The sequence below is a fragment of the Acomys minous genome (assembly GCF_964271855.1).
Source record: "Acomys minous genome assembly, chromosome: 20".
Lineage (NCBI taxonomy): Eukaryota > Metazoa > Chordata > Mammalia > Rodentia > Muridae > Acomys > Acomys minous.
Window position 1 is genome coordinate 954,642 of NC_140502.1, and position 72,089 is coordinate 1,026,730.

Consider the following 72,089-nt stretch of genomic DNA (forward strand, 5'->3'; position numbering starts at 1 on the left):
TAGAACCAAACACTCTTAAATCATGAGTATGTATGGAGAAAACTCTCACCTTCTTTAAAATTATAGTTATATACAATTAAAATGTGAAAATATTTATAGTTTGATTCTGTAAAATGAAGGATTTTGTGAGTCATCATTTACATAATATAATCATTTAGAAGAGTTCCGGTGCACTGTGATAATTCTCTGTCTCTTCTTTTGTGTAATTGGAATTTTCATACTGAAAAATTTACCCTGAAAATATTGTATGGCCCATTGTAATACAACTGTCTATTGAAATAAACATATTTCTCCTTATAGTCTCTCTTGAATATTTTCAATAAAATAATCTAAAATATGTATGGCCTAGTTTGAGTGCATTTATAAGCCTGTAGAGTGTCATGTTGCCAATGTCACAATTCAGCTGAAGTGACGTTACCTGCCGTGGGGAGAATACCATCTCTTTTCCTTTTCTATGGGCTTGAAATTGTACTTGTTTGAGAGTCATCTCATGCAGACTTTGGGCCACAGAATACACAGGATTGTACACATTGTAAATCTCCTCAGTCATGGGCATGTCAAAGATGTTCCCAGGCAAGAATCACAAGGAGGCATTAGGTAGACAGTTGTCCACAATTTTACAATCTTTCCTAAAAAATGAACAATGAAAGAATAAGTGCCATAATTAATGAAGATACATGTCTTCTGGGAATTTGGAAGGATTGGCTGTCTGTATAAAATCTGCAAAATGAGTAATCTCCTCATTATGGTGTGAAAAAATAAGGGCCCCATGTAATGAATCTAACATGAAATATTCATCAAATTTTGAATGATCCCAGTGTGAGTTCAGGACCCAGACTTTCCATGTAAGTAACTTCTGTTTTATATTTACTATTAAGCTTAACAGAGAATCAGAGTCCCCATAAATAATAATTGCATTTGCTCATGAATCCAGGATCTGAACCTGATTTTTCCAGGGTTTGGTAAGATATGAGCCCCTGCTGACTAGGATCATTTCCACAAATGCTATGCAGATTTCATTTTTATCCATCTCACTTCTCAAATCTGAGAGAGTTTGGGCACGGTTGTGATCATCTATGAGGAAAATCCCCACCCTGAACCATTGGAAATAAAGCATCAAAGATACAATGCTAAGTGTCAGAGATGGGTCCTTAGGGGCCACCTGGTATAGAGAAGAAAACCGTCTTTGTTCACTCAGGATGCTATCAAAAGGCCCAATAGTAAGCTACAGAGAAAACACAATAAAAAAGAACATAGTCACAAACTTGAACTAAATTCTACAGCAATGGTCTGAAGCATTGAGGACAATGCCTGCTTTGAAGGTGAAATTATTTTCTTTCCTATTTGTGTTTCAGAAAAGGACAGAAAGCCTTCATGGGTTCAACTGTGTACTGTGTCTACTCTACCTTCCCTTTTCTCTCTATTCTATGCTACATAAATATAGATGTACCATCAACTGCATCATTTTCTATCCACGAAGAGGGATTTATGTTTCCTTTTTTGCCTCACAGCCCTGTATAATATCATCAAGTAGGGCTGCCATCAAGTCCTATACCATTACCCATCTCACCTGTGGAAACTTGTATAGATCCAGCAGTGTCCCTATGTATTCAGATATTGCCCATGATGGTCCTGTAAGTATTTGCTCTCTCTTTTACATATCTGTCATTAGGAATGCTCTGACCATGCCCTGAAGGTGAGTTAAAAAGACTGCTCAGAGTCTCCCTTTGACCATATGGAACATTATGGACTTCAAAACGCAGGGATGTGTTGGGTAAAATGTAGAGGTTGCTGTTGATATCCTCAATGGCAAACATCATGGCCAAAGTACATTGGTAGCTAATCAACTTAAACCTGGACAGAAGGTAGAACAATGTTTAGGAGGAAGATCTGTACCACATAACATATAATATATGTGAAAGTTTAGTACAATGGCTTTTATAGAAACTTACAGGGTTCTAGAAGGGTGATCTTAGCGATGACTCCTAGTAAAAGATGCTATGGAGCCTGAACCTTATGGAGTTTGTAATGAGGCAAACATTCCAGGCTTAGCTCATGGAGACTAATGCCACAAAACCTTCCATCTACAATTTATCCTATTTGAAAAAAGTGCGGAGACAATGGAGAAGCTTAACTTGTGGGAGAGACCAACCAATGACTGGTCAATATGAGGACCACACTAGGAGAATGAGCCCATGCCTAAGGATGGCCAGGAACCAGAGGCTGAATATCCCAGAGACACAGGACAGAAAAAAATCAATAAAATGATTCCTAATCATATTTTGCTAAACTCATAGATCAGTGTCTATCTCAATTGTCATCAGAAAGATCTCTGCTGACAGTTTATGGGAGCAGATGCCAAGAGACCCATAGCCAAACAAGATGAGAGAGCTCAAATTGGAGATCATGGTCAAGTTCCTCCACATGGAGCTTTATAAATCATGTTAGGAGAGGGAGGAAAAATTTTTGGAGCTAGAAGGGTTAAGAACACCAAGAGATCCTGACTCCCAGAATAAAATAAGCAGAGATCATAGGGGTTTACAGAGATTGAAACAGCAACCTTGGACTCTGTGTTGTTCTGCACTAGGTACTCTGCATATATGGTAGGGTTGTTAATTTGTTTTTTGTGGGACTACTAAGAGTGGGGGTATGGTGAAGATTATTTTGAGTCTTTCATCTGTTCTTCATACCCTTTTCCTCCTACTGGGTTGTCTCACCCACCATTAATATGAGAGTTTGCACCTAGTCTTATATTGTAGCTCCTTGGGATGTGTTTGGCTGATATCCCTGAGAGGCCTGCTCTTTTCTGAAGGGAAATGGAGGTGTGGAACAGGTGGAGAAGGTAGTAAGGTGCGGTAGCAGTGGTGAAAGGTGGAATGGAGGTGGAACTAAGAGGAGTGGAAGAATGAAAGATGAGATTGGATGTTTTGAAAAATAAGAAAATGAAATCTAAGGCGGCATAAATATGCTAAGATGTAACAAAATAGACATCAAACAAAACCTATTCAGAAAAGATGGTGAAGTGTACTTTATACTCATTAAAGGGAAATTCCAACAACAGGTTACTACAATCCTAAACATGTACACATATTTAGGCTCAATTTTTAAAACAAAAATATTTTATTATGAACTTATTAACCGAGAGTACCTCACTTATAACCTAAACAATAGAAAAAGGAGATTAAATAATACAATAATGAAACCATAAGGATATCAGTTGCGAGGAACAATTCTCCTGCCATAATCAGCAGGATTTCTTCTGCTGGAACCTGGAGCAAACAGAACCCGGAACCTCAGCCAGAGCCAGGATCCATGAAGCCTTCTCATGAGTGGTTCTATCGAGGAATATCTCAAAGTGGAGTGATGAACAGCCAAAACTATTTCAAGTCTCCAAAGGCACTACCTCTTGTTTTGGCTCACATTTATATCTCTTCTCAGAATTTGTTCAAGGATGGTTTTAAGTTGATTAACAACCAATCTCCACATGGTGGTTCAACTTCTAAGGGGATAAACATTACCTGCTCTCTCATAAGTCTTTTTCTCATCCCCCACTTGTGATCTAAACCAAAAGCATGTTTACCTCTCCTTCACACATCAAACACAGCAGTACCCATCTTCAATAGTGAAACAGTATTTCACTTAAAAGCAGATCAATCCTGGTGTTGAGATGGTGGGTGATTTTAATACCTCACTTTCAGCAATAGAAAGGTAATATGGAAAAAAAAACAAATAAACTCTAACGTTAAATAAGCCAGTTCTATCACTGCCCTTAAAACACCTTTTGCACTTGGAAACCTCTGTATGGATGACATGTTTACAGAAAGTATTGTTTGCCAGCTATGCATTCAGAAGCCTTCAATGACCAACCCCGATAGAACAGTAATTTCAAATTGTATTCAAAATATAAACATTCTGTCTCAGAACCCTTCTGTTTTCTAATAACCAATGGACTATGATGCTTGAAAACCTGAAAAGGCAACTTTAACCCAAAATGTATTCATTTAAAACCGTTTTTATATCTATAGAGAAAAGATGATGTAAATAAGGATTCCTTTATATTTTCTACACACTATATACACAGAAAGTCAAAACTAAATACGACAGTGTGTCTCAGTGAACACACAGGCTTAGAGCTTTGCATTTTGTTCTCTTGAGAACCAAGACACAAACACACTGTGGGAAACTCAATAGGGATTCATGTTCTCCACAAAGAGTAAGATATATGAGTTTTTACCAAAAGTTCTTTAAAATCTGTGTTGTCTTACTAGTTATACTTATAAAGTATTTTGGCACTTAAGAGAATCTAAAAAGATTTTTAAAAGAGCACTCAGTATACTTATTTGGATATTTCAGAATTTCTGTGTAGACCATACTTGTCTTGAGAACATAGGTCTATAAAATCATATATACCTGTCAAACAAGGCACTGTGCAAAATATCCTCATTTCTACCACAGACAGAATTCTTTCTACAAGTGGGCAAGCTTGGATGCAGGCAGAATCAATAGCCAAACTCAGCCAAGATAGGGTAAGCAAGCCCTCAATAGTTCCTTCCTCATGAATATATCTGGTTGAGATATATTGGGCCAAAGGGTTGAAGATGATGCTCCAATGTTCTATAGAATTTTGGATGACTGTTTAGGCAGCAAACCATCTCTGTCATCTCATTTGGGAAGGTGCTAAGCTGGACTCCCTGTATACTCAGGTAACTAATTTATTCATTCTTAAGCCTCTGATGGAGTTGAAGACCAGATAGTTTAGTTTGACAATTAAGTTTAGTTGTTTAGGGGTTAAGCTGTTTTTAAGTCTAGATTGATGCTTTAAGTTGATAATGATGAGATATGATAGATATTATTGATTTACATTCAGAATCTTAAACTCACCAAGGTAGGAAAGATGTTATCTTCAAGGCTGCTGGATACAAATAGTTAATACATATGAATGTAATACACACACACACACACACACACACACACACACACACACACGCACGCATGTATATGTGTGTGTATATATATATATATATATATATATATATATATATATATATATATATATATATATGATTCCTGATTGTTTTATGGCCTTTCTTGCTGTAGGTAGTTTATTGTATATATGTAGTATAATATAATGTATGTTTAAAAATATTTAATACAAATTGTAAAAAAGTTCACACTATAACACAAAGAAAAGAAGAGAAAAGAAAAGAAAGAAAAACATGGTCTATTTGTCTGTGTGTCAGAAATGTACAGATTAAAAGTATGAACCACAATAATGGTCAATAGGTAATTGGTTTTGATAGCATGTGGTTTTTTATAAGATGTACAATTAGTATGATTATAGTTGAAAAGAGCATTTTTTGAATTTCCATAACTTAATCAGTATGTATTTCACTTAGTATGAATTACCATCTTCTACCTCACAAACAGATTTTGATGTCATGATGATAAATAAACATGTATAAACATTAGTGATGACTATGACAATGCAAACCTTAAAGAAATTATTGAAAATACATTTCATAACAAAACAGGGAAGATGCCATTCATGAAAAATATAGTTTTTAACTGATAAATATACCTTGCACAACTTATCTATGTTATTTTATACCTAAAATGAAATACCATAAATATTTAAAATGGATCATTCATTACTAAATGTTTTAAAATAACCAGTAAGCAGATATTTATGTCCTTTAATTTGAAAAATAGTAAAACAGGAAAAATCCTCAAAAAGAAGAAACCTTTAAATTCTGCCTTTTCACATTCTTCTACCATTTAAATCATTTAAGTTATTAATATACAAATACATACATGACTGCTAAAATGCCACTTGAGAATACAAGTCAACCATATTTTTAAGTTAGTGTGAAGGAAATCTTTCTCATATACAGTGAGAGACACTGTCATTATTGCTTTTCAGGAACGTTAACCACCACGTTTAAAGATCACATAGTGTGAATACATGTACTCCTGTAAATTAACCTCTTTTAGTCAGGATATAGTTTGTATATCCTGAACTTATCAACTATTCCTTTACCATCTTCCTAATTTTGACAAAGTAAAATCCTACTAGAAAATTAGAAGAAACAAAATTAGAGTAATATAAGTTAATGCTAGTTGCACAAGTTATGATCTTTTGATGCTATGGCAATTAAGATAGGCATCATTATGCAGCTACAATTAGAGCATGAGGATAGTTAACTGAAGTAAGACAGATCAATTCCTTTTTCAAATTACATGTACATTTTTCTATATATGTGATAAACTTTATGAAGAGTAGGAAAGCATTTGTGAACCTTGAAGTGTATATGCTTGCAGGTGGCCCACACTCTATGAAAAGTACATTTGGAAATGTGTTGTCTTCATCAAATATGTTACTTGTTTAGAACTTATCTAGTTGGATGCTTATTTTAGTTTTTTTTTTGTTGTTGTTGTTTTTGTTTTTTTTAAATACATTTTTATTAATTTATACATATTACATCTCAGTTGTTAGCCCATCCCATGTATCCTCCCATTCCTCCCTTCCTCCCACTTCCCCCCTACTCCCCTCCCCTCCCCTAAGTCTGTGTCTGAGGGGGACCTCCTCCCCCTGAATATGCTCATACGGTATCAAGTCTCTCCTTGGTGACCTATTATCTTTCCTCTGAGTGCCACCAGGCATCTCCGTCCAAGGGACATGTTCAAATATGGGGCACCACAGTTTGTGTGAAAGTTAGATCTCCTTCTCCACTCAACAGTGGAGAATGTCCATCGGCTAGTCCGGGTAGGGGTTCAAGGTTTTTACTGCCTATTTTTTCCTTGGCTGTTGCCACAGTTTGCGGAGGGCCCCAGGGCCCAGACTCGCCTATAGTTTTCCAGGACCCACTGGGTCCTTCCATTTCCTCTTTCTCCCAGGCTTCTCACACCTAAAGTTTCAATAGGATGTTCTCCCCTCTTACCCACTATTCTGGTAGGTACAGTTTTTCATGGGGACGTACACCTTGGACTAGTGTCTCGATATAAGTGAGTATATACCATTTAGCTCTTTTTGCTTCTGTGTGAACTCACTCATTATGACAATTTCTAGTTCAATCCATTTGTCCTCAAATTTTGGAAATTCCTTGTTTTTAATAGCTGAGTAGTATTCCATAGTGTAAATGTACCACAGTTTCTTTATCCATTCTTCTATAGAGGGACACGTAGGTTGTTTCCAAGTTCTGGCTATTATGAATAAGGCAGCTATGAACATGGTTGAGCATATGTCCCTGTTGTGTAGTAGTACATCCTCTGGGTATATTCCAAGGAGTGGAATAGCTGGGTCTTGAGGAAGCCCTATTCCCATTTTTCTGAGAAAGCTAACTTCAAAAGATATTAAATCACACACATTCGTCTCTTCTTGTACATAGTAGACAAGCAAGCAACAGTGAGCTCATGTAATTATAAGTGTGATATTTGAAGAAATGGAGTGGCTGCTGTACAACCTGAAGAGGGACTCAAGCTGATACACAGTGGTTTCTGAGCTGTTGAGATTGGAAAGCAGAGGAGGAGATTAGAAATAAGGATACCATCTGCTGTAAAGCAGAACATTTTTCTTTGTAGCATGCAAAGTGCAGACATCTGGTAGACCATAGGGATTTGCAACTTGAAGTAAGCCATGATCCTTAAGGCCAGCTGACTCTTCGGGAGAATATTTTGTTTAGATACCTAAATTTAAATTTCCCATACTGCCTTTGGTATGTCCGTTTGAGACTAAGCCTAATACAATATCTTTAAAGTCTATCTACATTTCAACGTAAACCTTTTTTTCTCTTCCACTGTTGAATTGGTCACTTATTCCACAGCCACATTTCAGCAGACACAGTAATGCCACATTAACGATAATCCATTCTCAATCTTATGTTTATTATAGGTGATTTTCTGCCCATTGTGTTCAGCTATTCCTGCATATGTATTTTCATGTTCCAATTTGAGTTCAGACTTGAGTACCATTTGCACTTCTTATTTTCAGATGCTTATTGTGTGGTTACCTACAGCAATGGATATATCTGCCCAGGATAAAACATACCTGACTTCCTTTAAACACTAATATGCATGATTGTTTCTCTTTGGCAGGACTTAGGAAACTCAAGAAAACTTGCCTGACACTTTGTCTTAATCTTACACCATTGTCAATGCCTAGAAGCACCTTTCTGAGACCTCATTACAAAGAATGTGTGCTCAGAAGCATACTCATGAACAAACAAATACACATTGGAGATCTACATCTATCTATATCTATAAATGCTTCAGACAGGTAAACATGGTGAGTTACAGAGAATACAAAATTGAAAGTCAGATAAAATAACCTGAGACAGATGAATGTATTTTTTTAAAAAAATGTTTTATTAATCTGTTCTTGTTACATTTCAATGGTTATCCCATCCCTTGTATCATCCCATTCTTCCCTCCCTCCCATTTCCCCTTATTCCCCTCCCCTATGACTGTTCCTGAGGGGAATTTCCTCCCCCTTTATATGCTCATAGGGTATCAGGTCTCTTCTTGGTATCATACTATCCTTCCTCTGAGTGCAACCAGGTCTGCCCCTCCAGGGGACATGGTCAAATATGAGGCACCAGAGTTTGTGTGAAAGTCATACCCCACTCTCCACTCAACTGTGGAGAATGCTCTGTCCATTGGCTAGATCTGAGTATGGCTCAATTTCTAATTCTGGCATTCCTGTTTCTAAATTATCATCAGTGAACACACATTATTTGTCATTCCAGTCTCATAGAAGGAAATCTGTGGTCACTAACCTCAGTGTCATTATCCCTTTACACAAGAGCACAGTAGACTTAAGAATTCCCACAAATACTCTATCAATTTTTTATTATATAATATTTTCCCCACATAGCTAACATTAAAAACATGCAAACTCTGTGGAATTACATTCTTGGCCGAGAATATGGGGAAATTTCCAGTGTCTACTGTGGAAAAGAAAATTAATAAAACCCCAGAACCTTCTTTTCCTTTAATAGTACCAGAAAAGTCTCTCAGAAGACAGCCAAATGTTGAAATATAAATGCCAAATGTTGAAAAGGAGTAATGGATAAAGGAATTATTCGACCATAAATTTCATCATCCTCCAGTCATTTGTTTTGTTGAGTGGGTGGACCACAAAAGCAGGGAAAAATCCAGCAACCACCAAATCTCCTTTACCATATAAATGGTAACGTGTTCTGACTAAGCACTTTCCGATGCTGTAGGGGCACACAAGAACTGGAAGCTGCAGCATGCAAGAGATAAAAATGCAAGAGAACAGCATGTTAACAAAGTATCTGCCATCTGTGAACATGATAAGGTGATGTCTGCAGTGTCCAGCACATATATGCAAGGCTCATGTGTGTGCATGTTTCTTGATAAATTTATTGGTGAATGAAGTTATCTCTTGAATCATCATTGCCAGTTGTTTCTGACATGCTATTCACCCCCTGTGGAATAGTCCAACACTTTCTTCCCACAGGCTTTGAATCTGAGTCCCTGTATTCAGAATACCACATTTTATGGATTAAAAATATTTTTAGTCTCTTCTCCAGGCAGAGGCAGTATGATTTCATCCAAGACTACAGGGATCCAGTCCCATGACATGAAATCCTTAGTGAATTGGGCCACAAATGTGAACCAAGAAACAGCTCATGGAAAAGCCATTTATGATGATACAAACATGTTACACTAGATGATGCCATGGTAGTTGAAAGGGAACAGGGCCCAAAAGGTCCATTCTAGGCCTGACCAAATCATAATAGCAGAAACCATGCACTGTAGAACTGGAGGCTATCAATCCCAGCTTTGATTTCCCAGTCTCTGTGAGTCATAGAGTATTCTCTTTTTCCATAGATGCATGCCTGAATTCCAAAATTATGTCTATGGCCTACTATAAACTGTTTATGTCTCTTTCTGATGAAATCTACAGTTCTGTTCAGGTGATTTCCTTATGATGTGTTTGACGTCATTGCAGAAATCAGGTTTCTTATTGGAATGTGAACTTTGACTTTATATAATATTCTTATATCCACCATGAACCACTGAGTTGACATTTTGTCATGATACCCCCAAGTCCTAGAACACTGTCTTCCCATTAATTATTCATATCTGAGATCATAGTGTCCTTAAGAAATATAATACTATAGAAATACATTCACATTTTTCTCTCCAAAAAACTGAGTAAAGCTTTCTGGGTAGAAGGACTCCATTCCTAAAGGCACAGAGATGAGTCAAGTCAGCAACTCTATTATGTTAAGCACTATAGCCATGACACATGCTGATGCAAAACGGCTCAGGGTGGAAACTATGCCCAGGACAGAGTGTCAATCATTGTGTAATGATGGATTTTCTTTTATATTAATGAATCAATATGCCTGGGCTAGAAAACAGGTGAGTTTCACTATCACATCTGCCTTACTCTAGCTTAAGAATTTGGGTGCAGAAGCCCCTCCTCTCACTCTACCTCCACTTCCTGGGGACTCTATATCATGAGAGGAGGATACTGCCCTTAACAAAATTTGTCCATTTTTTGTTAATCTTTGCCATTCTGACTGAGGTAAAACAAATTATCAAACTTCTTTTGATTTGCATTTCCCTAATAGATAAGTATGATGATTTTTTGAGAGATTTCTTAGTTCTTTCTTTCTTTTTTTATAACTCTTTGTACAAATCCCCAACCTACTCTTTTTTGAATTGATTGTTTGTTATTTTGACTAATTTTTCTTGAATTCTTTGTATATTTTTTATATTAATCCTTCTGTTAGATGTAGAGCAGGCCAAGATTCACTGCCATTCTGTGGGCTTTCTTTTCACCTGGCTGATGGATTATTTAGCTATGCAGAATCATTACCTTAACAAAATGCCAATTGTACATTGTTGGATAAAATTCTTGGACAAACTGAGGCCTATCCAGAAATCTTTTTCTACACCAATATCATGTGGAGTACGGCCCATTCTCCTTCTTGCACTTTCAGTGTTTCATATTTAGGTGTCTATAATCAACTTCGAGTTTGTTTTTGTGTAAGGTGATAGATAGTGGTCTAGTTTTATTATTCTCTGTATGGATATCAACTTTTCTCGACACCATTATTTGAAGATGTTTTATTTTCTCTAGCATGTTTTTGGCATCATTGCTCAATATGTCTGTTTTGTGCCAATTCCAAAACGTTTTTCCTCCTAAGGCTCTGTAATGTATCTTTATATCTAGAGCAGTAATCATTTCAGAATTGTTCTCTTTGCTCACGATTGTTTTGGCTGTCTGTCATATTTTGTAATTCCATATGAATTTTAGGAGAATTTTCCTGTTAATTTGAAGGAGGAGATGGGGATTTAGTTGGAATTAAAGTGACAAAATGGCTTTTGTGAAAATAGTGATTTCGTAGTGTTAACTCTACCACTCCATGTGCATGGAATGTCTTTCTATTTCCTACTGTGTTTCTCATTCTCTTTCCTTTAGAGCTTTAAAGTTTTCATTTGTAGAGTTCCTTCATTTCTTTGGTTAGGTTTATTTCTAGATAATTTTTGAGAGTGTATAATTAATTGAATGAGTGTATGTTTATGAATTTTTCTCTATATATTTATTATTGATATATACAAAATATTTATTCGTGCAAGTTGACTCTCTATCTGCTCAAATTGCTGAATAAATCATTTCTTGATTTTTTTCTGCTGAATTTTAAAGTTGTGTTAATGTGACAAATAGTGGTAGTTTGAACTGTTCTTGCTCCCTTCCTACCCTTTTAATTTTCTTTTGTCTTCCTGCTGCAGCTAGTGCTTTAAGCACAGTATTGAAGTGGGCATAATGTGCATCCCTGCCTTGTCCCCTACTTCAGTGGCTGTGCTTTATGATGTTTTCCATTTGGGATGAGTTTGTCTGTGGGATTTCTGTATTATCCTGTATTGTGATGAGTTATGTTTCCTCCAATATTTTGTTCTCAAGGATTTTTATTATGAAGGCATGTTGGCGCTTGTCTAAGAATGTTCTTTTTAAAAATATTTTATGCATTTATTTACTTATTTATTCATTCCTCTTACATCCTGAATATAGATCTGGCACTCTTCTCCAGGTTCCATCCTCCCTCCCTATTCCACCACCATCCTACCCCAGCTCATCAACTCATATCTGGACTGAGCACATCCTCTTCTTCTGTTGCATGCTGAGGTAGCCTCACCAAGTGGGAATGATCAAAACAGCAGGCAGCAAAGTACATGTCAGAAACAGCTTGTACTCCCTTTACTGTGGTCCTCACATGAAGCCTGAGCTGCCTTTTGGCTACAACTGTTAGGGAATCTAGCTGCAGTCTATACATGGTACTTGGCTGGTGCTTCAGTCTTTGCAAGCCCCTCTGGGTCCTGGTTACATGGATTTGTTGGCTTTCTTTTGGATCTCTTGTAACCTCCAAGTATTTTTATTTATCCCTCACATTGGATAATCTTTTGTAGTTCCACCCATTTGAATTCCAGAGGTGGCAGACTTAGGGTCTCTCAGCAGTACTGTGACTTCAGTTGCAGAGGTGGCAGTCATTGGGGACTGCCAGCAGTAGTGAGGCTTGTCCTTGGTCTTTGCATGCCAGTCCCCAGTCCCCACCTCTATCTGCAATGCTGAGAAACCACTCATTGGGGAATATCAGTAGAGATGAGGACTTCCCTTTGTCCTCTCCACCTGATTACAATGGCCCCAGGTCTGTCTGCACCTCCAGAGGCAGCATTCATAGGAGATTGCCAGCAACTGTGAGATCTAACTCTCAACTTCCATGCCCTGTCTTCAAGGTCCCAGGTCTGCCTGCAATCCCAGAGGTGGATCTTTCTTGGCAGTACCCAACAGGTATTAACTACCAGCAGCACATCATGCCAATTCCTATGTCGAACTCTACATTTAATTGTATAGGCATCAGACACCAAGCACTACCAGGCATCTTCAGGTGTGCCACAACAAGGGAAAACTAGATGGCTAAAGAATAGCATAGGAACACACTCAACAAAACCCTGGGAAGTACAGATTCATCAGAACTGAGATATCCTACTAAAACAAAACTGGATCATGTAACACATGTGAGCCCTTTTAAAACAACCTTTAGAAATTCAAATCTCTAAAAGTAATAGAAGATATCAGAAGATGGAAAGATTGTTCTTGTCCATGGATGAGAAGAATCAACATAGTAAAACTGGACATGTTACTAAAAGAAATCAATAAAGTCAATGCAATTCTCATTAAAACAGCTACAGAATACTTTATAGACCTTGAAATATCAATTTTCAACCTCACATGGAAAAACAAAAAACCAAGAGTAGCTAAAACAATACTTTACAATAAAATATCTTGTGAAGGAATCTCTACCCCAGATCTCAAGCTGTGGTATACAACAACAGTAATAAAAACAGCATGGTACTGGAATAGAAATATGCTGGTTCATCAACAGAATCAAATCAAAGACCCAGAAATAAATCCTCACACCTAGGGACACTTGAGTTTTTATAGAGAAGCAAAATCCATACCATGGAAAATACATAGGATCTCCAACAAATGTTGCTTCTCTATCTGCCTGTCTACACATTAAAAATGTAAAAAAGATCCATATTCATCACCATGCACAAAACTAAAGGCCCAGTGTGTTAACAACCTGAACATTAAAAACAGACACACTAAATCTGTTAGAAGAAAAATTGTGAAAGTGCCTTAATCTATTGTCACAGAGGACAACTTCCTGTAGATAACACAAACAGGTCAGGCTCTAAGGTCACAATTGATAAATGGGACATTGTGAAACTGAAAGTCTTCTTTAAGACAAAGGGCATTGTCAACAGAACAAATCAAGAGCCTACATACTAGGAAACCATCTTCACCAATCCTACATCTGACAAATAATATACAAGATTTATAAAGAACTCAGGAAATTAAACACCACCAATACAAGTAACATTATTAAGAAATGAGGTTCAGAGCTAAACAGAGAATTCTCAACAAAGGAATATTGAATGGCTGAGAAACACTTAAAGAAATGCTCAACCTCCTTAGTCATCAGAGGAATGCAAATCAAAATGGCTCTGAGATTCCATCTTACATTCATCAGAAAGGCTAAGTTTAGAAATTCAAGTGACAGTGCATGGTGGTGAGGATGTGTAGAAAGAGGAAGAATACTCTACCACTGTGTGTGTGAGTGCAAACTTGTGCAGCCACTTTAGAAATCAATCTGGCACTTTCTCAGAAAGTAAGGAGTAATGCTACCTCAAGACCTACCTATGATCAAATGGCGTAGAACCACTTAAAGAAATGCTCGACCTCCTTAGTCATCAGAGAAATGCAAATCAAAACGACACTGAGATTCCATATTATACCCATCAGAATGGCTAAGATCAATAATTCAACTGACACCACATGCTGGCGAGGATGTGGGGAGAGAGGAACACGCCTTCATTGCTGGTGGGAATGCAAACTAGTACAACCACTTTGGAAAGCTATCTGGTGCTTTCTCAGAAAAATGGGAATAGGGCTTCCTCAAGACCCAGCTATTCCACTCCTTGGAATATACCCAGAAGATGCACTGCCACACAGCAGGGACATATGCTCAACCATGTTCATAGCTGCCTTATTCATAATAGCCAGAATATGGAAACAGCCTACGTGTCCCTCAGTAGAAGAATGGATAAAGAAACTGTGGTACATTTACACTATGGAATACTACTCAGCTATTAAGAACAAGGAATTTCTGAAATTTGAGGACAAATGAATTGAACTAAAAATTATCATAATGAGTGAGTTCGCCCAGAAGCAAAAAGAGTCAAATGGTATATTCTCACAAATATTGAGACACTAGTCCAAGGGGTACATCCCCATGAAAAACTTGACCTACCAGGAAAGTGGGTCAGAGAGGAGGACATCCTATTGAGACTTTAGGTGTGAGAAGACTGAGAGAATGAAGAAATAGAAGGATCCAGAAGGTCCTGAAAAACCACAGGTGGGTCTGGGCCCTGGGGTCCTCCTCAAACTATGGCACCAGCAAAGGATTATATAGTCCGTAAACTTCGAACCCCTACCCAGTCTAGCCAGTGGACAGGACATTCTCCACCGTTAAGTGGAGAAGGAGATCTGACTTTCACTCAAACTCTGGTGCCCCATATTGGATCATGTCCCTTGGATGGGGAGGCCTGGTGGCACTCAGAGGAAGGATAATAGGTCACCAAGAAGAGACTCAATACGCTATGAGCATATACAGGGGGAGGAGGTCCCCCTCAGTCACAGACAAAGGGGAAGGGAGTAGGGGGAAGCAGGAGGGAGGGAGGAATTGGAGGATACAAGGGATGGGCTAACAATTGAGATGTAATATGAATAAATTAGTAAAAATTTAAAAAAAGAAAGAAAATATTTGAAACTCTTTTTTAAAAAGCCTACCTATGACACTTCTTGCCAAATATCCAAAAGATGGTCCACCACAGAAGAAGAAAATTTGTTCAAGAATGTTGATTGCAGCCTTAATCATAATAGCCAGAATCTTGAAACTCCCAAGATGTCTTTCATTCAAAGAATGGAAAAAGAAAATGTGGTACATTTATAAAATGGGATACTACTCAGTTATTAAAAAAGGAAGGAAAATTTGAAATTAGTGAGCAAGTAGATGAAACTACAAATTATCATCTTGAGTGAGATAACTCAGACTCAGAAGATATGCATGGATTATATTCACTCATAAGTGGATATTAGCCTGACATAGATATCCTCTGAGAGTCTCCACTCACCGGGGAGTGGATCAGATGGTGGGACTTTCTACTGAACTCCAGGTGAGAGTGGTATGGAAAAATGGAGAGATAGAAGCATCCAGAGAGTCTAGGAACCCCACAAGAAGACTGTCAATGCTTGCAGGTCTAGACACTCAGGGAGTGGGGTGCTGCACAAACTGCTGTACCTACCAAGGTCAATGCACATAGGAAATCTAGACACTCTTTTCAGATGTAGCTAATCGACAGCTCATTCTCCATGGTTGTGGTGAGAGTGGGGACTGTCTCTGACATGAACTCTGGTACCCCCAATTTGAGCACTTCCCCTCGTTGGGGGGGCATGGTGGCACTCAGAAGAAGGGGAAGCAGGTTATCTTGATGAGACCTGATAGGCAAGATCTTAGGGTGTGTGAAAAAGTTATCTTTCTGTCACAGGTCTAGGGGAAGAGAATAGAGTAAAAGAGGGGGGAGGAGCAGGAAGGTACAAATGAAGATACAATGTTCAGGATATAATCTAAGTAAATTATTAAAAAAATAATAATGACCAAATAGGTTAGTGAGAGTAGAGGAGTTACTAGTGTGAGTTGAAACTGAGGATGCCAGTGTGGTAAGCAGGATACAGCTATTTTATTTAGCATATGTAGGAGTAAGTTTTGCTCCATTAAACCTGTCATGGAACATTTTATATTTTGTTAAGTTAGCACTGAACATAGACACTTGTCTGCCATGTTTATTTAAGCATTATTCATAATAAACAATATCTGAAATCAAATTTAATGGCTCACAACAGATGATAAAATAAATAAAAAAATAACATCCAACATTTTGTGATTTTACCTTCAGATCATATTCATAGCATATTCATTTGTTATTTGTAATACATTTTTAGAATCTTAAAAGTTTCATTAAATATATTATCCCTTGGGGCTATCAAAAATAGCAGTACCAACTATGCCCTGTGTCTGAGCAGCAGGATGGAGCCTAGAGACAGGATGGGAGCTAGAGACCACAAGACCTGAAGAGCCTGAGATGAGCGATACAGACGTGGTGCAAAGCACAGGTCAGTCTGGCCTTGGGCCATCCAACTGGTCCAGGGAGGATGGGTGCTCAGCCTCCAGAGACTGGCTGCATATCAGACTGTCAGCTGTAGCTGTTCTCTATGTCTTGGACTGTGTATATGAGACTCTACAGTGGGTGATGAAGCACCAGCATTTAGACCTGCTGACCCAAGGGAGAACCCGGTAGAATTTGTGGATCAGACCCCACACCACACACCTGCAGTCGTGTGTCTGCAGGCTGGTTCTATAAAGGCCAGCACAGAGAGGTGGGTGGTACCTGAATTCTCTCTGCCTGAACTGTGGGTTGCAGACTACAAACCTTATTACCAGCTAGCCCAGAGGGGAGCACAGTGTGTGTCTATGGGATAGATTTGACTTCAGTTCACCTTGCTAGTTCAAAAAGGAACCCAGGCTCCACCTAGTGGCACACAATGCTAAGGACAGATTCTCGGAGAGAGGGCATGTCTCCCACTCTCTCTCTGTTACACTGAATCTAGGTCCCATGGCAGGAGCAAGAATGAGCAGGAAGAAGTTCAGGACAGAGGACAGCTTCCACACTCTCTGGCCGACTGAACCTAGGTCCCATGGCCAGGGCTGGAGCAAGAAGAGGCATGCCTGAGAAAGAATGGGCAATAGCCTAAGACAGCTATGAGCTCCGCACTCTCTGGCAAACTAATCCGAGGTCCCAGGGCCCCGTGGCCAAGTGCACGATCTCAAAATCCCAGCCAAAGGCAGATATTACCTTCATCATCTCAGACTGAACTTTGGGGTGCAGAGAACCATCACCAGCCTGTGTTGGCTCAGTGGGGAGACCAGGGTGTGAGACAAAGTCCCTTGGAGCTGAAATGAAGTCACCTGCCTGATCCACTGAAAGGTCCCCTGATCCCCACAGGTGAGGAGTATAGACAGTCACCAAAGAACTACATTTAGTGACCAGTGAAGGACACCAAAACCACATCCCAACATCAGAAACAGCAAGACAACTAAAGACCAGCATAAAAGCACAAAGAACAAATCTGAAAACAATATGACATCCCCAAAACTCAATTATCCCAAATAATTAAACCCTGGGACTGCAAACACAACCAAAGCACAAGAAATGATGTCAAATCCTTAGCAATGAAGATGATAATGGAGGAAACAAACAAAATCCCTAAACAAATACAGGAAGATTTGGACAAACCCGTTGAGGACTTCAGAGAGGCCATGACAGAAGCCTATAGAGTGGAAAGAAGAAATCACTAGAAGAAATTGAGGAAAATGTGAACAATCAGATGAAGAAAATCAATAAAACAGTTCAAGACGTGAAGGTGAAAATGGGAAAAATGATAAAAGCACAGACAGAAGAAAGCTGGGAAGAAGAGAAATTATAGAAGAAAACAGGAAATGCAGAGGTAAGTTTCGCTAACAAAATTCAAGAGATGAGAACATAATCTCAGTTGCAGAAGGTACAATAGAAGACTTTGATGCAACCATCAAAGAAAATGTTATGTCTCAAAAATTCCTGAATTAACCATCCAAAAAATCAAGGACGTCATGAAAAGATGAACTCTAAGGATGTAGGAATTGAGGAAAAAAGAAGAATCCCTGCTCCAAAGCCCAGAAAATAACTTCAGCAAATTCATAGAAGAAAATATTCGCAACTTAAGGAAAGAGATGCATATAAACATAAAAGAGGCCCACAGAATACCAAATAGAATAGACCAACAAATAAATTAATTCCATTATGTAATAATCAAAACACAAATTGTATAGAACAAAGAAAAAATATTACAGATGGCAAAAGAAAAGGGCCAAATGGCAAACCTATGAGAATTATACCAGACTTCTCAGCAGAGACCATACAATCCAGAAGGGCCTGGGTAGAGATCCTGCCAACCCTAAGAGACCACAGATGCCAGGCCAGACTACTATACTCAGTGAAACTTTCAACAACCACTGATGCAGAAAACAGGATGAGAAAAACATATTCAAACAGTACTGATCCACAAATCTGGCCCTACAGAAGGTACTAGAAAGAACACTTCAACCGAAAATGACAAACTACAACCAAGATAACACAGGAAATAGATAACTTCACTGTAGCAATACAACCACACAAACACTCTACCGCAACCAACATCAATCCCCAGAAATGAATCCACACACATATAGTCACTTGATTTTTTGACAAAGAAGCCAAATCTATACAATGGAAAAAGGAGAGCATCTTCGACAAATGGTGCTGGTCTAACTGGATGTATACATGAAGAAAAATGCAATTAGACCCATATCTATAATCATACACAAAACTCAAGACCAGATGGAATAAAAACCTCAACATAGAACCAGATAAAATAAATTGTTTAGAAGAAAAAGTGGGGAAGAGTCTTGAACCCATTGGCACAGGAGACAACTTCCTGAGCAGAAACCCAATAGCACAGGACTTAAATTCAACAATTAATAAATGGGACTTTGTGAGGCAGAAGACACTGTCAACAGATAAAAACAACAGCCTACAGATCAGGAAAAGTTCTTCACCAATGCTACATCTGCCAAAGTTCTAATATCCAAAATATATAAAGACCTCAAGAAACTAAATGCCACCAAACCAAATAACTCAATTAAGTTATGGGGTACAGAGCTAAACAGAGAATTCTCAACAGATGAATATAAAATGCCTAAGAAACACTTAAAAGTGCTCAATGTCCTTAGTCATCAGAGAAATGAAGGTCAAAATGACTTACATTTATCAGAATGGCTAAGGTAAAAAACTCAGGTGACAGCACATGTTGCTGAACATGTGGAAAAAGGAGAATACTCTTTCATTGCTTGTCGGAGTGCAAACTTGTACAACCACTTTGAAAATCAATCTGGCCAATCTGGTACTTTCTCAGAAAACTGGGAATAGGGATACCTCAAGACCAAGCTATTCCACTCCTTTGAATACACCTGAAAGACCCTCCACCACACAAGGACAATTGCTTAACCTTGTTCATAGAAGCCTTCTTCATATTAGCCAAAATCTGGAAACAACTTGGATGTCCCTCAGTCGAAAAATGGATGAAGAAACTGTGGGAGGTTTACACTGTGGAATATTACTCAGCTATTAAAAACAAGGAAATCTTGAAATTTGCAGGCAAGTGGATGGAACTTGAAATGATCATGCTGAGTGAGTTAGCCCATACCCAGAAAGATACACATGGTCTATACTCACTCCTAACTGGACACTAGCCCCAGAGGGATGTCCTCTGAGAGTCTTCATTCAGCAGGAGATTGGGACAGATGCTGAGAATACCTATTGGGACCCCATGTGATAGAGGCATGGGAGAATGGGAAAATATTAGGACCCAAAGGGACCAGAAGCCCTACAAGAAGACCATCAAGGATGGCAGATTGGGACCTAGTGGGGTCTGCTAAAACTACTGTACCAACCAAGGAAAATGCAGGTGATAAGTATAGGCTCCCTATTCATCTCTAGCCAATGGACAGCACATTCGCCTCAGTTGTGTGGAGAGTGGGACTAACTCTGACATGAACTCTGGTGCCCCCTGTTTGAGCACTTCCACCTTGGTGGGGAAGGCCTGGTGGCACACAGAGGAAGGGTAAGTAGGCTATCCAGATGAGACCTGATCGGCCATGTTCATATAGTAGGTGAGGAGGTTCCTGTCTGTCACGTGCCTAGTGGAAGAGAACATGGTGAAAGAGTGAGGGAGGAAGGAATGGGAAGATACAAGTGAGGGAATAACAATTGAGATGTAATCTGAATGAATTACTTAAATAAAATTAAATATATATTATCTCTCATATTTTAAATATATAATATTGTTACTTTTAACTAAATGATAAAACAGATAGATATTTAAAATTTGCTTGTGTATAATTCATAAATGATTGAAACCACAGATCAAAGATGAAACTAAACAAATACAATTATTGGGTCCATTCTTCTCTTAGACCTATTTGAATTCAGTGGAAAAGCACATGGTAGTCTATATGTAAATAATGGATTTGACCTCAAAGTGGAAAAAATAATGATATTATTAGCAGGAATTTGGAATGGAATAGAAGGTCATTATGCTAAGCTAAACATGCAGAATTAAGAAATTCTGAATTTTCATAGATTCTAGTTTCAACAGTGTATGTCTTGTATCTATGTGTGTAGAAGTGTTTGTTGGTGTGTGTGTGTATGTGTGTGTGTATGTGTTTGTGTTTCACAGACATCTTTACACAAAAAAATTGTTTAGGCATTATTTGAGGAGTGCATAGGCCTACAGGAATTAGGGATGGAATATCCTGTGAATCTAGTGGGAAGAAAATATCAGTATACGCTTATACTGGCAATTCAGATTCTACACTGCAATGAAGAAAAGATTATTCTGAAATTTGTATAGGAAGAGTTTACACATTAAAATCACAGTTGTTTCCCAATTATTCACTTCTAAGATACTCAGCACAAGTATTCCTTACAGATATTACTTGAATGGAAATGGGTATAAAACAATACTGAAAAGCAAAGATGAATTACAAGATGGTTTATCACATTTTATTGATCTGCGAGAACTGAGGTTCTAGGATGGAGATCATGTGTTAGAACTCAAATATTTAACGTAGTTTATTACTAATAATGTAGGTGTTGGTTGAGGGATAAGTCTTATTTAATATTTGAAATGATACATAAAGGTAATGAGTTTCTTTGGATATTGTTGAACTTTTAAAAATCAACATTTAAAGTGTACATGAGCTGCTATTTTGTGAGTAGCTGGATGGTTTTTGGTACAACATGACTCAAAAAATTTCTGGATTTCACCTGATTATTAGTTCTCCAAAACTAGAAACATAGGCTTTGGGTGGATATTCTTTATTTGTCACTGGTGTGACATATTTCACAGTGTGTATGCTCTGAGGTTCTCAGATGGCCCAGACAAGTGGCTACCTCTGCATCATATAGACTTGGTGGTACAATGCTCACCATGTAGTCATGAGCCATTTTGTATGCCCCTTCTGAATCAATAATTTATATTTCACTGTGCATAATCTACAATCATCTACTGACATAATTTCTATTGGTGTACACATAAAGAAATATATAAGATAGTCCTGAAAGAAAACTTTCACTAAACAGCCTCTGCTCAGGGATTTTAATATCCATAAACCCGAATGATGTCATGGAACCAGAGACAGAACTATTATCAAATATATTTATCAACTCATGTTTACCACATGGACTGTGGACTTCAGATGACAAGTCCCAGGGAAGATTCCTCCAGGAATCAGGAAGGGCCTAAGGGAAAAAAGGAATCATGAATGTGCAAGTAAACTTTCCATTGTCCAGAAAAATAAAAGAATATAGAAACACCTGGGTGCCCATTTGTTAGGCTGATATGCATGACACTTCACAATCCACAATACCGAGGCTTATAGTAGGACAAAGATGTTCACTTTGATTTTGTTCTACATGCTTCTGAACACTCCACTTCTCATGATGAATTTTACTCCTTCCAGGTGCTTTTGGAGAATGAAGAATGAAGAAAACTACAAAGAGTTCATGGAAGTGTGTTTTTTCTTCCTTTATACTGTGCAATGGTCTGTGGAGAAAGACTATTTTAGCAACATTCTGGATCAGCTGTAAGTGCTTTTTAAATGTTCATGTAGATGTCATCACAAGTATTTCTGGAGAGATCTGAAGATAAGAAACAGAACAATGCTTTGAATGTTGTCTTTTTATTCCAATGTGCACACAAAGAAACCACACCAAATGCTTTTTTAAACTCAATGCTATTTTATGAATTTAAATTTGCCTATGAAGTATTTTGTTTCTTCTTATTAGCTTCCAGATTTCAAGGCCAGAAGTTGAGTGAACAAAGCAATATCTACCGTGATCACTAGGATTAACCCTCATGTTGACAGTTTCCATTGCACAGTACCCAGTGATTTATTATCAAAAGATACCCCATACTATTTCAATAAGTTTCATACTGAGAAGGTAAAATTAAATGGCCGTAGAGTGTGTTTATGTCAGTGTGCAACTGTGTGCAGTGAGTTCCTGTGTAGAGGAACTTAATATTTGGAGTGCACCTAGGTACAGAAAGCTTTCACATAGATGTTCATTTATTCTCTAAAATTATTTGGATGTGGTCACTCTATGACTTTTGAAACTGCATCAAAAATATAAGTAGGATTTCTGTCCAATGTGAACTTTAAACTTGTTCTTATATCTCCATCTTAACTTGTATACATACACAACCATTGTCTTGTAAGTAGTACAAAACCCAGTTCTTCATTTTCTATTTAGCATGAAAAAGGAATACTTAGACTATAAATTTTATGTTTGAAAACTGAGGCTATCTCTAATAGTGGTGGCCACTTACTTTCCTTGTCATCTGACTGGGTTACATTTGTAGCATGTGTAGGTAGTTGACAGTACTTGATAAAATGATTATAGGAGTTTCCTAGTAGCTCATCTCTTCCATTATTTAAGAAGTATGTACATGTTTGAAGGGCAGTGGGAGTGAGGAATTGGAGGATACAAGGGATGGGATAATAATTGAGATGTAATATGAAAGAATGAATGAAATAATAATAAAAGAAAAAAGAATTATGCGTGTCTTCCTTTTTAAGTCTAAGTTGTTTATTTTCTGTCACTTCTATCACATTGGCCAATTATGTTTTTCTTTCAGTAATTTTACTAAGTATAATTGCGTATTTTACCATGTAGTTCCTGTATACATTTTGGCTTTATGGATTTCTGATAGTTGTTTTTAAGAACATCACTTTATACTACTAGGCTACTCTGACAGCTCAAGTAACTGGTGTTTCTAAAGTTTAGCATTCATAAGTTAGTGTTTGAGTCACACAAATTCCAGTCTCAAATTCCTATTCTGTGGTACTGAAACGTTCATTGGCAATTTTCTGTTTGGTAATAAAGGGCATTCTAAAACGGGCTATTTTGTAGGCAAAGATAAGGCCCTTTTTTATTAAAAGGATATCATAAAATTTTCCCATATGCTTTAATCTTTACATTGCATTTTAAAAACATGTAATATTGGCACAAACAAATCTCACTGCAATTTCTAGATGTTCCTTATTCTCAGTAAGATGCTAATGCTCTGCTAGTATAACTGGAAGTGTGGTCAAAATATGTTTTAGCACAAAGAAAGAGTGCTTAGACTGTAAATTTTGTGTTTGAGAAGACAGAGTATCATTAATAGTGGTGATTCTTTGTTCCTTTGTCAGTTGACTGAGTTACATTTGTGGCGTATATAGTTGATAGTGCTTGAGAACAGAAATAGAGAAGTTTCCTAGTAGCTCATCTCTGCAGTTCTTTAAGAAAGACTTCTTTTTATATCTAAGCTGTTTATTCTCCTACTCTTTTATCACAGTTACTACTTACATTTGTCTTTTAGTAATTTTACTAAGTATAATTGCATATTTTACCATATGGATACTCTACACATTTTTACTTTGTGGATTTCTGACTTTTGTTTCCAAGCACAGCAAGCACTTTAGACTACTCAGGCACTCTGGTAGTTGAAGTGATTGATGCTGTTTATGTTTAGTATGCAAGACTTAGTGTTTGTGTCACACAAGTTCAAGTATCAACTTTCTAATGTGTTTTATTGAAATTTCCAATGGCATTTTCAGTGCTGTAATAAAGGGTATTCTAAAAGGACCATGTCCCCTAGAGGGGGTGACTTGGTGGCACTCAGAGGAAGGATAGCAGGTTACCAAGAAGAGACTTGATATGCTATGAGCATACACAGGAGGAAGAAATCCCCCTCAGTAACAGTCATAGGGGAGGGGAATAAGGGGAAATTGGAGGGAAGAAAGAATGGGAGGATACAAGGGATGGGACAACCATTGAAATGTAACAAGAATAAATTAATAAAAATTAAAAAAATAAAAGGAGCTCATTGTAGAGACAAAGATAACTCACAGATACAATTTCTAAATGGAAATCTAATTTTATTTAAATATGAATGAATCATGCTGAGTGAAGGATTATAAATGATGCTTATTGTTCAGATGACAGGAAATAACTAGCAAAAGACAGGAGAGATTTTTTCTCATAAAGAGAATAAAAAAATCTCAATTTAATTTTTGCCCATGTCATAAAAGAGCATTGCTTAGGTCCATATATCCAGACACATACAGGCATACATCATTTTTTAAGTAATATATTTATTTATGTATTTTACCTACTGATCATTGCCCCCTACCTTCTCTATTCTTGCCCTCTCTGTCTATTCCATCTGCATTCTCTGTTTATCAAAGAAGAGGAGCCCCCGACCAAATCACCTCAACTCATCAATCACATCAGGACTGAGTGTGTACTTTTCCCATATGGCCTGAATTTGAAGCCCTACCAAGGGAAAGAAAGTAAAATAAACAGGCAACAGAGTTCATGTCAGAGACAGTCCCAGCTCCTCTTACTAGGTAACCCACATGAAGCCTGAACTACACATCACTTAAGTCTGTATAGGGGTCCTAGGTCCAGTCTTTTGATGATCCTTGGTTGGTGATTGAGTCTCCATAAGCCCCTCTGTGCCCTGATAAATTGACTGTTGATTTTCTTGTGCAGTTCGTGTTAGTTCTTCATCCTTCTATATTTCCCCCTACTTTTCTATAAGACTCCCAACACTCTTTGTCTAATATTTGGTTTGATTCTTAACATCTGTTTTGATTCACTGATGTCTGGAGCCCTCAGAGGACAGCTATGCCAGGCTCTTGTCTGAAAGCACAGCACAGTATCAATAATAGTGTCAGAGGTTGTCTTTCTCCTGTGTTCTGAGTCTCAGTTTGGGCCAGGCATTGCTTGGACCTTCCCTAAATCTCTGCTCTATTTTTATCCAAGCATATCTTGTAGGAAAGGTAAATTTAGAGTCATAGTTCTTGTGGGTTAGTTGGTATTCCACTCCCTCCATTAAGAGTTCTTTCTAGTTAGAGGGTGTCCTCTCATCTGAGTCACCACCATATTATCCCAGACATGTCTTATTTATCCATCTTGTCAAAGAGATTTCTCTACCTATGCCTTATTTTTATTGTCCAGGCCCTCAGGCCTGCTGCATCAGCTCTCTCCAGGTCTGATATCCACCCTCACTTTAATCTGAGCTCTCTCTCCTACTTTGTTCCATATCTTCAACTTCTTCTGCTGTCTATTATATTTCCATTGCTGAGTTAGAAGAAAGCATCCTCTCTGAGTTCCTCCTTACTAATTTTCTTTGGGTCTATAAATTCTAGCATTTTTATCCTGTACTATATGGCTAAATAAGTACATTCATGTGTGTTTTGTTAGTCTAGGTTATCACACTCAGCAGCTTTTTCTAGTCTACTTGCCTGAAAAATTCATGGTTTTCTTTGTTTTTATATCTGAGTAGTATTTCATTTTTTATTCTCCATTGTTGGTTTGAGAGATATCAACATTTTCTGGATTCTGTCTATTATGAATAAAACTGTTATGAACATAATTGAGCAAGTGTCCTAGGATATATGTCCAGGTATGGTAAAGCTGTGTCTGGAGGTTAAGCTTTTACCAGTTTTCTGATAAAGTAACAGATTGATTTCCAAAGTCAGACATATATCTATTTAAATATGCATCTCCTGTGTGTGGATTTTTTGAAAATAAACCAGTAAAAAGATGCTCTACCTGATAAATAATCTTAAAAGAAAAACAACAATATGAAGATGGATAGAAGAGAATATGATAAATATATTTCCAACTAATTATAATGAATTGTTAATACTGGGAACAAATGTTGCCCCAGAAACACTCCTATGCACTCATCAGTCATTCTTTCACTACCTTAGCCAATTCCGTTAATGTCATATGGAAATACCAGAAACTCAGAGGCTCAACCTTTATGTGTAATTTTAATATTTCTCTATAATTAATAAATGAATACATCATCAGGTGTACAGCTTCATGTAAGCCTGTGGTCTTGTCTTTACCTTCTGAGCAAGTACTCAATAACCACAGATGGAAATGCTTTCCATGGAATATGCATATTTTATGTTGATGAACTCACATGATAGTTTTTGGTGTTCAAAAATTCCATATTTTAATGTTTGCAAACCTTATTCCATGGGATAATTGTTGCAAACATAGGGATAAAGACAATATCTTCAAGTATATAGTAGTAGTATTGATTGCAAATTATTATGTGTCTACTTCTGTACATAATAAATATTGTACCATTTTACAGAACACCAGCTGAAAGCCAGTTTCCTATGGTTTTGGCTTTTTCCTTGGATGAAATAAACAGAAACCCTGATCTTCTACCAAATATTTCTTTAGTATTTTCAGTACCACGGTTTATAAGTGTGTCAGTATTAAAAGATCTCGTTCATGTTCCTCGACCAACTCATTGGTTTCCTCCTAATTATGACTGTAACAAAGTAGTAAGTTGTACAGTACTTCTTACAGGACCAAACTGGGAAGCATCTGTACTATTTCACATATTCATGTCAGGCCATGAACCTCAGCAGGTAAGAGTTTGTGCGGTTAAAATTTAATTAATTTGTGTCTCCATTGGTGGCTTTGATAAGATGCAAAAAGGCGGGTAAAGAGGAGACTGGTCTTACTGGCCTTATGTCAATCAGTGTAGTTCAATGGTATTATTCAAGTACTTGGTGGGGTCTGGAGTTTCTTTGTGTGAAATGGGGATAAGAGGAGAAGTAAAAGGTAAGGGGGATTTCTAGAGCTTTTTTACAGAAAAGATGTGTTTACAAGATCTTAAAGTGCATGTTTCCTCATCCTACTTCTTGTGTCCCAGGTTATTCATCTTACTTATGGGCCTTTCCATCCTCTCCTGAATGACCGTGTACAATTTCCCTATATTTATCAGATGGCCCATGAGGATACATCTCTTGCCATGGCCCTCGTCGCCTTCCTACTTTATTTAAACTGCAACTGGGTAGGGCTGGCCATCTCTGACAATGAGCAGGGTACACAATTTCTTTCATATTTGAAACGAGAGATGGAAAAGGAGACAGTCTGCTTTGCCTTTGTGAACATGATCCCAGTGACCATGGAGGTGTACATGTCAAGAGCTGAAGTGTATTACAATCAAATTATGACATCATCCACAAATGTTGTTATCCTTTATGGTGACACAGACAGTACTCTTGCTGTGGCCTTTAGAATGTGGAAATCTCTAGGTATACAAAGAACATGGATCACCACCTCACAGTGGGATGTTCCTACAAGTAAGAGAGATCTCACACTTGACCCATTCCATGGGACTCTTGCTTTTGCACAACACCGTGGTAAGATTTCAGGTTTTAAAAATTTTGTGCAGACATTGAATCCTCTCAAATACTCAGATAAATATCTGGCAAGACTGAAGTGGATGAACTTTAACTGTGAAACCTCAGCATCTAACTTGAAGACAATGAAGAACTGCTCATCCAATGCCTCATTGGAATGGCTAATGGCACAGACTGTTGACATGGCCCTCAGTGATAGCAGTTATGACATATACAATGCTGCATATGTTTTGGCCCATGTCATTCATGAGTTACTTCTTCAACAAGTAGAAAATCAGCCAATTGACAATGAGAAAAAACATGGTCATATCTGCTCGAAGGTAGGATTTTTTCTATTGGATTATACATGATCTTATCAATGTCATAGTTTTTAAAAGTCTCTCAGATAGTTTTGGGAAATGTTTTCCCAAAACCTAGGTTTCTAAATGTTTTTTATGCTGACACAATAAATCTAGAGCTATGTATAGATCTTTAATACAGAGGTATTGGAATGAAAGACACCATTTTTCAGTGAAAATTAGTGATTCTGTAACAGAGCAACTGAATATGATCATACTTGTTCTAATATTGGAGAGATGATTAGTCTTTTCTCATTAATGGTGTCCATGATGAGGAGATGAGTGTTCATGATTTCTGAAATTTGCGGTAATCTGCTCAGGGGATTGTTTTCTCAATTGATTCTCCCCAAATGTAGTCTCTGTTCATCTTCCTCAAAGTCTTATTATAATTGCACAGAAATACTTATGTGAATCAGTTTATTACACACATACACACACACACACACTCATTTTTTGAATATATGTTTCTCACTGTATTTGTGTTTCTAAGTGTGTTTCTGTGTATTTGTGTATATATCTGTGTTTATGTGTTTGTGTGCACAAATATGTGTCTCCTCGTGTGTGTGTCTGTGTGTGCATTTGTTTCTGTCCATCTGACTATTTGTCTGTGTTTCAATGCTCATGTGTATGTTTGTTTCTCTTTTTGTGTATGTTTCTGTTTGTATTTGACAGTGCATGCATGTGTGTTGTGTGTTTCGGTATATTGGACTGTACATATGTATATCTCTTGCTCTGTGTATATGTGTGCATGTGTGTGTGTTTCTCTGTGTCTTTCCTTTGATATTGTGAGCATAAATGTGTTTTTGTGTCAATGTCTCTCTGTGTGAATGTTTGTATCTCATTATGTCTCCCTGAGTGTATTTGTCTGTGCATGTGTGTGTCTATGTATGTGTTTGGTACATTTCTGTACTTGTGTGTCTGTTTGGGTGTATATGTCTGTCTGTACCTGTGTCTGGACATGTATGTTAATGCATGTGTAAACAAATATGGGGCTATATTATGTGTGTATATCTATATAGATGTGGGTCTCTCTGTGTGCAGATGCATGTGCGTGTGTGTGTGTGTGTGTGGTGTGTATTTGTGAGTTGTACATGTATATTTGATGTGTAAGTGCTTGTCTATGCTTGTGTTTCTTAGTTTCCTTTCAGTGAACTGAAATGCTGCAAACATTATGACAAATTAATATATCATTTTGATTTCATTGAGAATCTCCATCTGATACCTTCAATAAAATTGCAATTCAGATGAAATCATCATACATTTTCTCCAATCTGGAAAGAGCATATACATTATATAATACTGCTTGTTTTTCAGAGGCACTCCTTCATGAGAAAGACCCACTTCACTAGTCCTACTGGAGACAAAGTGACCATGAACCAGAAAGAAAAACTTCAGAAAGAGTATGACATTTTCTACATTTGGAATCCCCCACATGATTTTGAACTTAAGGTGAAGATAGGAAAGTTTAACCTAGATTTTCCACATGGTCAACAGCTGCATTTATCTGAAGACATGCTGGAGTGGGCCACAGGAAGTCGACAGGTGGGTTGAAAGAACTGTACTGATTTCCATTACATAGAAGTAAACACTCTGTGTTTAGTTGGTCCATTTATGTTTATGAAGTAAACTGTCACAAAAGGAACCTACTTCTAGTCTCCTATGTTACATTTATTATTTTCAATATTTTTTGTTATTTCTTCAAGGAGGTCATGCAATAGTTACACTGTATTTTATTATAACAGAAACTGTGTCTTTGTTTTTTAATATGAATATGAAACAACTTTTGACGACTCATTTATAATATTTCCAGTAAAGGGAGCAATATACTCATGATACCATTCTTATTACCATATAGTGATTTCCTCACTTATTAGGAATCTCTGATAAAAAAAAGTTAAAGACACTGAGCCTAACTGTAATGATGTAGTAAATTAAGAAATTAGAAAACAAACTCATTTTTTTTAGTTTTAATTATCTTCTTAAATTTACATTTTTTATTTTATTCATTTTACATCCCAGCCTTAGCCCCCTCCCTCATGTCCTTCCAGGCTCACCCTCTCTCCTCCTTTCTCCTATGCCCCTTCCCTAGTCCTCAGAGAGGGAAACCCTTCTCCCCTACTCCCTGACCCCAGCCTACCAAGTATCATAAGACTGCCTGCATACTCTTCCTCTGTGATTTGGTAAGGGACCCCATCAGGGGGGAGTGATCAAATTGAAGGCAACAGTTTTATTTTATATGTTTTCTTAAGCCTTCCAACAAGGAATCCTTAAATTGGCAACCTCTCTAATCATAAATTAACAATTTTGTGATACATATTAAATATTGTATGAATTATTACTTTGTATTTTCTTTCTTTTTTATATGTATGTGGGTTTTCTGTGGATATATGTCCATGCAACACTGGACTATGTGGTGTATATGGATCTTAGAAGGGTGATGCAGATTCCTGGGAATGTGAGACAGCTTAGATGTGCAAAATGGGTGCAAGAAATCAATTGTTATACACAATTTGTCCATGCTTCAGCTCTGAATTATGTCATGTAAAGAAACTGATCACTAAAGTATTTTTGCTTGGTCCTGTTAATTGTTGTGTAGTTCATTCAAACTAATGAGGCGGTGCCTAGTTTCCTTCTATGTATTTGGAGGTATTGGTAGTAATACATTTTTGGTATGCAGAAATTTGTGAATAAAAAATTCCATCATAACTCCAGGGTATGTCACAAGTATGAATTCTAGTGTGGTTGGTTTTAACGTATTTTATTCGAACACCACAACTACAAAGTTTTTTTAATTTTAAAGAGGTTAAGTCCAGAAGTTCTTCTGGACTTAAAGTTATATTTTAAGTGATATCTCAGGTTATTTATGTACAGTGATTTTGCAGTTAATAGTCCTTCTCAGAGTGTTGAGGGGAATCATTGTTATTTAAAGGAACACAGGATCTGAAGTTTAGCTACTGAGAAACATATCCATTCAATGGCAGCAATGAAATATCATGTGTGTTCTAAACACAGCTTGATTGAGAATTACAAAAACATGCACTGGAATCATACTCAATATTAAAAAAATATCGATCCATTGCTCTGCTTCCAGATACACATATCAGAATACATGCAGAAACAAACAAATATAAAAATGATGATATCAAATCTACCTAGCTCAAAATGTTACAGTCATAGTCTTAAATAGGAGTATGATCAATTTCCCTGATGAATAAAGATGTATATCCTCACTGATAATTGGACACTAGACCAAGGGGCATGTCCCGAGAAAGTCTTCACTTAGCAGGAAATTGGAATGGATGTGACGACATCCTATTGGGACTCTAGGTGAGAGAAGTATAAGAGAATGAGGAAATTGAAAGATCCAGAGGGTCCTAGAAGCCTAGAAGAAGAACATTATGATGGGCAGATCTTGGACCAGGGGTTATTCTCAATGTATGGCACCAACCAAGGGCAATATGTGCAGTAAACATGGAACCCCAATGATACCTAGCCAATGGACAGAACATTCACCACAGTTGAGTGGAGAGTGGGAATTGACTTTCACACAAACTCTTGTGTCCCATATTTGACCATGTCTCCTTGATGGGGAGGCCTGGTGGCACTCAGATGAACGATAAGAGGCTAACAAGAAGAGACCTGATACCCTATGACCATGTACAGGGGAGGCGGTGCCCCTCAGTCACAGACATAATAGAGAGAAATAGGGTGAATGCAGGAGAGATGGAGGAGCAGGAGGATATAAGGGACGACATAACAATCGAGATGTAATATGAATAAATTATAAGAAAAGGAAGAAAATGAGATAAAGTAATGTTCCCTGTTCTAGATAGAGTTGAAGTATCCCAATGCTAGAGAGTGAGACCCTATTTCACAACTACCACAACCAAAGGAAGTGTTCTAGATAAGTGTATATGTGGAGAATATGAGATGAACCTGTGTACCAGTGACAATGAGGTTTTCACTTAGACCTTAATACTGAATGAAGGATTCAAATGAGCATGCAATGATCAGCTAATTTTTACTGCTCCTTACAGAGCCTCATCATAAAGTTCAGTGTAATACAAAGCTAACCTTCCTTTAACCTAAGAAAACCTTCAATTAACATCAAACAAACTATCTTAAGAATATATTATTAATTTGTTCATATTACACCTCAATTGTTATCCCATACCTTGTATACTCCCATTCTTACTTCTCTCCCAATTTCCCCCTTTGCTCCTCCCCTACATCTGTGACTGAGGGGGACCTCCTATCCCTCTATATGATCATAGGGTATCAAGTCTCTTCTTGATATCCTGCTATCCTTCCTCTGAGTGCCACCAGTCTTCCCAATCAAGGGGATATGGTAAAATATGGGGCACCAGAGTTTGTGTGAAAGTCAGCCCTGATTCTCCACTAAACTGTGCAAAATGTCCAGTCCATTTGCTAGATCTGGGTAGGGGTTCAAAGTTTACTGTATGTATTGTCTTTGGCTGGTGCCATAGAAACAAACTAACTTATACTCAGGTTCTCAGAATATTTGTAGGATCCTTAAAGTCTTCTCACTTCAGGAAATACATCACATTTCAGCTTCTTACACATCAACTCGGCACTTTGTCACTAAGATAAGTCTTTTCAACTGTTTTTTCTTTACGCTAAGTTTGTGATGATTTGAAGTCTTAATTTACTGGAGGATGTGTTTGTTATCTGAGACTTGAGGAGATATTTCCCCTGTTTTGGATGTGCTTTCATCATATTTTGCTAAGTCATTGCTTTGATTAAACTTTGGCCATGGACAAAGTGAGGATTAATGATCGTTTGGCTCATGGGTTATAGACAAAGGAAGACAAGGACAGAATTTGGAGACTGAAACTAAAGCATAGGGCCTTGAAAGAACACTGCTTACTGGCTCGCTTTGTTTCATTTCTCATACATCTTTGTCTAGCAACAGCATTGTCTTTAGTAGACTGGATATGCCTACAATGAATACCAAATAATAAAATGCATTAGCGGTAGAAAGATGGGCTATCCTGATAGAGAGAATTTCTCAGGTAAGGTTCATTCCATGTTCTCTATCTTTTTACTGTACTTTGCATCAGCTTGATGAAAATCAGCAAGGAAAACAGGTTGCAATCTCTGTAGTGTTTGCTCAAAGTACACTAAAATTTTTCCATAATGTCTAAGATTTGGTAAAGAACTCCACTTTTCATCAACTTGTTTTAATATATTCACACGTTTGGCATTATACAAAGTGCTAAGTGACACGTGGTACCTCAGCTTCTGTATATAAAATAAACTTATTGATATCTCAACATGCTACTATAATATAGTTATGGATGTAGTAGGTTAAACTCAATATGTATCTTATATCCTCAGATGGTGCCCTCTGTATGCAGTGCTGATTGTGGTCCTGGATTCAGAAAATTCAGGCAGGAGGGAATGTCAGCCTGCTGTTTTATCTGTATCCAATGTGCAAAAAATGAAATTTCTAATGAGACAAGTGAGTGCTGCTGTGATAAATGCTTTACACTGAGACCCCTCTCCACCAAAAAAGGGATGCTGAAGGAGTCTAAAAGGCAACTACAAAAATAAAATATACCATTTTCTCCATTAGCAGTCACAGGAATACAAACACTAACAATGTGATAACAACAACAACAACAACAACAACAACAACAACAACAACAGCCACAACAATAACCACAAAAACCCTTTTGCCTAGATGTACATTTTGATTCAAGTTATGCCACATCATATTTTCTCAAAGAAACAAAATCAAAGTGCAGTGTGAGCACATTCTGTATGAAATCTTTTATGGTTATTAATTTTCCCTATAACTTCATGAGTTTCCAGTCATGAATTTTTAAAATGTGCATTTATTCTTTTTGCACATATATATGTATATATTATGTCTCTACATGTGTTTATGTACATGATATATGGACAGAATCCAACAAAAGACAGAATATGGCACAAGAACTGATGGACTGTGTAATGGAGGTGCTAGAAACCAAATCTGTATCCTTAGAAAAAATTAGTGTAGAGATCCAAAAATTTCATATAAATTTATCAAACACTGCTGGGTATGAGACAAAATTTGTCTGATATGTAGAGCCCCATTTTCTTTTTTTCCCATACGTTATTGTAATTTAATCTGAATACATCTCAATCGTTATTCCCTCACCCATTTTCAAATGTCTGATGAGATTTGTTTCTAGGAAGGTAACGATAGTTCTTAACACATGATGTATAAAATATAAGGAATCTTATACCAAATATATTATAAAGAGCACCCAATTAATAATTTCATGAAATAATAGATTAGAATGGTTTTGTACTGAAGCAGTTAGTACAAACATTAAATTTTTATTACAACCTACAAAGCCAGTTTAGTAAAATGATTATATACTTATGCTTGACAAAATGCAAGTGGACAATGTGTCGTTTTTACAACATTTGCCATTGATACTATGCAATGAAACTCAAGTTCTAAAAGTACATTTCTGTCCAATAATATGGCTCTACATTTAAATCATTTGCCACTAAGACTGATAGCTGGAATTCATGTCCAGAATCCATATAGTGAGAGGAGGCAAAGAACTCTTAGAAATGCTTTTTCACCTCTATTCACTCAAATAACATCCATAATGATTAAACAATCGGTAATACAAATGTTGTAAATGTTAAAAATGAATAAAACTAATGGTAATTATATCAATAAATAAAAATATTAATATCATTTTTAGGTGTGCATGTGTGTTGGGAGGGTAGGTGTACATAATAAGGGCAAATGATGTTACGAGACAATTAATACCTTTATAGTTAAGTTTCAGGCAGTTATGAAACACTTCACATGGGTTCTGGGAAATGAATCAAGTCTTGTGCAAGAGCAGGACTTTTTCTTCATAGTTCAGCTAACTTTCCAATATTTTAGGCAAAATAACTAGTTACAATTGCCCATCAATAAATTGTTCTACATGAAAGATGTAAAAAATAGAAAGCACCTTATAACTCTGTGCAACTATCTAATGAATCAGGGCAATTCCAATGAAATTTCCTACCATTGCTATTTCAGAAGAGGATATTATGAGTGAAGTAGTTTGTTCCACACAAAAAATCTGGGTCACTGTCCAGATGTGCTGGCACATGCCTTTAATCTCAGCACTTGGGAGGCAGAGGCAGGTGGATTACTGTGAATTCTAGGCCAGCCTGGTCTACAAAGTGAGTCCAGGACAGCCGAAGCTACACAGAGAGACCCTGTCCTGAAAAAAATCTAGGTCACTTTTGGGTTTTGTTTTTATTTCTTCCATGCTGTTTATTGATATATAAATTTACTTCAGATTATATTCATAGAATCCGGGTCTCATAGGGATTGAAATTAGGATAGCAAGAAGATGCTGAATGCTTCCCATGAAGGTAAAATCAAGATAAAGGGCTTTGTAGTGATCAGTCTGTAGAGAGGTTTCTATGTTCAGTGATAGAATTAGTGCTTCTCATGATCAAGACTCAGGAATTGTTTGTCTATACTGCCATATTAGAACATAAACAAAGACAGATTAATAATTCTTTTTTATTTTTTGCAGTTTCAAACCTTTTCGTTATGTTTATATACTGAGAAACTTTACTTCTTGTACTCACATTCCTACTTCTCCCAAATGATTATCAAATATATGAGCACACCTGTTACACGTTTTTGGTCACATAACTATAAACACACACACACACACACACACACACACACACACACACACACACACACACATGCTTCCAACCCTAATGATTTCTTTTACTGTTAGTTAGATATCATTATGCTTGGGCTGGCAACTAGAAAAGCTATCATGGTTCTTCCCTAAGCAGAAGAAAGTCTCCTTCTCTGATAAAAAAGCATTAATTAAACAGTCAGTGAACTCAGGAGGCACTGAATGCATGGTAAAGAAGGTTTTAAAAGACTCAATCACGCTGTGGTTAATGAGTTTAGACTTTGTGAATTTACAAATCTAAGTCATTTCAAGATAGCATCCAGAATGATTTAAGAAATCTAGTTTCTGAAAACCTTTAAAACAATGTCAGGAACACTGTTAAATAGACAAAATTTGGTTTGGTTTTCTTTTATAAAAAGATGATTAGAATTAATAAATAGAAACATTTTTGTACAGCAATATCGTTCAATTACATTATCAGCAGTAAGAGGGAATTATTGCAAGGCTTTCCCAACAGATTTATTGAAATGTCTTCTAAATAAACTGCTGAAGCTATACTAACAAATATTTCCTTTCTCAATCAGACATAGACCAGTGTGTGAAGTGTCCAGAGGACCAGTATTCCAACACAGAGCAGAATCACTGCATCCACAAAGCTGTGGTATTTCTGAGCTATGAAGACCCATTGGGGATGGCTCTGGCCTTAATGGCCTTGTGCTTCTCTACCTTCACAGCTCTGGTTCTTGGGGTATTTTTGAAGCACAATGACACTGCCATCGTGAAGGCCAATAACCGCGCTCTCAGCTATATCTTACTCATGTCACTCATGTTCTGTTTCCTTTGCTCTTTGCTATTCATTGGCCATCCAAACTCAGCCACTTGCATTTTACAACAAATAACATTTGGAATTGTATTCACTGTGGCTATTTCTACTGTGTTGGCCAAAACAATTACAGTGGTTCTGGCTTTCAAAGTCTCAGCTTGTGGAGTAAGGATGAGGTACATTCTGGTTTCAGGAACACTTAACTACATCATTCCCCTTTGTACACTCATCCAAATTATTCTCTGTTCAATCTGGCTTGCAGTTTCTCCTCCAGCAATTGATATTGATGGAGAATCTGAGCATGGCCACATCATCATTGTGTGCAACAAGGGTTCGGTAATTGCATTTTACTGTGTAATTGGATATTTGGCCTGTCTGGCCCTGGGAAGCTTCACTGTTGCTTTCTTGGCCAGGAACCTGCCTGATACATTCAATGAAGCCAAGTTCTTGACATTCAGCATGCTGGTGTTTTGCACTGTGTGGATTACTTTCCTCCCTGCCTACCATAGCACCAAGGGTAAGGTCATGGTGGCCTTGGAGATTTTTTCCATCTTGTCTTCCAGTGCAGGGATGCTGGGGTGCATCTTTGTTCCCAAGTGCTACATAATTTTATTAAGACCAGACAAAAATTCTCTTCAAAAGATAAGGGAGAAATCATATTCCTAAAGTCATATTCCATGAATATCTTTTGTTAAATTAATTAGTTTATTTATTCAATTTACATCCTGATTGTAGACCACATCCTTTCTCTCCTTACAGTGCTACCTTTCCTCCCTCTCTCCATCCCCTCTCCCTTATGCCTCAGATTAGTGGAGATCGCTTTGCCATCCACCCCAGCTGACCATGTTGCATCAGGACTGAGCCTGTCCTCTCTCACTATGGCCTAGAATGACAGTCCCACAAGGAGGAAGTGATAAAAATATGGCATCACAATCATTGTCAGTAACAACACCATACATTTTACTAAGTGACCCACATGAAGCCTCAGGTGCTCTTCATCTACCTCTGTGTAGAGGGCATACTTCCAGTCCATGCCTGGTCCTTGGTGTTGCCTCAATTTCAGCAAGCCTCTTTTTGCCCTGGTTATCTGCCTCTTTTGGTCTTTTTGTGGAACTTGTCTCACCTCAAGGTCTCTTTCTCTTTCCTCCCACTGTTCTACTCAATGTTTGGATGTGAGTCTCAGCATTTGCTTTTAACCTGTGCTTAGCAGAACTTCTCAGAGAACAACACAGTTAACCTTCGGTCTACAATCATAGCAGAGTATCATTAATAATGTCAGGGGTTGGCTCTGTCCATGGACTGTGTCTTGGTTTGTGCTAGGTAGTTTGACTGGCAAATGAACTCTAACTGACAAATATAAAATTGGTACATAACCACCAAATATTGGGCTACAGTACATGATCTGTCTCTTCTTAGAATGATGCTCACTGTTTCCTCTAATTATGTTGCATAGCAGTATCATGGCTACTAGAGTTGTCTATGTTGTCCATATAATTTTTCCCTGATTTACTTATTTCACAGTTTATAACAATTGGGGCTACAGCAGAGTGTAAATGCTCTTTTCTTCTTTAAAATAAAATATGTTCAAAATAAAATCAATCTTCTTTTAACATCTGGGTGAATGACTTTGATGCCAGTGGAATGGTGATTAAAAGATTTAGGAATTTTGTGGGAGAGTGATGTCACATTTGTGCATGAAGGTAAAACAAATTTCCTCCTTACAGGGAGAAGGTAAAGGAATCTTGGTATTATCCAAGGAAGTAGATGATTTAAACTTAGAAGAATGATGGTTTGATAAACCTAAAGAATACTAAAGAAGATGGATTTGTGTCTTAGCCTTAGTAGCTAATATCATGTCCTGCTCTTTAATAAGGCCTAATTCACTGCTCAACCCTTAAAATTATGTTATTAACCATATGATAGAATAGCTCCAAAGCATAAGATGTCCTTTTCTGGCTTATATGATTACCTGAACTCACCTGTGCACAAAACAAGACATTAAAACACACACACACACATACACACACATGCATACAGACACTGACATATATATAACAGAAAATACATAATCCTTAAGAATATTATCGGAGGATAGTCTAAAGAATCTGCATAAGGAAGCTGCTTTTCAGGAAGACACAAGATAGTGGTACCAAACACTGCTGGATGGAGTCTAGGAACCCAATTTGGATCTACAGACCACAAGACTTAAAGAGGCCTAGGTCAAATAGGTCCACAATGTCCAGAGCACAGGCGGGTGTGATTTTGTTTCTTCCAAGTGGCCCAGAGAGGACAGGTATCCACTCCCCAGTGTCTGGACCTGTACCCCCTCTGGTGATTTGCAGCTATGCTCTATAACAAGGACTTGGTGTCTGCAACTGAGCTGGGGGCATTGAAGTGTCAGAATTCAGAGCTACTTGCCCAGGGAAATCTCAGGAAAACAGGTGCACCTGACCTCAGACCTAGGTGTGAGTCCTCAGAAAGCCTTAGGTGCTGGCAACCACATAGGTACAAAATTCAAAGCCCAAAGGAACCAAGAGTGTCTGCCTCACCTGCACCCTCTCTCTCCATCTCTGATTGATCTGTGGGTCACAGAGTAATAGAATCAGAGCCAGTGGGCCCAGGGAGACCTAAGAATGTGGATCTGGGATAGATCTGATGTTAGAAAGCCCTGCCAGTCTACAGAGGGACACCTTGCCCACAGGCGGGTCCAGGTGGCTGTGGACATGCACTTCAGCTACAGCTCCATAGCCACCCATTTGGCCTGACTCCTCTAAGAAGTCATGGTCTAAACAGGGTAGGCAAAAAAAACCCAAGCCATCCATCCCAGCAGACTGTTTCTTCTCAATTGGGCAGAACTGATCTGGCCTGAACAGATCCAGCAATTGCCTAACTAGCCAACACAGCTCAGCAGGGCCTCCATGCTCTCATGAGGGTCTAAACCAGCCAGACAGGATTGGGTAGAAACCTAGCCACCAGCAACAACCCAGAGATCCATTCCTGCAAGCTATGGTGGAGCCTGACCAACTGCCACAACACAGCATGAGTGTCCCTGCACACACAGATGGGACTGAACCAGCATGAAGGGATCTGGTATAAGCCCAGCTAACTATCACAAGCCAGAGGGCAGTATATGCTCTCTGAAGCAGGAATCAACCTTGGCCCCATGGCAAGGATGGATCATGCAAAATCCTAGCCAAACTTTATAAGCCAGCATGGGTTCCAGTACCGTAAGGTACATTGAGCTTTGGCTCCCAAAGACTCAGTAGCTGAGGGCAGAGTTTTCAAAGCCCATCCAAAGGCAGGATAATCAGCTTTATCTACACTACCTCAAACAGATCCTTAGGGTACAGAGCACCAGCATCAGTCTCTTCTGACCCAGTGCGGAATCCAGGGTGTGGAGTAACATCCCCTGGAGCTGGATTCAGGTCACCTTCCTGATCCAGGGAAGGACAAGAGAAACTACCCCCCAATGTCAGAGACATCAAGGTGACTAAGGTCCAGTGTAAAAATATAAAAAACAAAACCCAAAACAATATGGCATCTCCAGATAATAGCTATCCAAAAGACGTCAACCCTGACAACTCAAACACAATTGAAACACAAGAAAATGACCACAAATCCTTAGTAATGAAGATGATAACGGTGAAAATGAATAAAAACATAAACAAATGCAGAAAGATGCAGCCAAACAGATTGAAGATCTCAAAGAAGCACATAGAGAGGCACTGGATGAAGTTCAGAAAAATACAAACAATCAAATAAAGGAAATCAATAAAACAGTTCAAGATCTGAAGATGATAATGGAAGCGATCATAAAAGCACAGACAGAAGAAAGCCAGGAACAAGAGAACTTAGATAAGAAAACAAGCAGTGTAGAGACAAGCTTCTCTAAGAGAATTCAAGAGATGGAGTAATGAATCTTGGACTAGAAGATTCAATCATAGAACTTGAAACAACTATCAAAGAAAAGCCATATCCTTCATAAGGCCTCTAAATCAACTGATCTCATATGCACTCACAGAGGCTTAAGCTGAAATCACAGGTCCTACATGGTCTGAATCAGATCATTTGCATATATAGCATAGCTTTCAGGTTAATATGGGTTAAAATACGTGTGTGTGTGTGTGTGTGTGTGTGTGTGTGTGTGTGTGTGTGTGTGAATGTGTGTGCATCTGATTCTTGTGCCTTCTGTTGGGTGTTTTTCCTTCTGTTATTTTGCCTTGTCCATCTTTGATGTGATGTACTTTGTTTTATGTTTTTATACTTAATTTTGTTAAAAATAACTGTGAGAAAATATAAATAAAAGTTTTTGTTAGCTTTATATAGATAGTAACACATACTTCTGTATTTAAAAGGATTTATTCATCTTATGCATATGAGTGAACAGAGTTTAGAATAGATAAGCAAATCCTCTAGAACTGAAATTATAAATGGTAATAGGTTTTATATGGATACTTGGAATAGAACCCTAGATCTCTGTAAGAACAGTCTCTGCTCTTAACAACTGGGTCATCACTCCACGCCTACTAGTGCATATTTCCTCATATCCAGAATTACATTTTTAACTTTTATTTTATCTAATTTAGCAAAACTTCAAATTATGTTAGTGTAGATATGAAAATATGAAACAATAGTCAGGAGGAGTATCCCTCATCCTGAGGAGAAGGGATAGATAAATAATGACCAAATAAGTTAATGAAAATAAAGGAGTTGTGAAAGTTTACATAAATGCTTGGAGTGTGAGTTGAAATTGAGGACACCAGTGTGGTAAACCAGATACAGCTACTTCATTTGGATAATGTAGGAATGACATTTGCTACATCAAACCTCTCATGGAATATGTATGTATGTAGGTAAGCATACAATGTAGTCACTTCTCTGCCATGTTTATTTCAGAAAGTACAAGATATGATATGAAGTTTAATGCGTTTTAACTGGAGGGCAAATAAATAAGACATATCATCCAAATTTGTGTGTACATAATAATTTTTGCTATTTGCAATGCATTCTTAGAATTTTGAAAGGTTAATAAAATATATTATAACTTACATCTTAAATATATACAATTTTATTTTTGTTAAAATAATATAACTGCATATATAGATGCATAAAATTAGCTTCTATTTAATTCATAAATGACTGAAACAAAAAAATAAAGATAAAACTAAACAAATATAATTATTATGTCCAGGTCCATATTTTTCTACACCTATTTGAATTCAGAGAATTCAGATGAAAACACATGGTGGTCTCTCTATAAATAAAGGGGATGTGCTCAACTTGGAATATAGCATCACTATCAGCAATTGTGGTCATCATTTTAAGCAACACACTAAAACTTTGGAAATTCAGAGATTTCATAGACTATTGTTTCAATAGTCTATGTGTATAAGTGTCTGTTGGTGTGCATGTGTGACATATACGTTTTCTTACTGAAATAAAGTAGCATAAGTATTATTTCAGAAGTGAGAAGACCTAAAGTGATTAAGGATGAAGTATCAAGTGAAGACAATGGAAAGAAAATATCATCATCACACTGGCAATGCAGATTCTAGGTTGTAACCAAGAATAGATTATTCAAATAAACAGGAAAATGGTATAGGAAGAGTTTACAATTAAACCCAGGGTTGTTTCCCAATTCTTATCACTTCAAAGATAGTCAGCATAAGAATTCCTTACAGACATTACTTAAATATAAAAGACCAAACTCACTGTTGAAAATCAAAAATGAAGTACAAGAAATGGGTCACCAAAGGTTATTGATCTGTGAGAACTGAGGATTTAGGGTGGAGAGTATGTGTTAGAACTCACATATTTGACTTAGTTTCTCATTAATAATGTAGGTGCTAATGGAGTGATACATCTTATTTAATATTTGAAATGATACAAAAAGGTCTCAAGTTCTCTCTACATCTTATTTAACATTTAAATATCAATATTTAACACGTAAATTATCTGCCATTTTGTGAGAAGGTGGTTGATTTTGGATACAGCAAGACTCACAGTATGTCACTCATCTCCTGAATCAATAATTTATGTTTCACTGTGAATCATCTAAAAACTCTAGTGACATAGTTTTTAGTGGTATTCATAAAAACAAATTTTTATAAAAGGGCCTCTGCCTAGGGATCTTACTGTGCTCAAGCCATGAATAATGTCATGGAACTAGAGGCGAAAGGATTGTGATATATATTTATAGACTCATGGTTATCACATGGACTGTGGACTTCAGATGACAAGCCCCAGGGAAGAGTACTTCCAGAACCAGAAAGGGCATTGGGGTGAAAAGGAATCATGAAATTCAAGTAGACTTTCCATTGTCCAGAAATATAAAAGAGGGTAGGAAAACATGGGTGCCCATCTGATAGGCTGATATGCATGACACTTCACAGCCCACAATACCCAGGATTACAGTAGGGCAAAAATGTTGACTTTGACATTGTTTTACTTGCTTCTGAACATTGTACTTCCAATGGCCAGTTCCATTTCTTCCAGATGTTTTTGGAGAATGAGACGGTATAAAAAAAAGAATGGAAACTTTAAGACAGCTTGTATCTTCTCCCTTCATGGAGTGCAAAGGCGAGTGAAGAAAGTCTATTTTAGGGACATTCTGAATATACTGTAAGTGCTTTTGTATTTCTTCATGTAGATTTCATCACAAGTATTTCAAGAGAGGTGTGAAAATGAGAAACAGAACAATGCTTTGAATGCTCTGTCTTGTTCTTCCAATGTGTTCACCATTAAACAACTTTGAATTCTGTTATAAACTCAATGCTATTTTTTGACTTTAAATCAGGCCACAGAGTATTTTACGTTTCTTCCAGTTACCTCCTGATTTCAAGGCTAGACACTGGGTGAACACAGGATTCTCTACCTTGATCCCCAGGATTAGCCCTCCAGTTGACAGTTTCCATAGCACAACATTCAGTGCTTTATTTTCAAAAATTATCCCATACTCTTTCAATAATTTTCACTCTGAGAAGGTACAATTAAATGGCCAAAGAGTGTATGTTGATAATTTTTCAGTCAGTGTGTAGCTACCAGTACATGTGCTGGGGCCTCTAATGTTGGGACTACACCTAGATACACACAGCTTTTACATTAAGTGTTGAGTTACTCTCTGAAATTTTCTGAATGTGGTAACACTATGACTTGTGAACCTGCATCAAGAATATACTTAGGATTTCTGTCTAAAGTGAACTTACACTAGACCTTATATCTCCATCATAACTTGTATACATGCACAACCACTGACTTTTATGTATTACAAATCCCAGGATTTTACTCTCTCTTTAACATAAAGAAGGAATGCTTAGATTACATATTTTATGCTTAAAATATTAGGCTATCAATAATATTGGTAACAACTTACTTTCCTTGTCACTAGACTGAATTACATTTGTAGCATGTATAGTTGACAATGGCTGAGAATTTGATTAGAGAAGTTTCCCATCAGCTCATCTCTTATTTATTTAAAAATTATATGTCTTCTTTTTATGCCTAAATTGCTTATTTTCTGACACTTTTTATAACATTTGCCACTTATGTTTCTCTTTCATTAATGTACTAAGCACAATTGCATATTTTGCCATGTGGTTCCTGTACATATTGGGGCTTTATGGGTTCTTGCTAGTTCTTTTCAAACACTGCACTTTATACTACTAGTCTACTCTGACAGCTTAAGGAACTGGTGTTTCTTATGTTTAGCATGCATGAGTTGGTATTTGAGTCTCACAAATTATAGTCTCAAATTCTTATAGTGTGGCACTGAAATTTTCAATAGCAATTTTCTGTGTGGTAATAAAGGTTATTCTAAAAGGGGCTACTTTGTAGACAGTGATATCAAAAAGTAACAATTTCTAAGTGGAAGACGAATTACATTTAAATCTGAATGAATCATTAAGAATGATGGATTGTGTCAGATTTTTGTTGGTCAGATGATATGAAATTACTAGGAAAAGTGAGGAGAGATTACTCTTCCCTTAAAAAGAAACAACAAAGATCTTATATTCCAAATTAATTTTTGCCCTTTTTATTAAAAGTATATCAGAAAGATTTATCATATGCTCTACTCTTTATATTCTATTTTACAAACATGTAATGTTGGCACAAATAAATCTTTCTGTAATTTTCAAATGAATCTAATTCTCACTCAGATGTTAGTGTTCTGCTAGTGTAATTGGAAGTATGGTCAAAATACATTTTCAATAACAGAAAATATGTTGCACTATTTGTCAAATGTGAATCACATATTTTTTAGAAATTAAGTGAAGGATCCTGGAATATTTGTGCATACACTTAATCTGTGCATGCATGTCTGGAGAAGATTTATTCCTGTGCATGTGAAGATGTAGGCTAGAGCAAAACCTCATTCAAAATTGTGGGATCAGTTACATTAATATGGCATAAATGAGCATTGTTAATGTTTACTCACAGGGATTCATACAGACATACATCTTTTTGATTAATCTATTTATTTATTTTACCTCCAATCATAGCCCCCTACCTCTTCTACTCCTGGTCCCACTCTCCCTCCCTCTACTTGATATCAATCTGTGTTCTTCAGAGAAGGGAGCCGTACTACCAACCCATCACAACTCATCAATCACATCAGGACTGAATGTGTTCTCTTCCCCTGTGGCCTGACAATGAAGCTCCACCAGGGGAAAGAGCTAGAAAACAGGGAACAGAGTTCATGTCAGATGCAGCCCAGATTACCCATACTAGGGGACTTACAAGCAGCCTGAGCTGCCCATTTGCTACATCTGTTTATGGGTCCTAGGTCCAGTCTGTGCACGGTCCTTGGTTGGTGAGTCAGAGTACACAGGACATTTTGTGCCCTCATGAGTTGACACTTGTTTTTCTTGTGGAGCTCATGCCACTTCTTGGTCCTTTTATCCTCCCCTTCCCTGCCTTTTCCACAAGACTCCCAACACTTAAGCCAACACTTAGCTGTGATTCTCAGCATCTGTTTTGATTCACTGATGGCCGGACTCTCTCATGGGACAGCTAGCCAAGTTCCTGTTTGCAAGCATAGCAGAGTGTCAGTAATAGTGTCAGAGATTGGATTTCTCCTATATGGTGAGTCTCAGCTTTGGGCAGGTATTGGAGGGACATTCCCTCAATCTCTGCTCTATATTTATCACTGCATAACTTGTAGAAATGGTAAAATTTGCATCAAAGTTATTATCAAAGAATGCTGACTTCCTTCCTCAACTAAGAGTTCTATCTAGTTACAAGGTGTCCTCTAAATCCCATGACCCTGTTACTAGGCATTTCAGCTAGAGTCACCCTCCATGTTATCCCAGAATCCATCCTGTCCTAGTTCTCCGTCTTGACAGACAGACGTCTACACCCAGTTTCTCCCTTCCCTTCAGGTCCTCTGTCCTCCTGCAACAGCTGCCCCAAGGTCTGACATCCACCTTCATTTCTGTCTGTGCTCCCTCTCCTACTTTGAAACCTACCTTCAATTTTTTTTGCTGTCAATTCCATTTCTGCTTCTGAGTGAGAATTAAGCATTCTCTCTTGGGTCCTCCTTCTTACTTATTTTCTTTGGGTCTCTAAATTCTAGTAATTTTATACTGTATTTTATTGCTAAGTAAATACATACCATGTGTATCTTTCTTTGTTGGATTACCAAACTCAGGATGATCTTTTCTTGTTACAACTACTAACCTGTATATTGTGTGGTTTTCTTGGTTTTAGTATCTAAGTAGTATTTCATTGTATAAATGTAGCACAGTTTTATTATTATCCATTCTTTGGTTGATGGATATAATGATATATATCTTGTCTTTGGATACAGGCTGTTATGAATAAAGCTGATATGACCATAGTTGAGCAAGTGTCCTTGGGTTATCTCCAGTGAGTTTTCTCAGAAGGGGTATTGAGTTTTCTGTGATGGGGACTGGTTGATTTCAAAACTCAAACATACATCTTTTTAAAAATGCATCTGTGGTGTGTGAAGTTATTAAAAAGATGTTCTGCCTTTAAAAATAAACTAGAAGATTAAGAAACAATGTGGAGTTGGATTGTGGGAATAAGCTTAATACATGGCGACTAATTATAATCAATTTTTAGTACAGGATCCAAATGTGGCCCAAGAAAGACTCTTTCCATTCAGTCATCAGTCATTCACTCACTACCTCAGGCAATTCAGTTAATTTCATAAGGAAATATGAGAAGCTCAGGGATTCACACATCAGGTGTATTTTTCACATTTCTCAATAGTTAAAAAATGAATACATGATCAGGTTTGAAGTTTAGTCAAAGTGTTGCAATGAATGTATGGTGTCGGTGGTTTTGAAACACACTCAGCAATTCTGTGGTTAATTTTTGATTTTATGAATTTACAAGAGTAAGTTATCTCATGATAGGATTCCAAATTATGTAATAAATATGTGTTTTATGAAAATATGGTAAATGTTCTCATCAACACAGTTAAATAGACAAATGATGGTTCAGTTTTGGTCTCAGAGAAGATAAGAATTTATAAATATGAGCTTTGCTTTAAAGGGATGTCCTTTAATTATATTATCAGGTATAAAATGTATGTATTGCAAATCATCTTCAACAGACTTATTGAAATATGTTGTCCATAAACTGCTGAAGCGACAATAACAAATCTTTCTTTTCTCATTCAGACATGGACCAGTGTGTGAAGTGTCCAGAGGACCAGTATGCCAACACAGAGCAGAATCAATGCATCCACAAAGCTGTGATCTTTCTGAGCTATGAAGACCCCTTGGGCATGGCTCTGGCCTTAATGGCCTTGTGCTTCTCTGCCTTCACAGCTCTGGTTCTTGGAGTATTTTTTAAATACAGTGACATAGCCATTGTGACAGCCAATAAACGCTCTCTCAGCTACACCTTACTCATTTCACTCATGTTTTGTTTCCTCTGCTTCTTGCTCTTCATTGGCCATCCAAACTCAGTCTCCTGCATCCTGCAGCAAATCACATTTGGAATTGTATTCACTGTGGCTATTTCCAGTGTGTTGGCCAAAACAATCACAGTGGTTCTGGCTTTCAAAGTCACAGCTTCTGAAAGAAGGATGAGGTACATTCTGGTTTCAGGAACACTTAACTACATCATTCCTCTCTGTACACTCATCCAAATTATTCTCTGTTCAATTTGGCTAGGAGGTTCTCCTCCCTTTGTGGATATTGATGCACACTCTGAGCATGGCCACATTATTATTGTCTGCCACAAGGGTTCGGTTATGGCATTTTACTGTGTCCTAGGATACTGAGGCTGCCTAGCCTTGGGAAGCTTCATTTTGTCTTTCTTGTCCAGGAACCTGCCTGACACATTCAATGAAGCCAAGTTCTTGACATTCAGCATGCTGGTGTTTTGCACTATGTGGATCACTTTCCTGCCTGTCTACCGTAGCACCAAGGTCAAGGTCATGTTGGCTGTGGAGATTTTTTCCATCTTGGCTTCCAGTGCAGGGATGCTGGGGTGCATCTTTGTTCCCAAGTGTTACACAATTGTATTCAGACCACACACAATTTCTCTTCCAAAAATCAGGATGAAATCATATTCCTAAAATCATATATCATGAAACTTTTTTGAAATTGATTTATTTATTCATATTACATCCCAGCTGTAGAACCGACTCTTTTCTTCTTCCAGTCCAACCCTTCTTCTTCTCTCTCTCTCTCTCTCTCTCTCTCTCTCTCTCTCTCTCTCTCTCTCTCTCTCTCTCTCTCCATCACATCTCTTCGATTTCTCAGATAAGTGAAGATCCCCTTCCCATCCGCCCTAGCTGACCAAGTTGCATCAGGACTGGTCATGTCCTTCTCATATATGGCCTAGAAAGGCAGTCATACCCAGAGAAATTGATCAAATGTCTGGCAAAAGTGTCCATGTCAGGGACAGTCCCCAGGCCTCTAAATTGAAGACCTACATGGGACCTGATTTGCCCATCATATACTTTTATGTAGGAACCCTTGATCCAGTTCATACATAGTCCTTGGTTGTTGCTTCAGTCTCATGAAACCCCTCTGGGCTCTGGTTAGATGTCTCTGTTGATCTTCTTCTATTGGAGCTCCTGTTACCTGAAGGTCCTTTTCTTTTTCACTCCACTGTTCTACAAGTCTCTTTATGTATAACTCAATGTTTGTCTGTGAATCTCAGCAATTGTTTTTGAGTCACTGCTGGGTGAAGTCTTTCAGAGAACAACTCAGCTAGGCTCCTCTCTGCAACAGAGCAGAGTATCATTAATGGTGTTGGTGGTTGGCTCTCTCTCATGGCCTGGATCATGACTTGGGCCAGGTATTCTGACTGGTCAATTAATTCTAACCAACAAATATAAAGTTGGTGCATAAACAACAAATATTGGGTTATAGTACAAGATCTATTTGTTTTTAGAATAATTCTCACTGTCTTCTCTAATAGTGTTTTATAGAAATATCATGGCTACTACAGTTGTCTACATCGTTGATATAATACAGCACCCATCCACTTATATCACAATTTATCACTATTGGAGCATTGCACAGAGTGCAAATGTTTTTTTATTCTCTAAATAAAAAACATTCAAAATAAAATCAAAGTTCTTCTTTTAATATCTCGGTGAATGACTTAGATGCCTGTTGAATGGTGATTAAAATTTTGAGGAAGTTTGTGGGAGAATGAACTCAGGTTTTCACATGAAGGTAAAACAGTAGTCCTCCTTGCAGGAGGGAAGGCAAGGGAATCCTGATATTATCCAAGGATGTAGAAGATTTGAAATTACAGAGTGGTGGCTCAGTATACAGAAAGACTACTAAAGAAGATGGAATGATGTCTCAGCAGTTAATGTCATACCCTGCTCTTTAATAAGACCTGATTTAATACTCAGCCCTGAAAAAGATTATATCAACAATCCCATGTAGCAGTATTCCAAAGCGTAAGGTGTTGTCTTCAGGGCTACATGGTTACCTGAACTCACAGGTACACAAAACAAGACACAAACACAAACATGCATACCCAAAGTGAAATATAAATAACTGACAATGCATAATATTTTAAAAACTACAGGAGAATATTTTTAAACTCTGCATTAGGATCCTGCCTTTTTATGTACAGTTAAGATGTCAGACTTAGAAGAACATAGAAAATGATATTTGAGAAGAGATGACTGGGGTTCTCTTTATGCATATCACATAATAACTTTCTTTGTTAAATCTACTATGAGAGACACAGTTGAACAATTGACAAGAGAATAAAATATTATTAAAATAATTTTTTCAGAATGTTTGAATTTTAGATGACTATGATGATCAATACTCTCCTCCGTTGTCATATTTCTATTGAAGGAAAACATGGTTCTTAAAACAACAGCATTCCATTAGGAAAAACCAAACATTTTTGTTTGCCTGCTTGTTTGTTTCTTTGTTTGTATGCTTGTTTGTTTTATAAATACACCTGGTTCCACGTTATAAGGATTTCTTTATTTAAATACATATTTTATTTTCATTTTCTGTATAAGAATGATTTATATTATGCTTTCAGTGACCACAGAGAATAGAAAACTGATTCCAATCCAAAGATCTTCCAGTAAAATGATTGTTAGCTGCCATTTGTGCTCTAGGTAGAGAAGATATTACTAAACTTTCTTTAATTACTTTGAGTGCATGGATATCAGTAGACATCATCTATTTGTTGGTTACCTTCTCAGAGACATCATGTAGGAGTTAGGTCATTAGGATGAAAAGCCATCAGCCACAGCAGAATGAGATTCAACTACTGAGCTTTTACAGGGGACACAAATGTCTTCTACGAACTTTCATTTTGTTACATAACAGGAAAAGAAGTGAAAAAAACTACCCTAAGACTTTCTATATAAGAGCCACTAGCAAAAGCATCTTTACCTAACCTTGCTGGACAATCTATTTTTCCAAATAGATTCCAAATAGGTAATGATCATTGTTAGCAATCTACATCTGCAGATTATTTGCAAAGGTTGTGGTTGACTCATTAATATCTGCTCCAGCAGCAATGCCAGAAAGAGATCGAGCATTGTAATTGCATAGGCCAATGACACTGGCCAGTGAGGGGTCATAGTACTCACACAATTCATATATTAGGAGGATTATGAGGAAAACAAAGTCAAAAGGCAGACCTATGCTCCATAACAGAATGAAGTACACAGGACATATTGTTCTTGATGTTATACCTCACAGAGACACACTCAAATCAGGTATGATAACTAGTGAGTCATATTCCATGAGTTCTAGAGCTGTTTTGCTGTTTCTTCAGCATGGCTGCTAACACTCAGTCACAAATCAAACCTCAATAAATACAAGAAGATTAAAATGCCACTTTTGTATTCTCATACCACCTGGAATTAGAGCTAGACATAACAACAGAAACAACAGAAAGCCTACAAACTCATGGAAAATGAACAACTCCCTACTCAGTGACCACTGGATTTGGGAGGAATAAAGAAAGAAATTAAATTTAGAGAATTCAGTGAAAACGAAGGCACAACATACCCAAACTTGTGGGACAAAATGAAAGCCATGCTAAGAGGAAAGTTCATAGCAGTAAGCACCTTCATGAAGAAATTGGATTTATCCCATACTAGCAATTTACAGAATATACGAAACCTCTAGAGCAAAAAGAAACAAACACACCAAAAGGAATAGATGACATGAAATCATCACAGTCAGGGCTGAAATCAATAAATTAGAAACCAAAAGAACAATAAAAATAATCAATGAAACCAAGAGATGGTCCTTTGAGAAAATCAACAAGCTATACAAATCCTCTGCCAAATTAACGAAAAGGCAGATGGAGAGTCTCCAAATTAATAAAAATCAGAAGAGTAAAAGGGAACATAAAAACAGAGACAGGAAATCAAAAAAATCAATAGGTCTTACTTCAAAAGCCTATATTTCTCAAAATTGTAAAATATAGAAACAATGCATGGTTTTCTTAATACATTTTACTTGCCAAAGATAAATCAAACTGGGCAAACACTTTAAAGAGTCTGATGACCTCCTAGGAAATGGAAGCTATCATCAACATCTCCCAACCAAAAAAAAATGCCCAGAGCCAGATTGTTTAGTGTAAAATTCTACCAGACATTCAAAGAAGAGCTAATACCAATACTCCTCAAACTGTTCCAAAAAGTAGAAACAGAAACAGAATTAAATTACCAAACTCAAAACTCATTCTTTGAAGCCACAATCACCCTACTACCTAAACGGCACAAAGACCCAACTATACCACTCCTGAGTATATATTCAATAGATGCTCCACCATATAAGGACATTTGATCATCTATGATCATAGCAGCTTTATTTATAATAACCAGAATGTGGAAACAAATCTCAAAGCCCATCCTCTGTGGCACACCTTCTCTGATAAACAACACTTTCTAATCCTTCTAAGACAGTGCTCCATCCAGGAAACCAAACATTCAAATATATGCGCCTATGGAGCACCATTCTCACAAGGCCTTTAAATGAAACCAGAGCTTGCAGAAGAAGACAGTCTTGCAAATCAGTTTGTTTTGGGCTCCAATTTCTTTGAGTTACAGTCAGGCTGCTGTGCTTGCATGGATTGTTGTACCCTTATTCCAGATCTCCTTGAATGGTGTAACCTTGGAGCCATCTCCTCAGCCCAGGGTATCTGGTTATTTTAAGGAATGAGAGACAATACTGGGAGAGAAGGATAAGGAGATGGGAATAAGTAGGTTTAAATGTCTCAAGTTCCTTGTGCTTTCTGTTCCTACACCTGCCACAATCATTCTCCCCATTCCCTGCTTTATTAAACCAACTCATGGGTGTTTTTTCTTTATATATGCTTGTGCATGACATGCATACATGGTGTACCTGGAGGCCACAAGAGGGCACTGGATCCATGAAACTGGGGTCACCAGAATACGTGAACCAATATGAGGGTGCTTGGAACTGAACCCAAGTTTTTTGGAAGAACAATAAATTCTCTTAACCACTGAGATATCATTCCCAGTTCCCCACTCCCACCACATTCTGTTCTTGCAGAACAGGAATTTGTCTCTTCAAATCTATGCTCCATTCCTTCCTACTGGAAGCTTTCCAAATTTCTACTCTGTAGCGATTGTATAGAGAAGAATGGTCTGCATTTTCTGTGTGTTCTCTGGTTCTTCCTGATTCCAGTGAGCCTGGTGCTTCCACTGTACATCACAGGACACAGGCAAAGGCTTCAAGGATAGCTAGCAGGACTAGTGATGTAACTGGGTTATAAAACACTTGTCAAGCATGTATGGAACTGGAGTTGACCCCCAGGACAGCAGAACAAACCATTAGTAACACTACAAACTGATGTGAAGCAGGCTAGGTTAGGTTAGGTTAGTCACTTTAAAACCATGGCTACATTGTGCTGATCACAGGTGTCATCTAAAGCTAGGAAAAGGAAAGCATCCCTCTCTCTTTTACTAGGTGTGACACAGGGAGGGATAGCATCAACATAAGTGGTTCCACTCAACACTTTCAAAGAAGATGTATTTATTTTTATTTTGTGAGTGGGTATTTTGTCCCTATGTTAGTCTGTAGTCCATCTATACACAGTGCTCACAGAAGCCAGAAGAGAGCAATAGATCCCTTGGACTGAAGGTTTCATTTTGATGCTCAAATAACATATTCTTGTTGTAAACTGAATTATTTTGACTTAGCAACTGTTATAAGTGTCTGGGGTGACCATTCAAATACCAGACCCCTTTTCTTTATAAATATAGTCCTCATGGGCCTCTTGTTGGATGTGCTGGACTTGGTATAGTTAGGCTTGCTTCCACAGAAGTAGAATTTTTGCCTTGCCATTTTCATGAGATGCTCAGACTCATTTCTAACACTAAAACAGCTTAATTTTCTAGTTCTGTTTTAATGTCTTCCTTTGCCTGAGTGCCATATTTTTAAAGTATTATTTTTTATCAAATGGGTATATGTCATTTATTTCATGTTTGGCAAATACTCATACATTATTTGTTGAGTTTTGTTGGTTCACATTCACAATAATCAGGGATGCAGTGACTTAGAACACTATGCATTGTTTTCAAACTTGATTTTTTGTTGTGGTTTGTAAATTCTATAAAGATATAACAAGAGAAGGTGAAGCCATCGATTCATGTCATCATTTAAAATTTCCCTAGCCAGCCTTGGTTCTACACACCTGAAATTCCAGCACTGGGACATTATGGAAATCCTCTACCAAACCTGAAGGCTTGTGCATTGAGCCAAGCAGATCCATGAGTTCAATCCCATAGCACATCAAAACAAAAACATTTAAAAATACCGCAGAACATTTTGCTTCTCCCTGCTTTGAAGTTCCAACAGGCAGCTGTACACTCAGTTACCCTTTTTGAAAATATGTTTTTCTAAAGTTGAGAATGTAATGTAGCCCTGAGGAGTAGAGAAATCAAAAATTGATGTTGTTCATAGGTGCAGCAGTGGATTGCACACAAAGATGATGAACCTTTATTTTCCAAAGGAGCAGAGGGGTTCAGCCTTGGAGGAAAAAAAGACTGACCTTGACTAGCTCACTCCGATTAGTTTTATTCAATCATTAGACAAAATTAATTGAGACTGGGAAGGATTCCATTATGAAGATTATCTTGCCCTTGCTGCCTGAGAGAGCAGACAACTCACACAACTCTCAGTCCCATTTGACCATGGCTAATCATAATGATAAATAAAAATACCAAGTTTACCAGGAGTGTCTTAGGACCAAGGTCTGTGCAGCTGTAAGCTCTCACATTCTATCAAGGGCAGACTTTCCATAGAGACAACATTTTTTAAAGGTTCAAGCAGTCTCTAAATAATTTCTCAGCACAGCAAAGCCTGGGCTGAAGCATTTAACTCAAAACCAGACACAAAGGCTTCCCTTTACATCTCACTACAAGAGGAGACTCAGTGGTTAAGAACACTAGTTGCTCTCTCTGCAGAGACCTAGATTTTACTCCCATTGCTCATATACGGGCTCATAAGCATCTGTGACTCAAGTTCCATGGGAATCAAGCATTTTCTAGCTACTGTAGTGACTACAATCACTATTTCTTAAACATACATGAAGGCAAAACATTCTTAGAAAAATATTTCCTGCAGCATTTTCTCCTGTGTGAGTGGTGTGTGTGTGTATGTGAGTGTGTGTGTGTGTGTGCTTGTGCCAGTGTCTGTGCATGTGTTTGTGTCTGTCTCTTTGTCTGAGTCTGGGAGTGTACATACATGTGTGTATGTGTCTGTATGCATTCATGTCTGCATGTGTGCACGTGTACGTGCGTGCATGCATTCGTGCATGCATGTGTGTGTGTGTTGTGTGTATGTGTGTGTGTGTGTCCAGTAACTGGGGGATCAAGATCATTTTTCTTCATTACCCTTGCAAGAGTTCATTTAAATTATAATTTTTAAAACAGTAAATTACTAAATCTGAGGGAACAAGGAGGTAGTAAAGTCAGTAAATCCTCCCCTGCTGTCCAAATATGCTGGGTTCTGATGTGAAGAATTCACTCAAAAACACACCTGTAATTTCAAAACTCCTGAGGCAGAACAGAGTTTCTTGAAGAAAGTTAGTCAGCTTGACTACCTGGATTGGAGAGCTTAGGTTACAGTGAGAGTCTATGCTTGCTAAAGCAGAGAGTAATTGATGAGCATCTTAATTTCAGGTCTTCACATTCCTATATAGGCATGTGGACATTCACTGCTGTGATTTCACTGCTACCTTTAAATGATGCTACTTGCATAGAGATCTTATAAAATGTATTTATTTTCTACATACCAACCATGATTCCTCCTTCCTCCTCTCTTCCAAATCCTTATCCATCTTTCCTTCCCCATGCACATCTACACCTCCTCCATTTCCCTTCACAAAGGGCGTGCGTCCCAAGAATAGAAAGTTGCAGTGAGACTAGAAACCACTTCTATTAAGACTAGACAAGGCAACTCAGTAAGAGGAAAGTGTCCCAAGGCAGGCAACAGCCCCTGCTCCCACTCTTAGGAGTCCCACAAGGAGACCAAGCTACACAACTGAAACATGCAGAGCACCTACAAAGGGAGACTGCAGCTCCCTTGTTGGTGGTTCAATCTCTGTGATCCCCTTTGAGTCCAGGTTAGTGGATTCTGTGGGTTTTTTGTGGAGCCCATGACCCTTTGGGCTCCTATCTTCTTTCATGTCCCTCTTTCTCAGGATTCCCCAAGCTCTACCTAGTATTTGCTTGTGAATCTCTGCATCTGTTTCCATCAATTTCTAGATGAACCCTGTCTGATCTATGTGTATAACAGAATATCATTAAGAATAATTTCATTGACTTTTTTCCATTCATATTTGGCTCTATCATAGTCTCTAGGCTATCCAGCTTCTGGCTCCCAGCACTCCAGCCCGTGTCAGGGGTGGGCTCACTCTCGTGGCATGGGTCCCAAGCTGGACTAGGCATTGCTTAGGCACTCCCAAAATTTCTGTGCCACCTTTACCCTAGCACATCTTGTAGCCAGGACAAAGAGTAGGTCCCAGTCCCTCCATTGGAAGTCTTGTTGGGTTACAGGAGATAGCCAATTGATGCTTTATATCCTCTATTGCTAGGAATAGTAGCTGGGGTCACCCTCAGAGATTCATGGGAGTTTCCAATACACTAGGTTTCTAGCTCATTCCAGAAATCACTTCACCCCATTCCAAGATTCTAGTTGCCTCTCCCAGGACTCTCTCTTTTCACCCTTCCCTGAACTGATCCATAAAACCTTCTGTTCCCATCATTCCCCATCCAGATCCCTTCCCTTATCAACTTGTGATATCTATCCTATTTCTACTTCATGGTGAGATTCTAGTGTTTCCCTTTTAAGACTTCCTTGTTACTTATCTTCCCAGGGCCTGTGAATTGTAGCATGATTGTTTTTACTTTACTGATAATATCTACTTATAAGTGAGTATATACCATGTTTGGTTTTTTGGATCTGGGTTAGCTCACTAAGGAGGATCTTTTCTAGTTCCACTTTCATTTTAATTCCTTATTTTCTTTGACTGAACCATCCAATTCCTCTAACTTGTTTTAAAGCCATAATCTTCAGTATCCCACCTTATCTGCAGTTCTTAATGATGAAGATGGACAGACTTTATTGCAGAGCACAATGAAGGATACAAACACACCCTGCCACATCAAATCACGGCAGGACTAAACAGTTCTTCTCCAACTAAGGCCTGACAAGACAGATCGGTTATGGGAAAGGGATCCAAAGGTGGGCACCAGAGTGAGAGAGAGCCACCTCTCCAATTGTTAGGAGCCCACATGAAGACCAATCTACATATCTGTTATACATGTGTAAGTTGTCTAGGTCCAGCCCATGAATTCTCTACAGTTGGTTGTTTATCCTCCACGAGCCCCCCGCCAAGGCCTATGTTATATTCTTCTGTAAAATTTTGGCTTACTCATTTTTTTCCTGCCTTTCTTCCCCAAGACTCCCTGAGCTCCACCTTTTATTTGTCTATGGGTCTCTACATTCGTTTGCATCAGGTACTGGATGAAGCCTCTCAGAAGACATTTATGTTAGCCTCCTATCTGGAAGCATAGTAGAATATCATTAATAGTGTCAGGGATTGTCTTTCTTCCATGGAGTGGACCAAATTTGGACAATCATTAGTTGGCCATTAACTCAATCTCTATTCCATCCTTATCCATATGAATCTTGTAGGGAAATACAAGGTCTTATGGGGGTGTTGGTGTCCCAATACCTCCTGTAGAAGTTCTACATGACCTGCAGTGTGCATTTTTTAGGCTCTATATTTAGCACTGCTAAGAGTCTCAGTAAAGGTCCATTATCATCACAGCAGAAATCATAGTAGTGTGCAGGTAGACACGATGCTAGAAAAGAAGCTAATAGTTCTACATCTGTACCTGCAGGCAGCAGGAAAACAAGTAACACTGGGCCTGGCTCAAGCTTCTTAAACCTCAAATCTCAACCCCCAGTGGCACGCTTCCTCCAACAAGGCCACATCTGCTCCTACAAAGTTATATGTAGTATTCCTTTCGAGTATGCCACACCTTATGAGTGTCTGGGGACCATTTTCATTCAAACAACCACATAAAATTTAGGATGTGTCTCCTTTAAGACAAAATGTTTTGGTGCAAGAAAAAATCATTATCTTTTTAAGTAATTTTTTATTTAAAGTTAGCATAGCTAAATAGTAAGTAAGGATTTAGATAAATATAAACAATAACCACTCTTATTTTTTAAATTTTATCAATTAAATATTTGATGTTACTCCACAATATCTTGGCCCAGTAGGTAGCAGAGAAATTAGTAATGTGGTTAATATTAAAATTTCTCAAGTAATTTGCTAGCATAAGTATTGTTATTAATCAATTGTAATGAGGGTCCTAGAAATAAAATTTATAAGAGCTATTTAACAAAGACAGTTTCCAAATGTGACACAATGGCATTTTACTGGAGTCACCGGGACCCCATTCTAGGCCTGGGACTATGCTCTATAGCTGACTACTTAGGGAAAGGCATTATGCACTCTGAGCACAGATCATCATATACCTGACACCAAAGAAAGTCCCAACACACACTGCTGTTCTTTCAGATGTCAAGTCCATTCATTATTAGAACCTTGGAATATTGGATAAAATAATATTTTTTCTGTGTACAATAATAGAAGTTAGGCTCTCATGAACCTTAACTACCCCCTTTGCCAGAGTATGATCATACATCAGACTAAGGACAACTATAAGAAATGAACAAACAAACAAAAAACACAACCTATTAAATCAAAAGTAGTCATCAACTTTAAACATTTAAACCTAAATCTTTTTTGTGGCATAAATGCCTTTTTTTATTTTAGAAATAATTACAAACAATTCTTAAGGAGAAAATAATTGAGTTTTCCCATTGAAGTGTAGATTCAGCAGATACTGTAATGGAAAGAAAATTGTACACTATCAAAGCATACCATTATCATGGAGGAAGAACCTGCTGTAAAGCTCTAGTTTTTACAATGTTTCCTAGACAGTCTGATATAGCAGATTTTCAGGCTAACCAAAAGTAATAGGTAAAAACTTTAAATAAATTCATTTTTATTTATTCATTTCTAGATTAACTACTCCTGTCTCTCAAGGGAATTTGAGAAACATTCAATTTATGATTGCACTGCATTACACAGAAGAATCATTTTAAAATATTTTTTCTTGACAGGATTCTCTGTGTAGCCTTGGCTTTCCTGGATTCTCTTTGTAGACTAGTCTGGCCTCTAACTCACCGCAATCCAACTGCCTCTGCCCCCTCAAGTGCTATGATTAAAGGCATGTGCCACCATGCATGGCTTTTTAAATTTTTTAATTTTAAATTCTTTTTATTTTTAAGTCCATTGCAAGCATGTTTATACTGTTATATTTATCTTTTGCTGTATTGTACAAAAACACAATTTTTACAGAAAATTGAGATTTTATAATAATAATAATAATAATAATAATAATAATAATAATAAATATAAATTATTATATAAATAAATATAAATAATAAATATAATTATTATTATTATTATTATTATTATTATTATTATTATTATTATTATTATTAGAAAAATCTGGAACTATAAATGAGTTTTTTTTCATTTTTAATGTAAAGGACAAGATAAAAATTTATTTGGTAATATTATGAGCATATCACTAGATGCATGTGTAATTAGGGCAGGCAACAGCAAGAAAAGCAGCTATATTCTCCATAAAATCATTTCATTGTACCAACATTTTGAAGCATCTTTTAGCAGCAACAGCCACAGCTGCTCCTGGTTTTCCCCCTAGACAGGTATTTTTTTCTTTTTTGTGTTCTCTGGAGATAGAGATACTAGCACTTCAGTGTTGCTGTCATGCTTTAATTAACCTGGGTTTGTTGGGTTTTTTTTACCATTTTATTTTTTTCATTTATCAAAAATAGATTATTCTCTCATACAATCAATCCTGATTACAGTTTCCCTCTCCCTCTGTTTCTCCTGGATTCTCACCACTTCCCTGCCTCTCTGGACAACTCCTTTTCCTTCTCTTATTAGAAAAGAATGAGTTTCTGTGAGATAACAACCAAAATTACCAAAATAAAATATAATACAATAAAACAACTCCCATCTTAATATACCCACAATGTTTTATCCTGATTTTTAATAACTTACTGAGGCCAGTTTGAACTGTGGATGTGGGGTCATCCACTGCATCACAGTTGCCTACCAGGCCCACACGACTAAAGAAATGTGATTCTTCCTAGTCTAGGCTGTCAACACTCACTAAGCAGCTTCTCATTTATGGGTGGATGCCCCCCTTCTAGAATGTTGATTGGTTTAAACTTGTGCAGGTTTTTGTAAGAAAGCGAGGCTTCTGTGGGTTTATGAACACAGCCACCAAGTTATGTCCAGAAGACACTGTTTTGATCAGGGCCCTTTCTTCTAACACTTACAAACTTTTCCTTCCTGATGGTTCCTGAATCTTTCCAATGGGATAGTATGGATCTCTCATAGTTGGAAGCACATTCTGCTGACATTTTACCTCTACACTTGAAAAGTATTGAGTTTCTGTGTGAACCAATGTTCACTGTGCAAATAAACTTTCCTGGTGATATCACAGAGCTTCACTAATCTAGAGATATAGAGAAATTAACTTAGAGGAGTATTTGGCTTACCTGATTGAAATAGAAGGTTCCCCCATAGGACCAATGTCCAAATAAAATTATCTGAAATGGGAACCATATAAAATATAATATAATTAATTAATTAGATAGTTAAAATAAAAATACCATAGGAATGCCTGTGGAGAAAGATATAAATCCAACCAGAAAGTGAGTGCTTAGCAGCAGGACATTTGTACCACTACTCTACTCCTAGTCATATCTTGCTTGAGAACTGTCACCATAATTAGGCCATTAAGTTTCACTTTTATGTTGATCTTGCTAGATCTCCCCTTTCATTTGCTGTTACATAAGCTTAAATGTTCTGATAAAATTTTTGAATAAAAAAACTTCAAAATCCATACTTAATTATTTATGGGCATGAGGAGATAGATACATTTCCATGTTGAAATTGCTTACTCTTTAGAATTTCTGTAAGTCTTGTACATGTCAGCACAGTTCCTATGAAGACATGTGTTAAACACTCATGTGATGTATAGAATCCAGTACCCACAGTCATTTCATACAGATAATCAAACTCTGATTTTAGATGACATATGATATAATTGACTGTAGAACTCATTATAAAGGTTTGAGATATAATATTATACCAAAAAAATCCATGCTCCAAACAGGGCTGCCAGAACAAAAAGAAGAATATTGGATGGCTCATTGTAAATCATGCAAGGGCATATCATTATCAAAATGCATATTACATAAGCACACTTATTTACATTCTTAGACAATTGTTACAGCATAACTGTAACAAAAATATTAAAACTTAGTTTGTTCTTACATACAACAAACAGTCCCCAAAATTCTGAAAGATTTAGATATAAAAAGTCTAGGTTTCATTGAATCTACTAAGCATGCAAATAGATGGAGAATGGCTTTTCTTTTGGAATGTACTGTGCACAATGTTTGAAAGCTCTGTGCATTGTAGTTCACTCTTCATCTCAGTCATGGTGTGGGCTGTACTGTATAATAAAGATTCAGAATAATACAATGCTCAATCACAATGAAAATATTCTAGCTATAATGCATTTAAAAGCAATGAATTTCTTTTTTAATACATTTTTATTAATTTATACATATTACATCTCAGTTGTTAGCCCATCCCATGTATCCTCCCATTCCTCCCTTCTCCCACTTCCCCCCTACTCCCCTCCGCTCCCCTAAGTCTGTGTCTGAGGGGGACCTTCTCCCCCTGAATATGCTCATACGGTATCAAGTCTCTCCTTGGTGACCTATTATCTTTCCTCTGAGTGCCACCAGGCATCTCCGTCCAAGGGACATGTTCAAATATGGGGCACCAGAGTTTGTGTGAAAGTTAGATCTCCTTCTCCACTCAACAGTGGAGAATGTCCATCGTCTAGTCCAGGTAGGGGTTCAAGGTTTTTACTGCCTATTTTTTCCTTGGCTGTTGCCACAGTTTGCGGAGGACCCCAGGGCCCAGATTCGCCTGTAGTTTTCCAGGACCCACTAGATCCTTCCATTTCCTCTTTCTCCCAGGCTTCTCACAACTAAAGTTTCAATAGGATGTCCTCCCCTCTTACCCACTATTCTGGTAGGTACAGTTTTTTTAATACATTTTTATTAATTTATTCATATTACATCACAGTTGTTAGCCCATCCCATGTATCCTCCCATTCCTCCCTTCCTCCCACTTCCCCCCTACTCCCCTCCGCTCCCCTAAGTCTGTGTCTGAGGGGTACCTCCTCCCCCTGAATATGCTCATATGGTATCAAGTCTCTCCTTGGTGACCTATTATCTCTCCTCTGAGTGCCACCAGGCATCTCCGTCCAAGGGCCATGTTCAAATATGGGGCACCAGAGTTTGTGTGAAAGTTAGATCTCCTTCTCCACTCAACAGTGGAGAATGTCCATCGGCTAGTCCTGGTAGGGGTTCAAGGTTTTTACTACCTATTTTTTCCTTGGCTGTTGCCACAGTTTGCGGAGGACCCCAGGGCCCAGACTCGCCTGTAGTTTTCCTGGACCCACTGGATCCTTCTATTTCCTCTTTCTCCCAGGCTTCTCACACCTAAAGTTTCAATAGGATGTCCTCCCCTCTTACCCACTATTCTGGTAGGTACAGTTTTTCATGGGGACGTACACCTTGGACTAGTGTCTCGATATAAGTGAGTATATACCATTTAGCTCTTTTTGCTTCTGTGTGAACTCACTCATTATGACAATTTCTAGTTCAATCCATTTGTCCACAAATTTTGGAAATTCCTTGTTTTTAATAGCTGAGTAGTATTCCATAGTGTAAATGTACCACAGTTTCTTTATCCATTCTTCTATTGAGGGACACGTAGGTTGTTTCCAAGTTCTGGCTATTATGAATAAGGCAGCTATGAACATGGTTGAGCATATGTCCCTGTTGTGTAGTAGTACATCCTCTGGGTATATTCCAAGGAGTGGAATAGCTGGGTCTTGAGGAAGCCCTATTCCCATTTTTCTGAGAAAGCACCAGATAGCTTTCCAAAGTGGTTGTACTAGTTTGCATTCCCACCAGCAATGCAGGAGTGTTCCTCTTTCTCCACACCCTCGCCAGCATGAGGTGTCAGTTGAGTTATTGATCTTAGCCATTCTGATGGGTGTAAGATGGAATCTCAGTGTCGTTTTGATTTGCATTTCTCTGATGACTAAGGAGGTCGAGCATTTCTTTAAGTGTTTCTCAGCCATTTGATATTCCTCTGTTGAGAATTCTCTGTTTAGCTCTGTGCCCCATTTCTCTATTGGGTTATTTGGTTTGGTGGTGTTTAATTTCTTAAGTTCTTTATATATTTTGGATATTAGACCTTTGTCAGATGAAGAGTCGGTGAAGATCTTTTCCCAGTCTGTAGGCTGTCGCTTTGTTCTCTTGACAGTGTCACCTGCCTTACAGAAGCTTCTCAGCCTCATGAGGTCCCATTTATTAATTGTTGATGTTAAGGCCTGGGCTGTTGGTGTTCTTTTCAGGAAGTTGTCTCCTGTGCCTATGAGTTCCAAACTCTTCCCCACTTTTTCCTCTAACTGGGTTAATGTCTGTGGTTTTAGGTTGAGGTTTTTAATCCACTTGGATTTGAGTTTTGTGCATGGTGACAAATATGGGTCTAATTTCATTTTTCTACATGTAGACATCCAGTTAGACCAGCACCATTTGTTGAAGATGCTGTCGTTTTTCCATTGAATGGATTTGGCTTCTTTGTCGAAAATCAGGTGAGCAAATGGGTGTGGATTCATCTCTGGGTCTTCAGTTCGATTCCATTGATCCACTAGCCTATTGCTGTGCCAGTACCATGCTGTTTTAATTACTGTTGCTCTATAGTACAACTTGAGATCAGGTATGGAGATTCCTCCAGAGGATCTTTTATTGTATAGGATTGTTTTTGCTATTCTGGGCTTTTTGTTTCTCCATATGAAGTTGAGAATTGTTCTTTCAATAACTTCAAAATATTTAGTAGGTATTCTGATAGGGATTGCATTGAATCTGTAAATTGCTTTTGGTAAGATGGCCATTTTTACTATGTTGATTCTTCCAATCCACGAACAAGGTAGATCCCACCATCTTCTGATGTCATTTTCAATCTCTTTCTTCAGAGGTTTAAAGTTTTTTTCAAATAAATCCTTCACTTGCTTGGTTAGGGTTATTCCTAGATATTTTATATTGCTTGTGGCTATCGTGAAGGGAGTAATTTTTCTAATTTCTTCCTCTGCCTGTTTGTCATTTGTATATAGGAAAGCTACTGACTTTTTTGAGTTTATTTTGTATCCTGCCAATTTGCTGAAGGTGTTTATCAGCTGTAGGAGTTCTCTGGTGGAATTTTGGGGGTCACTTATATACACTATCATATCATCTGCAAATAGGGATAATTTTACTTCTTCCTTTCCCATTTGGATCCCCTTGATCTCCTTTTGATGTCTTATTGCTCTGGCTAGAACTTCAAGAACTATATTAAAGAGATATGGGGAAAGTGGGCAGCCTTGTCTGGTCCCTGATTTTAGAGGGATTTCCTTGAGTATCTCTCCATTTAATTTAATGTTGGCTATTGGTTTGCTGTATATAGCCTTTATTGTGTTTAGAAAAGTGCCTTGTATTCCCGATCTCTCCAGAACTTTAAACATAAATGGGTGTTGGATTTTGTCAAATGCTTTTTCTGCATCTAAAGAGATGATCATATGGTTTTTCTCTTTCAGTTTGTTTATATGGTGGATTACATTGATGGATTTCCATATGTTAAACCATCCCTGCATTCCTGGAATGAAGCCTACCTGGTAATGGTGAATGATGTCTTTGATATGCTGTTGTATTCGCTTTGCGAGTATTTTGTTGAGTATTTTTAAAAGCAATGAATTTCTAAATAGGAATTAGTCAATATTGAGGCATAGATTGTTAATAAAAATCTGTAAGAAAGCACACTTCAAAGGATACAATAATGTTCTTCAAAATACAGATGCAGCATCATGACAGTGAAGACCTGAGTAATTTTCAGAAGAGAAACCCCTCTGTCCATTTGTGCTAGATGATCTATATTGCTGCATGAGATAGTGCTCACTAGGAGTAGTAACAACATCCTCATTTTGGTTTATTGGTTACTTAATAAAAGAGACATAAACATTTTCAATTAAATTATGAAATAATTATAAACTTATAGTGGCATGCATACATTAATGTTCTGAAGAAATACCTCAAAAACCTTTTGTGATATCTGCTTGAAGCCAGTTTTGCCTTTAGACTGTGTACATTTCAAATATGCATTAGTTGATAATTGATGATACTGAACGGTTTTTTTAAAAGGAAATTTTATTTTCAGGGAACTACCATGATTACAAAATATTTATAGAGAAGCAACCAATAGTTATCATGTGCTCCACATCAACATCCCCTTTAAATTACCTTTGTAGTAACATGTTACATTATCAGAGCAGAAAGCACAATTGATGAACCAACACTGATTCATTACCATTAAATGAATACTATGATTTACACAGCAGTGTTTAACATTGTCTCTTGTACATAGATTTTATTGAGGGCACATTTTTACTACCATACCTCATGGCTACAGTAGAGTCATGTACAGTAGAGTCATTAACATAACTCATTCCTGTGCTGTTGAAAACAGACCTTCTGATTTTTTTTTTAGTGTTTTAGGTGATAGAAACAAAAATATGCATAGTAACTAGTATTTTTCTTGGTAACACATCTTTCATAGAAAAGCATAAATAATAATGAAACCAATTCTGAGTTTAGAAAAACCATAACTATATATCTACTTGGTGACTCAGTGTTGTTTAAAGAATACTATGGAAGGTCAGATTTTAGGACAATATCAAGATCTTTATTTCTGCATTGAAATGAAGTTCCTTTGAATTGATGAATTTTTCAGGACCAGGCCTTTCACTAGAAAACTGTCGCAATCTGTACAGAGTACGGCACAGAAACAATATTGGCTTTATTGACATGCACGTATAGAAGAACTATTCTGTGATTACTCGAGCAAGTAAAGCTAACATCCGTAGTCACTGGTGGTACCATGGTATCCTGCTGCTCTTACTTTCCTTGCTAAGCCTAGGCCATTTCTTTTTCATCTTCCATGGAATCCTGTGGTGGATAATGATTCTTCAAAATAAGTGGCTTCTTTTTTTTTTTTCTTTTTTTTTTATGTTCATAGGATTTTTTTTAATTTTTTTTTATTTCTATTTTTATTATTATTAATTTATTCTTATTACATCTCAATGGTTATCCCATCCCTTGTATCCTCCCATTCTTCCCTCCCTCCCATTTTCCCCTTATTCCCCTCCCCTATGACAGTTCCTGAGGGGGATTACCTCCCCCTCTATATGATCATAGTGTATCAAGTCTCTTCTTGGTAACCTGCTGTCCTTCCTCTGAGTGCCATCAGGTCTCCCCATCCAGGGGACATGGTCAGAGGTGAGGCACCAGAGTGTGTGAGAACGTAATATCCCACTCTCCACTTTACTGTGGAGAGTGTTCTGTCCATTGTCTAGATCTGGGTAGGGGTTTAAGGTTTACCGCCTGTATTGTCCTTGTCTGGTGCCTAGTTTGAGTGGGACCCCTGTGCCCAAATCTGCCTATCATAATGTTCTACTTGTAGGCTCCTAGGACCCTCTGGGTCCTTCTACTTTGCCTTTCTCTCATGAATCTCACATCTAGAGTCCCACTAGAATGTCCTCTCCTCTGTCTCTGTTTCCTGGTAAGTGAAGGCTTTCGTGGGACATGCCCGTTGGGCTAATATGCAGATATAAGTGAATATATACCATTTGAGTCTTTCTGCTTCTGAGTTAACTCACTCATTATGATCATTTCTAGCTCAATCCATTTATCCACAAATTTTGGGAATTCCTTGTTTTTAATAGCTGAATAGTATTCCATAGTGTATATGTACCACAGTTTCTTTATCCATTCTTCTACTGAGGGACACTTAGGCTGTTTCCATGTTCTGGCTATTATGAATAAGGCTGCTATGAACATGGTTGAGCAAATTTTCTTGCTGTGTGCTGGAGCATCTTCTGGGTATATTCCAAGGAGTGGAATAGCTGGGTCCTGAGGAAGCCCTATTCCCATTTTTCTGAGATAGCACCAGATAGATTTCCAAAGTGGTTGTACTAGTTTGCATTCCCACCAGCAATGAAGGAGTGTTCCTCTCTCCCCACATCCTCGCCAGCATGTGGTGTCGCTTGAATTTTTGATCTTAGCCATTCTGATGGGTGTAAGATGGAATCTCAGCATTGTTTTGATTTGCATTTCCCTGATGATTAAGGAGGTTGAGCATTTCTTTAAGTGTTTCTCAGCCATTTGATATTCCTCTGTTGAGAATTCTCTGTTTAGTTCAATGCCCCATTTCTCGATTGGGTTATTTGGTTTGGTGGTATTTAATTTCTTGAGTTCTTTATATATTTTGGATATTAGACCTTTGTCAGATGTGGGGTTAGTGAAGATCTTTTCCCAGTCTGTAGACTGTCACTTTGTACTCTTTACGGTGTCCTCTGCCTTACAGAAGCTTTTCAGCCTCATGAGGTCCCATTTATTAATTGTTGACATTAATGCCTGGGCTGTTGGTGTTCTGTTCAGGAAGTTGTCTCCTGTGCCAATATGTTCCAGGCTCTTCCCCACTTTTTCTTCTAAGTGATTTAGTGTCTCTGGTTTTATGTTGAGGTCTTTAATCCACTTGGATTTGAGTTTTGTACAAGGTGACAGATAGGGGTCCAGTTGCATTTTTTTACACATAGACATCCAGTTAGACCAGCACCATTTGTTGAAGATGCTATCCCTATTCCATCGAATGGATTTGGCTTCTTTGTCAAAAATCAAATGACCATATGTGTGTGGATTCATATCTGGGTCTTCGATTCGATTCCACTGATCAACCAGCCTGTTGCTGTGCCAGTACCATGCAGTTTTAATTACTATTGCTTTATAGTACAATTTGAGATCAGGTATGGAGATTCCTCCAGAGAACCTTTTATTGTACAGGATTGTTTTAGCTATTCTGGGCTTTTTGTTTTTCCATATGAAGTTCAGAATTGAACTTTCAATGTCTTTAAAAAATTGTGTAGGTATTTTGATAGGGATTGCATTGAATCTGTAGATTGCTTTTGGTACGATGGCCATTTTTATTATGTTAATTCTCCCTATCCATGAGCAAGGTAGATCCTTCCATCTTCTCATGTCATCTTCAATCTCTTTCTTTAGGGTTTTGAAATTTTTTTCAAACAGGTCCTTCACTTGTTTAGTAAGAGTAACTCCTAAGTACTTTATATTACTTGTGGCTAATGAGAAGGGTGTAGTTTTCCTAATTTCTTCCTCTGCAAGCTTGTCATTTGTGTATAGGAAGGCTACAGACTTTTTTGAGTTAATTTTGTATCCAGCCAATTTGCTGAAGGTGTTTATCAGCTGTAGGAGTTCTCTGGTGGAATTTTGAGGGTCACTTATGTAGACTATCATATCATCTGCAAATAGGGATAATTTGACTTCCTCCTTTCCCATTTGAATACCCTTGATCTCCTTATGTTGTCTTATTGCTCTGGCTAGAACTTCGAGCACTATATTGAAGAGATATGGAGAGAGTGGGCAGCCTTGCCTTGTTCCTGATTTTAGAGGAATTTCCTTGAGTATCTCACCATTTACTTTGATTTTGGCTATTGGCTTCCTATATATAGCCTTTATTATGTTGAGGAAAGTGCCTTGTATTCCCGATCTCTCTAAAACTTTAAACATGAATGGGTGTTGGATTTTATCAAATGCTTTCTCTGCATCCAAAGAGATGATCATGTGGTTTTTTGTTTTCAGTTTGTTTATGTGGTGGATTACATTGATGGATTTCCGTATATTAAACCATCCCTGCATGCCTGGAATGAAGCCTACTTGGTCATGATGAATGATATCTCTGATGTGCTCTTGTATTCGTTTTGCAAGTATTTTATTTAGTATTTTTGCATCGATGTTCATCAGAGAAATTGGTCTGAAATTCTCTTTCTTTGTTGAGTCTTTGTGAGGTTTAGGTATCAATGAGACTATGGCCTCATAGAATGAGTTTGGTAATGTTCCATCCCTTTCTATCTTTTGGAGTAGCTTGAAGAGTATCGGTATTAACTCGCCCTTGAAGGTCTGGTAGAATTCAGCACTGAAGCTATCTGGCCCTGGGCTTTTTTTGGTTGGGAGACTATCAATGATTACTTCAATTTCTGTAGGGGAAATGGGACTATTTAGCTTGTTTATCTGTTCTTCACTCAACTTTGGCAAGTGAAATTGATCAAGAAAATCGTCCATTTCCCTTAGATTTTCAAATTTTGTGGCATATATGCCTTCAAAGTAGGATCTTATGATTCTTTGTATTTCTTCAGTGTCTGTTGTTATGTCTCCCTTTTCATTTCTGATTTTGTTGATTTCAATACTGTCTCTCTGCCTTTTAGTTAGTTTGGCTAAAGGTCTGTCTATCTTGTTGACTTTCTCAAAGAACCAGCTCTTGGTTTTGTTGATTCTTTGGACTGTTTTCTTAGTTTCTAATTTGTTAATTTCACCCCTGAGTTTGATTATTTCCAGGCGTCTACTCCTTTTGGGTGTTTCTGCTTCTTTTTTTTCTAGGGCTTCCAGTTGTGTCATTAAGGTGTTTATGTGCAATGCTTCCAATTTCTTTTTAAAGGCACTTAGTGCTATGAATTTTCCTCTTAGCACTGCTTTCAGTGTATCCCACAGATTTGGGTATGTTGTTCCTTCATTTTCATTGAATTTCAGAAACTCCTTGATTTCTTTCTTTATTTCTTCCCTGACCCAGGTGTCATTTAGCAGAGAGTTGTTTAGTTTCCACATACGTGTAGGCTTTTTGTTATTTCTGTTGTTGTTGAATTGCAACCTAAGCCCATGATGATCTGATAGGATACAAGGTATGATTTCAATCCTCTTGTATCTGTTGAGGCTTTCTTTGTGAACTACGATGTGATCAATTTTGGAGAAGGTTCCATGGGGTGCAGAGAAGAAGGTGTATTCTTTCTTGTTTGGGTGCAAGGTTCTATAGATATCTGTTAGATCCATTTGACCCATGGCATTGGTTAATGATGTTATTTCTCGGCTTAGTTTCTGTTTCGATGACTTGTCCTTCAGTGAGAGTGGGGTGTTGAAGTCTCCCACTATTATTGTGTGGGGCTTGATGTGTGGTGTAAGCCTTTTTAACAGATCTTTTACAAATGTGGGTGCCCTTGTATTGGGAGCATAGATGTTCAGAATTGTGATGTCATCTTGGTTTACTTTACCTTTGATGAGTAAGAAGTGTCCATTCTCATCCCTTTTGATTAATCTTGGTTGAAAATCTATTTTGTTCGATATTAAAATGGCTACGCCTGCTTGCTTCTTGTGTCCATTTGCTTGGAATATTTTTTTCCAACCTTTTATCCTGAGGTGATGCCTATCATTATGGGTGAGATGTGTTTCTTGGATGCATAAGAATGTTGGATCCTGTTTATGCACCCATTCAGTTAGTCTGTGTCTTTTTATTGGAGAATTGAGACCATTGATGTTGAGAGATATTAACGACCAGTTACTATTAAGAGTCTTAATTTTGATGTTGTTTTCAGTTGAGCATTTGTGTAGTTGTGTTTTTGCCATGGTATAGTTATCTATTTCCTGAGTAGTTTTGGTTGTAGCTTGACCCTTTGGGAGGGAGTTTTCCTTCTAGTACCTTCGGTAAAGCTGGATTTGTGGATAGGTACTGTTTGAATTTGGTTTTGTCATGGAATATTTTGTTTTCTCCATCAATGGTTATTGATAGTTTTGCTGGGTAAAGTAGTCTGGCCTGGCATCTGTGGTCTCTTAGGGTTTGCAGGATCTCTGTCCAGGCCCTTCTGGCTTTGATGGTCTCTGCTGAGAAGTCGGGTGTAATTCTGATAGGTTTGCCATTAAATGTTATTTGGCCCTTTTCCCTTGCAGCTTTTAATATTTTTTCTTTGTTCTGTATGTTTTGTGTTTTGATTATTATGTGACGGGCAGTTTTTCTTTTCTGGTCAATTCTATTAGGTGTTCTGTATGCCTCTTGTATGTTTATAGGCACCTCTTTCTTTAGATTGGGGAAATTTTCTTCTATGATTTTGCTGAGAAGAGTTTCTGGGCCTTAGAGTCTGATATCTTCTCTTTCTTCAATGCCTATTATCCTCAGATTTCTTCTTTTCATGGTGTCCTTAATTTCTTGGATGTTTTGTGTCAGGAGTTTTCCAGATTTGGCATTTTCTTTATTGGTTGCTTCAAGATCTGTGATTGTATCTTCTAGACTTGAGATTCGCTCTTCCATCTCTTGGATTCTATTAGAAAAGCTCAGCACTGAGTCATTCACCTTCTTCTCTGAGGCCTCACGTTCTCGTTTTTCTTCTGTCTGTGTGTTTATCATTGAATCCATTTTCATCTTCATATCTTGAACAGATTTTTTAATTTCTTTCATCTGGTTGCTTATGTTTTCCTGAAAAATTTCCAGTTCTACTCTATGTGCTTCTTTTATGTCTCGCACCTGCTTCGCTGCTTCTTCCTGCATCTGATTTCTAATTCTATTTGTTTCCTCCGATACCATCCTCATTACCAAGGCTTTGAGGTCATTTTCTTGTGTTTCCATTGTATGTGAGTTCTCCGGGTTGTTTTCTTTGGGATAGCTGGGAACTGGAGACGCCATGTTGTTTTGGGGTTTTTTGCGAATGCTTTTACGCTGTCCCTTAGACATCTTGCCGTCTCTGTTTTTGTTGGGTAACTTCCAGAGTTGAGTGGATGGAGTCTGATGATAGATTCACTTGTTTTCTCACGATTTCCGTAGGCTGGAAGCCCTGATACTTCACTGGTGTGGATGGCAGGAGGTTAGCCCTGTAGTTTTGGGCTCTCACCACCAATGATCCTCAGCTCCCCTTTGCTGTGGATCCTGCAATCTTTCTGGGTCTCTGAGTGATCGTTGGGTCAGGCCAAGGTAACCACAACCTTTTGGGTCCCTTGCCAAGTCCCGCCAGAGATATTGGGCCCGAGCCACGTGGCGAGCTCAGCTAGTTTTTCAGGGCCTGAACCGTCTGTCACAGCAGGAGAACTGCGATTGCACTGAGCAATCACCCCAGGTGGAAGTGAGTGCTCCACCCAACCCGTGTCACCGCAGGAAA

General features: G+C 37.7%; 1 pseudogene across 1 annotated transcript; it reads left to right on the forward strand.

The window, feature by feature from the left end:
• The first annotated feature begins 16,740 nt into the window (after positions 1–16,740).
• On the forward strand, positions 16,741–48,404 carry LOC311590745 (vomeronasal type-2 receptor 116-like; annotated as a pseudogene). Its single transcript has 7 exons — positions 16,741–16,952; positions 22,254–22,376; positions 26,951–27,233; positions 27,521–28,333; positions 29,666–29,893; positions 33,710–33,833; positions 47,500–48,404. The product of its transcript is annotated as a vomeronasal type-2 receptor 116-like (transcript).
• The last annotated feature ends 23,685 nt before the right edge of the window (positions 48,405–72,089 follow it).